Consider the following 72,089-nt stretch of genomic DNA (forward strand, 5'->3'; position numbering starts at 1 on the left):
ACACATCCAAAAAATAAACCTGTAAAAAGAGACATTTAAAAACATTGAATATATTACTTACCATTAGAAATGGTGGCCCTCTGACTCCCGGGGAAACAGGAAGCTCACGTACCTTAAAGCCCTCCAACAGCATCCGATGCCATCCACCACGAGGATCCGGATCAGGTACCCCAATCTTATTTTTCCTTTCTTTAATCACCTTCTTCTATCTTCATCTGTAACCATTTCTTGATCTTCTTTATCTTCTTTCTTCATCTGTCAATCCAAAATATCCCATGTTAAATCCCAACCGATGTTGTCTCGTCGGCTTCTTGGGCTCAAATGAGGCGTCACGGCCTTAAATAAGGCTTGTGACGTCACATTTACCCTCAAAATGGTTAACAGCCACCTGATTGGCTGTTAAAACCATGTTCCGACTTTATTTATTTTTTTTGGACATGACGTCACTTAAAGGGAATGATGCCAGCCAATCAGAATGGCTGTGCTTCATTTGCCTTTAAGATGACGTCACGAAGCCGGCGTCACATGGTATTTCAGCCAATCATATCGTGGGAACCAAATACCTTGTGACACAGTGGCCATCTTGGATTTTGTGACGTCATGTTAGCTGTCAATCAGAATGGCTGTGCTTAATTTTCCAGAGATTGTTAGAATTTCTTTCTTTCTATTTTACTGTTTAAATTCATTAATGTTGGAGTAATTCATTGTTTGGATTGGTTAGTGTTACTATTCATTTTGAGAAGGTTTAGGAATTAATTGGTTTGATTGGGTAATGGTTTAATTAATTCATTGTTGATGTTGTTACTGCTTGTATTCATTGGATTAGCTGGCTACAGTTTTTATTTAGTGAAGTGTGTTTTTTGGGAGTTTAAACACAAACACAAAAAACAAAACTGTGCGCTACTACCTAACTATCTATAAAGTTAAAATGTATAAATATACACAGTGCAGTGACTATACCATCAATTTAGTGATAAAAAATTATAAAAAATTAAACCACAACTCCCACAGTAAGATAATTATACATTAAATAATAAGTGCCACATAACCGTGTTGGGGATAATGGCGTCTGCAGCTGTAAACGCAGGGGTGGCTCAGCACCCCACACACACTAAGAGAATGGAAACAAAAGAAAACAGCGCACAATGCCAAATAGTGAAGCACATTCAACAATATATTATAGAATTAAAAAGGGGGTAAACAGTGTGATACACACTACATGCCTTTTACCAACTTTTTTCATGTACGCAGATATATTACCCCCTTTTTAATTCTATAATATATTGTTGAATTTGCTTCACTATTTGGCGTTGTGCGCTGTTTTCTTTTATTTCCATTTTATTATTGTGTGTCTTGTGTATTAATGTATTGTACCGGGACATTTCCTTGCATAGGATATACCGGCACCCCATAAAGGTGCCTGTATCTCGGGAAGCAGGGGGTCCCCAGACATAAAACCAACGTGGTTCAGCTCCAGAGACCCCCTGCACCTCTACACTATTAAAGAAAATGTATATTTAAATAAATAATTTTCGGGCGACATTTCCGCTGTGAGAGGCGGCTGTCAGAGCTGCTCTCTCTGCAGCAGAAATGAATCGCCGGTTTAGGCCTTTTCAGAGGCTCGATGCTCTCGCTGGCAGCAACTCGCCCGTTTTGGGAATTTTGCTATTACTGGTAATCGAGCCTTTCTGAATACCGTGATAGCAACACCAAAAAAACAGTCATTTTAAATTCCCTGGCGATATTTTTTATCAACCCTCTCTGAATGAGGCCCTAGTTGAAATTAGTAAGGGGAAAAGACACAGTGTGAGGGAAAGACAAAACACAATGGGAAAGAAGGTACATTTTAATTATATTGGTTGGGATTACATAGAATGTGCCACTTTCACCCAAACCTATATAGTCAAGAAATATGCAGGCACAACAATAAAGTAGAATAAAAAAATATAATATGATCGAACCTTTCATTAGATTAAGACGAAAGTGCTGTGTTTTGGGAGAGTTGACAAGACCGTAAAGTAATTTTTGATCAAACAAGTGTAACAGGTATTCCTTGTGAATACAGATGCTACTAATGCTGTATATTACCTGTGTGGCCCTCAGAAGCCTAAGCCTCCGCTCGGGGAGCCTGGGGTACATATATATTTGCAATCTCGTGGTGCAACGCCTCCACCTGAGAGGGATCCCGACAGAGCGGGAAGGGGCCCTCACAGGACACAACCCAATAACACACAATTGTATGATAAAGCAATAATGAACTTTACTGTACATATATATCTTATACTCTATAAGTCCCAATGTCATTCACTCCCACTTAGTCCACTCCCACTCCTTGTCCACCACCGTGTACTCCCACACCGTGTCCACAGTATAACTCTAGTCCCGTGGTCAGCGCTGCCACTATGTGTGAGTACTCTGTAGGTGGTGCACGTGCGTAACAATACCTGACCAGTGCAACGGCACCTGGGCATTCAAAGGATCTTCAAAAAGGGTCCGACGACCTCCTGGATGACGTCCGGTTTCACCCACGTGGTGATCAATCGGGCAGTCCCTGGATACAGTTCCGCGCTCTCTGCGGAGTAGGCCTGCTCCTAAGCCTCGGAATGGGATGCGCAGCATCCGCTGTGTCCGTAACTGTACTGCTGACACTAAAGGGGCAGGTTCCATAACCTAGGGCCTGTCCCTGCAGTAACACAATCTCACTGAGTGGCTCAGGGGCTAACGAGGGCCTAGGGGGCTGCTGGCCTAGTGAAGTGGGTCACTGACCCCTGCACCCTCACCTCCTTACCATAGACTCTCCTGGCGCGTCTCCCAGCACGTGAAATGTATCCTTTCTAGCCTGCCAAGATCCCTGCCATCCTATTGGCTCCCTGGCATCATGTGGGGCTCTCCTGAGGCTCATGGGACGTGTAGTCCTGTCCAAGAGCCTTCCCTGGTAGGCTAGTGTTTTGCGCGCTTCTCACTGCGCATGCGCGACCTACATCAGTGCCTCCCATCGCTCCATGATACTGCGCAGGCGCGCACACTCAGAAGATGGCGGCCCCCTCCGCAGAAGCCGCCGGGCGTCCCCGACGACGCGACCGCCGCCCGGCACCCGCACCCCCCCCTCCGGAACACTGGCAGATGCACGCACTCGCGCCCGATCCCTATATGCCCCCACAACTGGCCGCATCCCTCCCGGTCACCGCGGAGGTAAGCACAGTGAGGGGGGGCACACACACACACCAGAGGGGACCTGGCTACACAAGCATAGAGTATTTGAGATGTTATCTTATTGCCAGCATAAACATTCAATTTTACCAATCTCTCTACTGACTGTAAACACATAGGGAGACAGTAAAGCAGTATGCACAGTTAGTGAGTGAGGCACAGCAATCTGCATATTTCTACCGCCAAGGGAAGCTAATATCCTATTTATTTAGTGCTCATTTCCACAGAAAAAGTCGCAAGTAGACATTTTTCCTATTTATTATGTACAGATGGGGCTACATGTGTATTACATTTTGTGGGATTCATATTAAACTTTCTTGGCTACTTATTTACCCTATTCATATACTGTACCACTGGATTAAAATGGCAAATAATGGAATAACAAAAAAATCCCAACACTTTTAATGTTCTTTTATTTTATATATATACATTATACAAACCTATGTCTTCGTTCCTCTAATCACATGTTGGTCTCATTTTACAATCCATCAGTCCTTGATGGTCCTTTTTCACTCGAAGACATTAGACCTGGCTATTTTGCAAACTAAGAGATGGTAAGAATTATATTTGAATATATTCCAAACTGGCCGTTTGGGTGAAAATCCCTGTTGACTTCAAAGGGAATTTTCTGCCGTAAACGGCCCAATTGTCTACTTCGGAATATATTGAATTACCCACATAGTCGCTAAGGATAGATACATTGCCACACAGTGTGAGGGCAGAATTTGAAGTCGCTAACCAATATCAGATATTAATTATCGGCTTTAAGTGTGACACGCCGTAAACATTGAGACAAGTAGATTTAAACAAACAACATTTAACTCTATTTTATAGGGGCACAAATACAGTACATCTGTAGACCATGTTGAATTACTTCTTTTTAGGCACGCTTTTGTAGCTGTTACGGTCAAATTTTATTTTATTGTTATAAAAATTAAATACATGGTTTCCCAGTACATATAAGCAACAACAAAACATTTGAACATTAAAGCTGCAGTCCAAGCAATATCATACATGTTTTTTTTAAATAAATAAATTAGTTCTGTACTATGAGAAAATACTTGTAGCATAATAAAAAAAAACCTCTAAATGCCATTTGTAATGTATTATAATGTAACAAGCATATTTGGTTTCTATAGCAAGCATTCACAAAGTCACATCCCCTTCCTCTTCTGAAACAGGCTTTGGCACACCCTTTTTGAGCCCTGCCCTCTTTCTAGCAGTGCACAAATTATATCTAGTCACTTCCTGGTCACATGATCTTCCCCACAGAATTTTGCATCTTTGGTCCTCTTCTGCTGGTCTGGCAGCTATTTAGTGAACCCCCGAGCAGAATCTTCGTCGATCGGTCACGAGAGAACGGATCGATCGGCAACTTAGCTATTTACTTATCATTGTGTGGATTGTATTTATGCACATATTAAAAGGGGAATATAAAAATACAAGTTATAAAAAAAAAGGGGGGGGAACGGCAGCTTGGACTGCTGCTTTAAGTTTATACTGTGTCATCTAGAAAAACAAAGTAATACATTACTCATTCTATTTCTAAATGCTTTTGACCATCAAAATAATTGTTTGAAGCTCCAGTATTTTGCACAGTAAAGAGTGAGAAAACAATGTATTTTAAGAAGGCTGGCGGGGATAAAAAAAACAATGCACATTTTTGATGGCATTGCATCAAAGCGGTATATTGAATTAATATGTAGTTTGTTTTATATTTGGACATGCATACTATATATATAAATAAATATATGTAAACCAATATTGTATTACTGTACATGATTGAATAGGAACATATTTGAACATCAGTAACATTTTAGGTTTTAAGATGAACGATTTTGACAATCTCTAGCATTTCTTTCCATTAGCGTAACTTTCAATCATCTACAGAAATTCTGATAAAATGAGTTTTGGCTTCCAAGGGCCAGGCCTTTCTCTTTCATGCAGTATTAAATAGGTATGGATGGCAACTGACGTCAGACCGTAAGCAAAAAAAAAAAACTAACATTATAGAATGCTTTGCATTTTGACAAGAAAATCCACGGGAAAAAATCGACTGATTTGGAATTCTGTTAACCAATTCAGACTACACTCGTATAACCATAACTGTGTGAATTAATCAGCCTAATAGGATCAGGTCCTCTCAGATCTAAGTGGATTGATCTAAAATCTACGTTGTATTAACATCTTAAAATTGAAAAACATTGTTTACAGTGCATTAGTTATTAATTTGATGTTTACATGATTTTTCTTTCAGCAGTAAAATATGAAATTTACACATTCTGACTGGGATTGAATATTTTTCGCCGTGGGGAATTCGAAATGCAGCTGATTTTATGAATGTTCGACCAATGTACAGGTAACATACACAAGTGTGTTTGCTTGTCTTACAAAGGTCCCCCAAACTGTTTAATTCACTCCATTGCCACATGTGATACAGTGGCTGGGCTACCAACATGGGTACCCAGAATTCTTGTGATTGTGTCAGAAATAATCCCTTATTTAAACACAAGAAAGCCATGAGCGTAAACAGGATTACTGTAGTGGAAGCTTATTGTGGAGATATTTACACCCTGGAAAACCTTCCATTGTTATACCTGAAAACAATAACAGGAAAAAGGGCATGCAAGAAGCAGACAACTCAATTTCCGCTGAAGAGCCAACATTGGGAGATCAGCACGGGACATCAAATGCCCTGAAAGACTCATTGGGGGTGATTCACTAAGAACATAAACAAAAGAATGGGGGCGCAAAAGAAGAGAAATGATCACTAAAAAGTGCAAAAAATATATCAATTTATATAGGCATATATTAAAAAGTAGTACAAACTTACAATAAAAATAGATCATGGGGGGGGGGGGGCGTGCCGATGACGTCAACGAGAGCAGTCGGGTAAAGGGAGAGCTCCAGAGACCCGCTCAGATAAACAACTTAAAAAAGCACTTTTCGTCCGGCGAAAATTTCCCTAAAGAGCCCCTCTCAACCCCCAAACGCCCAGGCATGTCGCACAAGGGGAAAAAACAGCCTGCCCAGGGTATTACAAAGTACTTCACTCCCGCGAGGCAGAGCGCAGAAGCAGGAGGCAAAAAACAAGATGGCGGATCCCCGCCCGGCGCACGAGGCAAACAGGGGCCGCCTGACCCCCCAAGCCCCGGTGAAAGCCTTCCCCTGGACGGGGGAATTACAAAAGCTTTCCTTGAGGAGCTGCATGCTAAGCTACAAAGATCCCTCCAGGCTGAATTTAAGGACGCGGTCACAGAGATTAAACAGGACATACAAGGCCTTCAAGAGCATACTACAATGCTGGAGAATAGGCTTGAAGAGGCCCTAAAACATCAGTCAGATGCAGACGAGGAAATAATCCGTCTTGGTCGCGAAATCCATTCATTACGGGATGGGCTAGAGGACCAAGAAAACCGTGATCGCCGCCAGAACTTAAGGATCCGCGGCATCCCGGAAGCGGTCCAGCCAGGTCACCTAAAAGAGTATCTAATGGACCTGTTCACCTCAATTTGTGCAGACATGGATCAACGAGACCTGGAGATCGACAGGGCACATAGAGCGCTGGGGCCGCGGTCTGACGATGTGAACCGCCGACGCGATGTGATCATCAGGCTCCACAGTTTCTCTAATAAGGGCAAGCTCATCGGTGCGTGCAGAGAGCGAGACACAGTTCTGTTCCGTGGAGAACCACTCCAGGTCTACAATGACCTGTCGAAACTGACTGTCAACGGCCGAAAAGAAATGCGCCCTTTCATACTGCTCTTGCGGAAGAAGGGCATTAAATATAAGTGGGGATTTCCCTTTAAGCTCGTTATAAAAAATAAAGGGAAATTCCTCACGATTCGCATACCCCGAGGACATGGATCAAATGGCGAAAGCCCTGGGCCTTACCCTACTGCTTCCCCGAGCCTCCGAATCAACCCGGAACCGGCCCAGTGAAATGGAAGACCCGCCAGTAAGAGCCTCGGAGAGGTTGGCGGAGCAGAGGCAAACACGAGACAAATGACACAACCCCCGTGCTACTTACCTGTTCTGAGTCGTAAACAATTTCCCGTGCCAGAACAGCGGAGACATGGAGCGCCTCACCTTGTTAAGAGGCGCCCTGGTATTGATCAGAGAGGCAGAAGCTGATGATGCCCCCCAGCATGATCCATCTCTGTCTGACGGCACCGCACCATCCTACACAGGACTAACCGCTGCGGATGTCCAGATACTGAGAGGCCCTGCCACGAGGAATGCCCAGGCAGCTGACAAGGCGCAAACTACACCAGGCCCTGCTTTCCTCCCCTCGGCCGAGGGGGGTCCAGCATTTCAACTCCCAAGATGCGGAGAGACAGCTACTGTGTTTCCCGGGACCCGCTGTGGAGATGGACAGCCCTTCAGGACACTTTAGACCATGATTGCCGCATCCCACGAACACCCGACGAGGACGCCTAATCGACAGGGTCTGTAGTGGGGAGCTATGTATAAGCTCAGTTAGCTAGAATTGCTCCAGTTACTTCAAGTTATTAAAATTTACCTGGTTAAGTAGAACTTAGATTGTTGTCCTAGAGAAATAGAATTACAGGGAAAAGAACCCCCCACCCTCTCCCTGCCACCCTGCCCCCTACCCCTCCATCCCCCTACCCCCCAACCCCCATACCCCTCCCCTTTCCCCATGCACCCCCACCCCCCCATCTCCCCCCCTTTTTTCCCCTCCATCCCCTCACCCCCTCACATCCCTTCCTCCACCCCCCCCCCTTCCCATTAACCCCCACCCCCAGAATAGCTAGAGCAATGTTTAGTTAGGTATCAACCTACGCAGGAGAGACCAGAGAACCTGGGGTTGGGGATGACTATAAGAAAGTACCAAAAGTGCATTAAGAACCCCTGAACTGTATGATATCATAACTGTGCAGGTAGGGAAAGAATAATTTGTGCAGGAAAACAGTGCCTCAGGTTTCCACCCCCCTCCCCAATCCCTCCGGTCACCTACCTCCCCTCCCTAGCCCCACTCCCTTCCCCTCCCTCCACTCACCAAAGGGAACAAGCCTCAGCAATGATACACAAACAGGGCGTACCAAAGCCCCTTAGCTCAGCCATAAACAGGTGAACCCTGCTAAGTCTATAAACGTGCAAACATAAACAAAGTAAACAAGGGGGGATTCCCTCTCCACATCCCTTCCTCCTTCCCCATGTCCCCTCACCCCTCCCCCATCCCGGTTCTCCCTCCTCCCCCCCCCCCCATAGATTCATAGATTCATGTTCAAATATCAGGTCAAAACACTGAAAAGCGATCCAGCATGGCTAATGCAGGAGGCCAAAAAAACCTCCAATTGCTACGTGTGAAGTATATGCAAACAACCTTGTGCAATGTATACAATGCCCGAAATGTATTTTTATAAACAATGCAACCCATATCCCCTCCCATCCCACCCCTCTTCCACCTCTCTCCTCCCTCTCCCTTCCCCCCTCTCCCTCCCTTTCCCCCCTCCCCCATCTCCCCTCCACCCCCCCACCTTGCCTCTCCTATCCGCATACGATCCCTCTCTGATAACACAAGATGTACCTTGAGAGACCCCTAACCGAGATTATAAGATATCCTAAATGAGGTTTGTTAAGTTTAAAGGGAGGGAACAAGGCGGAGGGAGGTGAGACATTCACCACCCCACATGGACACAGGCCTTAGCCTCATAGTATTGCTCCCCAGAGGCGGGACGACTCAGCCTGAATCACTATGGCCCTCCTGCCCCACGTTTTCCCCCTTTGCTCCACACCCTCCCCTCAATTGTCCCCCCACCTACCATACCCTCCCCTCCAACTTACCCCCCCTAGTCCCCCAGGACCCCAGACCCCACTCTCCCCCAAGACTAACAATTCCGTGCCCCCCCCCCCAGATGGGAGCACCGAGAATGTAGACCTGGACCCAGCCCCTTAGACAAGAAGTGATACAGGTCCAGGAGACTAAAAGCCCTAAACCTATTCTTTCTCGGTACACTGCCTTGATATACCCAACAACCAAGGTCACCATGATAAAAATTGCCTGGACGAAAACAAAGATACCCAAGGGTCTCCACCCTGCCCGAACCTGCCGGAGGTCGTTACCGGTCCCACCCCCCTAGGGTCTTAAACCTTACTTGCCGGTCTTCAGTTAAGACCGGACCTTAACCTTTTAGACCCCGTTAGGGTCGACTTTCTTTCCCTCTCTCTATCCCCGCTGTTACTGTCCCAGCGGGCCCCCTCCTCATAACCCCCCCTCCCACCCACCCTGGCTGATCGTTTTAATCCTAGGTTGACAAAAGAATACACTGATTTTCGATATCTAGCAGTGACTCCTTATATAAATCTAAACTCGACTGTCCCTAGTGAGAAGGGAGAGCTCTTGCAGACCAGTAGGAAACTTAGATAACATGGCCCATCAGGGGGCAATAAAAATTGTCTCCTTGAATTTCAAGGGCCTACATAATAATAGGAAGAGGAGACTTGCTCTCCAGGAGATAAAAAAAGTCTGGCGGCGATGTTGTTTTCGTTCAGGAGACGCATTTCACGTCTCAAGACCCACCCAAAACATTCCAAAACGCATATCCGATGAGCTATTTCTCATCATTCAGTAGTAAACATCGGGGGGTTGCCATTCTGATTCATCAGGGCACCCCATTTAATCTAGCAAAAATAAAGACAGATCCAGAGGGAAGATTTATTGTAGTCTATGGCTCACTATCGGGCTCGGCAATCGCCCTAGTTAACCTCTATGCCCCAAATGAGAACCAGACAGAGTTCTTAAAAAAGTTCTGGAAGAAACTGACCCAATTTACATGTCCTCGCTACTCATAGCGGGAGACCTTAACATCAGGGGCAAAGGGATTACACCTTTTACTCGGCACCTCACCAGACCTATACTTGTATTGACTATTTTCTTGCAATCAAGAATATTCTAGAGGCCGCTACTAACTCGGATATAGGCCCTATCACGTGGTCAGACCATGCTCCCATCACCCTGACCCTCTCCATCCCATTTGTCAATTTGGTCTCGTATAACTGGAAACTGAACGATTCCTTATTAAACCACACAGAGATAGTGAAGGAGATCAAAAAATTCCTTAAGGAATATTTCAGAATAAACGAGGGTTCGCTCAACGGTTCACAGATAAAGGTTATGACCCACTTTTGATAAAGAAATCTATTCAAAGAAGCCAAAATATCCCAAGAGATTCTCTCTTACAAGTTAAAGCTAAAAGAGATAATTAGAATCTCAAATCTAATATGTCTCTCTTTATAACAGGGTACTGTAGACAGGAGAATATAATTAGAAAAATCCTCAAAAACCATTGGGGGGTACTCCAACTAGACCCAATGTTAAAGAACATCATACCTGCCCAACCTAAATTGCTTTTAAAAAAGCGAAAAATATCAAAGAAATTCTTGCACCTAGCATGTTGAAAAAGAACCAAACTACTACAAATACTAAAGGAGGTTTTCTTGTGAAACCTACAGGCAAATACATCTGCGGTAAATGTGTAGCCTGTAAATATATGGCAAGAGATAAAACAATTACCAATTCGATAACAGGAAAACCACATATGATCAAACAATTTATTAATTGTTTGTCAACTTTTGTGGTGTACGCAATTACTTGCCCATGTAATTTGTGGTATATCGGTAAAACTACAAGGCAGTTTAAGATTAGAATTGGTGAGCGTATTAGTGGAATTAAGAATGCCCAGATTAATATCTCTAGAAGCAAGAAGGTCCACAATCTTGCTCATCATTTCCTCTAAAAACACAAAGGAAAAGCTGATGGCCTACGCTTTAGAGGTATTGAGATTATCCCTAGAGAGAGGAGAGGGGATAGAGATAACATACTGCTCCAAAAAGAACAATTTTGGATCTACACTTTAGGCAGCAAATCTCCTGGTTGTCTTAACGAACATATCGAATTGGTCCCTTTCTTAAAATAAATACATTATGGCTTATATTGGTGCTTTATGTATTGTTTTGAATATCTTTCTATGATATCTAGATAAAATATAAGATCCAAGGAAATTTCATTGGTTCATTTTAATTTTTATTTATGTTTTTGTTCATTTTTGTATTGATTTTTAGTTTATTACTTGAAGTTCATTATATTTTGGTGATTTAAATTATTATTGTTATTATTATTATCAGTGTTCGACAAATCACCCAAAAATCTACTCGCCCAACCAAAAAATCTACTCGCCACCTAGTCCCGCCCCCAACCCCGCTTTAAAATAAAAGATATAAATAAAATACATTTAATAAATTCCTAGTCAGAACAACATTCGTTTTTGACAAATGTATTTATTGTATTACATTATACTACAATTAGTCCTTGTTACGTGTGTGTGTGTGTAAATGTCGGATCTAGAATTAAAAGCCAGGTGTGAATGACTAGTTTCCTGAACCCCTTAACCAGTGTCTGGATGCCCCCGCTTCACAATATCTAAAGCAGCAATCCCACCTGGGATCTTACCTGATCTGAAGTCCCTCAATGTCCAGGTACCCTCATTCCCGCAATGTTATACATTGGAGGGGAGGTGTTCCCTACCTGTCTTTTGGGTTAGGGGGGGTTCCGATGTCTTCCGTGTGAAGCTTGAGCCAGATCTGGAAGAAAGCAGTATAGGGCAGTTAAGATTTCGGTGTACTATAGGGCAGTTAAGATATATAGGGTAAATACGAGATCCAGATCCAGAGTGTGAGTGACAGAGAGAGAGAGAGTGTGGGGGAGAGAGAGAGAGAGTGTGGGGGAGAGAGAGAGAGTGTGGGGGAGAGAGAGAGAGAGTGTGGGGGAGAGAGAGAGTGTGGAGGAGAGAGAGAGTGTAGGGGAGAGAGAGTGTGGGGGAGAGAGAGAGAGTGTGGGGGAGAGAGAGAGAGTGTGGGGGAGAGAGAGTGTGGGGGAGAGAGAGAGTGTGGGGGAGAGAGAGTGTGGGGAGTGAGAGAGTGTGGGGAGAGAGAGAGTGTGGGGGAGAGAGAGAGAGTGTGGGGGAGAGAGAGAGAGTGTGGGGGGAGAGAGAGAGTGTGGGGGAGAGAGAGTATGGAGGAGAGAGAGAGAGAGTGTGGGGGAGAGAGAGAGAGAGAGTGTGGGGGAGAGAGAGAGAGAGTGTGGAGGAGAGAGAGAGTGTGGGGGAGAGAGAGAGTGTGGGGGAGAGAGAGAGTGTGGGGGAGAGAGAGAGAGAGTGTGGGGGAGAGAGAGAGAGTGTGGGGGAGAGAGAGAGAGTGTGTGGGGGAGAGAGAGAGAGTGTGGGGGAGAGAGAGAGAGTGTGGAGGAGAGAGAGAGAGTGTAGGGGAGAGAGAGTGTGGGGGAGAGAGAGAGAGTGTGGGGGAGAGAGAGTGTGGGGGAGAGAGAGTATGGGGGAGAGAGAGAGTGTGGGGGAGAGAGAGTGTGGGGAGTGAGAGAGTGTGGGGAGAGAGAGAGTGTGGGGGAGAGAGAGTGTGGGGGGAGAGAGAGAGTGTGGGGGAGAGAGAGTATGGGGGAGAGAGAGAGTGTGGGGGAGAGAGAGAGAGAGAGTGTGGGGGAGAGAGAGAGAGAGTGTGGGGGAGAGAGAGAGAGAGAGTGTGGGGGAGAGAGAGAGTGTGGGGGAGAGAGAGAGTGTGGGGGAGAGAGAGAGAGAGTGTGGGGGAGAGAGAGTGTGGGGGAGAGAGAGAGTGTGGGGGAGAGAGAGAGTGTGGGGGAGAGAGAGAGTGTGGGGGAGAGAGAGAGTGTGGGGGAGAGAGAGAGAGAGTGTGGGGGAGAGAGAGAATGTGGGGGAGAGAGAGAGTGTGGGGGAGAGAGAGATAGAGTGGGGGGGAGAGAGATATAGAGTGGGGGGGAGAGAGAGAGAGTGTGGGGGAGAGAGAGTGTGGGGGAGAGAGAGTGTGGGAGAGAGAGAGAGAGAGTGTGGGGGAGAGAGAGAGAGTGTGGGGGAGAGAGAGAGAGAAAGAGTGTGGGGGAGAGTGAGAGAGTGTGGGGGAGAGAGAGAGTGTGTGGGGGAGAGAGAGAGAGAATGTGGGGGGAGAGAGAGAGTGTGGGGGGAGAGAGTGTGGGGGAGACAGAGGAGAGAAATGGTGGGTGACACACAGAGGGTGGGTGATACACAGAGAGAGAGAGGGCCTGGGTGGCTTGCTGGGTGAGTTGCTGGGTGGGGCAGGGATGACTGGGTGGGTGGGTGAGTGACTGACACTGACTGGGGCAGGGGTGACTGACACTGACTGGGCAGGGGTGACTGACACTGACTGGGGCAGGGGTGACTGACACTGTCTGGGGCAGGGGTGACTGACACTGACTGGGGCAGGGGTGACTGACACTGACTGGGGCAGGGGTGACTGACACTGACTGGGGTTGGGGGGTGACTGACACTTACTGGGGGTGGGTGGGTGACTGACACTGACTGGGGGTGGGGGGGTGACTGACACTGACTGGGGGTGGGGGGGGGTGACTGACACTGACTGGGGGTGGGGGGATGACTGACACTGACTGGGGGTGGGGGGGTGACTGACACTGGATGGGGGTGGGGGGGTGACTGACACTGACTGGGGGTGGGGGTGACTAACACTGACTGGGGGTGGGGGGTGACTGACACTGACTGGGGGTGGGGGGGTGACTGACACTGACTGGGGGTGGGGTGGGGGTGACTGACACTGACTGGGGGTGGGGGGGTGACTGACACTGACTGGGGGTAGGGGGGTGACTGACACTGACGGGGGGTGGGGGGGTGACTGACACTGACTGAGGGTGGGGGGGTGACTGACACTGACTGGGGGTGGGGGGGTGACTGACACTGACTGGGGGTGGGGGGTGACTGACATTGACTGGGGGTGGGAGTGACTGACACTGACTGGGGGTGGGGGGGTGACTGAAACTGACTGGGTTTGGGGCGTGACTGACACTGACTGGGGGGGTGTGACTGGCTGGGGGGGGGTGACTGATGGGGGGGGTGACTGACTGGGGGGGTGACTGACTGGGGGGGCGTTACTGACTGGGGGGGGGTTACTGACTGGGGGGGGGTTACTGACTGGGGGGGTTACTGATTGGGGGGGTTACTGACTGGGGGGGAGGTTACTGAATGGGGGGGGAGGTTACTGATTGGGGTGGGAGGTTACTGATTGGGGGGGTACCTCTGGTGTCACACATACACATACTCCCATAAACACATACATTCATTCACACACACATTGTCACACACACACAGGGGAGGAAAGGCCGCGACCAGCACCACGCTCCTCTCCCACCCACCCACGCCCATCTCCCGCTCATGTGGGGGGGGGGCAGGCCGACACCCCCCCCCCAATCAGCAGGGTGGGTGGGAGGCACATGGCGAGGTATCCCCCACCGTGCGCCCCAGGGGACAGTTAGCCCCGCCGTGGCCGCCACTGCCCTGCTCCCCTCGCCGGCATGTCACAGTGCACGGCCAAGCAGCTTTGCAGGCTGCTTCTTCCCCCCAGCCTGCGGCGGCATGAAGCTCGTGTGGGGGGGGGGAGCCAGGCCGACATCCCCCCACCTCATGCGGTGGCTTCGCCATCATGAAGGTAGCTAGCGCATGGGAGGCATGTGGTGAGGGCCGAGGCCCCCTCCCCGCAAGCCAACTGGGCTGCAGCAGCGGGGACCTCCCGCCCGAGACATCGATGGGTGGATCGAGGGGAAGGGGACAGGAGGAGGGGAAGGGGACAGGAGCAGGAGGAGGGGACAGGAGCAGGAGGAGGGGACAGGAGCAGGGGACAGGAGCAGGGGACAGGAGCAGGGGACAGGAGCAGGGGAAAGGGACAGGAGCAGGAGGAGGGGACAGGAGCAGGAGGAGGGGACAGGAGCAGGAGGAGGGGACAGGAGCAGGGGACAGGAGCTGGGGACAGGAGGAGGGGAAGGGGACAGGAGCAGGGGACTGGAGGAGGGGAAGGGGACAGGAGAAGGGGACAGGAGAGCTGCCGCGGTGGGGAGTAGGGAGCCATGTGGGGACCAGGGGGATCGCAGGGAAGGAGCAGAGGGGCCGCAGCATGGAGAGTACTTACCCTCCAACAGATCTCCGGGCAGAAAGAATGGCCGTTCGTTGGGGGCGGGCTCATATAGAGCCTGGCCACGTGCCCACAAAGCCTGGGAGCGCACGTCAATCAGCTGTCAGGTAGGGAGTTTTTTTGTTTTTGTTTTTTTGAGCGAGCAGGGAAAATTCAGCGCGAACGGGGGAATTTAAAAAAAAAACACGTGTGCTGCTTGGGCCAATATTTACTCGCCTGGGGGTTAAATCCACCCGCCCCGGGCGTGTAAATGTATAGGATTGTCGAACACTGATTATTATAATATTTGTATTATTAATATTATTGTTTATTATGATAATATTTGTGCATGACCAAGGTATATATGGAGACTAATTGATGGTGAACAATTATAAGTTCATATAATTATTGTATACCTGGTGACTAATTACATGTGTATCTTTTATGAAATTACATATGTATTAGCAATATGGTCAGTGTATACTGTACATTTTTGAGGAGATGAGCTTGCACTTTACATTCATTTCATTAGTGTAAAAATCTTGACTGAGATGGTAATACTTCCTTCTCCCCCCCCCCCCTTCCCATTTGTGTTAATATATGCTGGCAATATGGTTCATACAAGTGCAGCTGTGTTATCTATAACTTAGAGTTTAGAGATTATTCTATATGTATTTGAATAGTAACTCTATGTTATTTAGCTGGAATTATTCCATCGCCAATATTAGTACTAATATTATTATTACTATCAATATCTATGTTATATGAGACATTTTGGTTTGTCTGTTATTTTCTCACTTTTATGAGGCTTGACTGATCATGATGTCCCTTAATGTGGTCAATATTACCTGATTAATTGCTATACAGTATATTGCTTGCTATATATTATGTGTTCTGTTTGTTTTATTCATGTTTATGTCATATGTTTTGTGGGCTTTTGCCTGTTGCTTTAAATGTAAACTAATTGGAAGGCTGTGGATGTCATTTCCCAGACTAGTATGTACCGATCCTATTGGTTAGCTGACTGTACTTAGTGAGAACCAATAGCTAGGATGGCTACCCCCTGACGAAGTGTCCCACGTGACACGAAACGCGTAGGAGTGCCAGTGCATGCTGGGTAGTTGCGTGACGACGCGATACGCCCAACAGCTTCACACCAGTGCAGAAATGTTCACACGGAGATGCCGGTCTGGAGACTCCCCTCAGCTTTACCAACTGCTACCCGGAGAGGGGTTTTCTGTCTGGATTGCGGACATCGCTTTCGTGGAATTCACGAGCTTGATGTGTTAGGATCTACATGTTCTATTTTTATTGTAAGTGTTTACTACTTTTTAATATGCCTATTTAAATTGATATATTTTTTGCACTTTTTAGTGATCATTTCTCTTCTTTTGCGCCCCCATTCTTTTGTTTATGTGTTTGTGAGTGTTCTCCACGGGAGACGGGGAGCAGCACTGAAGAGAGATTACCATAGGAGATCTGTGACGGCCAGCGCGCACTTACCTTCCCATTTCGGTGATTCACTAAGCTCCGATTATTTGCGCTGAAATGGGAAAATTTAGCTCTGGCGCAAAAGGGTGAAGCCAAATGCGCTATTCATTAAGGCTGCTCGGCACATTTTCGGCCTGCCTTGGTAAAAAGTGCCATATCGCGCAAGCACCTTCTTTCCCCCCTGCTATCGTGCTTAAAGTTATATAGCACGATAACTGATATAAATAAAGCAGCCTGTAAGTACTGCATGGAGACGCTGCTTCTCAATGCACGGCTCTTACAGGCGATCATGCTGTACAACTATTATATTTAATAATAGTGTAGATGACCAGGGTGTCTCCTGAGCTGAACCGCATTGGTTTCAGCCTTTGGGAACCCCTACTTCAGGAGATACAGGTCCCGTTATGGGGTGCCGGTATCCCCTGCAGAATTTAAATGTCCCGGTCACGTGATGCAGGAGCTTTAAAAGTGCAGGGGATACCGGCACCCCATAACGGGGCCTGTATCTCATGAAGTAGGGGGTCCCCGGACCTGAAACCAATGTGGTTTAGCTCAGGAGACCCCCTGCACATGTACACTATTATTAAAACACCAATACAATAAATAATAATTCATTACCGTAGCGGATAGCCGCTAAGGTAATGTAGCTGCATTAATGTAAATTTTAATAATATTGTGCAGGAGCAGGGGGTCTCCTGAGCTGAACCGCATTGATTAATGGCTCAGGGACCCCCTGCTTCCCGAGTTACAAGCCCCGTTATGGGGCATCGGATGCCAGTGTCGCCGCCATCTTTATAGTATCCACGACGCGACTTGGGCTCTATAAAGATGGCAGCGACACTGGCATCCGATGCCCCATACTGGGGCTTGTAACTTGGGAAGCAGAGGGTCCCTGAGCCACAAACAATGCGGTTCAGCTCAGGAGACCCCCTGCTCCTGTACACTATTAATAAAAATACTTTAAAGCAGCTTCATTACCTTAGAGGCTATAAATAGGATTTATTTCTTTAAATGTATAGGACAGGTTTATTTTTTTGACATACAGAGTTGGTTCCTTAGGTCTGTGGGGACCTCTGGAGACCACCTGGGGGCTCCCCGGACGCCCACGGGTACCAGGCTGCGGACTCACGGGGGACACCTGTGGGGAAGAACTGTGGGCCCCTACTTTGTAGGGACCACCCAAGGGCCCCCATATCCCCATGGGAAACACCCGAGGACCCTCAGACACCAGTCGGGCTGACCCGGGGACCCCCAGACACCCACGGGCCCATCCGTGGAGACCCCATTTGGGGCCCACGGTGACCCGCGGAACCACCTGGAGGCCCACGGCGCCTGACGAGGACCACCCGTTGGCCTCTAGACCCTGTTTGCACCCCTTTGCTGGGCAACTGTGGTGCCTGCGGACACCCGCCAGGAACACCGGGGACTCCCGTTGTTCTGGGATATTAACCCTGTATATCATAGAATAAATCATGTTGTATGGGGGGGGGGGGCACAGGGGGTGGGTTATGTATTATTGATTAAATACAGTAATGTTTATTGTGGGGCTGTGTATTGTTTGATTGTGGGTAGAGGCGGGGGGGGAAGGGGTTATTGTCCCCGAGCCTGGGAACGTCTCCCGGGTGTGTAGAGGGCGGTTAGGCCGCACGGGGTGGGTAATGGGGGGTATTTAGGCCTCCCGAGTGAGTGGTTAGTGAGGGTGGGTTAACACCTTAATGACTGTCGCGGTTAATAACCGCTAAGGTGATTAAGGGATTAGGGGACATTAGATTGGCTCTTTTTATTATTGTGTATGTTTTTCAGCACCCGAGGGCTTGGACGGTTATGAAGATGAGGATGGCCTTCATCGTGGGTGCCGGACAAGGGTGAGTGCAAAATGTATTTATTTTATTTATTGTGATTAATGTATTTTTAATGGGCAAATGCATTATTATCCATATGTGGATAATAGTTATTTTGCCCATTACTGTAGTGTATGTGTTAGGGGGTGTGTATATTTTTTTACAGTATTGTTTATTTTTTGGGGGCACACCATTGGTACCGCAGGCCTGCAGACTGCCGCTGGGACTCCTGTATGCACCTGCACCCCCACGGACCCCCGGGGACCTCCGCAGTCCTACGGGGATCACCCAGGGACCCCACCGGGGTCAAATATCCGCGGGCCTGTTGTATGGATGGTGTGCCTGCAAAAAGGTAAACAAAGAAAAATTTTCTAAGACCAGCTCCTTTTGCACCTGCATTTATCTGGCGCATTTGTGGGGCGCGTTTTTAAAGGCCGATTCACTTAGCGCTGCTTAGTGAATCTCAAGTACTGGAAAAAATCAGTGCATTTGCCTGATTGGGCGCATTTTTCGCCAAGGGCTGAAAAAATTCATTTTAAGAGCGATAAAGCGCAGTTATCACTGCTTAGTGAATCGCACTGCAGCCTTTATCGGACTTAAAAGGTACTTTGCGCTCTTAAAGCCACTTGTCGGAGCTTAGTGAATCGGCCCCATTGAAACTTGTTACCAGGAGACAGGTAAAATCATAATTTAAGAATTAACAGCAGTCAAGACTTGACGGTCAAATACAGTTGTGCAGTATATGTGCGGCAGAATATATATATGTTTTGCATGTATAGATATGTGTGCTAACTTTCATATTTTCTTTGGAGTTAAGATGTGGAAATGTGTATACAGGCAGTCCTCGGTTATCCACTGCAAACCACCGTCGGATAGAGGACCGTTGGATAGTGGATCCAATGTTAATCCACGACAGTGAGCATCGGATAATCCGTTCCAAAGTCAGATAATGCGTTCAGCGGAATTGCATTATCTGGCGTTGAATAATCCGTTCGATGGATAACGGACCGTCAGATAGCGAGGACCACCTGTATTGTATAAAAGAGAATAATTTATACTATAGATGGTCGCTTATATTGAACAGTGTTATGACTACAGTGTTATTACTAGTAAGGTAATTTAGAGAGGATCCCTAGCAGTAAGTAAGGGGTTAGTTGTTATGTGATACAAAACATACAGAATCCAAAAAAGCTCATATTGAACCCCCAAAATAACCACAATATATATGCGTATAGGTGTCAAAAGAGGAGTGTTACTGAGCATGGCAATATATATTTAAAACCAGAGACAGAACATGAAACACAGACAGAGCTCAGTGCTACATCCATTAACACAGATACACGGTACAGTGCCTATATATAAATATATATATTGGGAGAGAAAAGAAGGCCCTAAAAAAAGCACTCTAGTATGTGTATCAGTACAAATCACATAAAGTTTATTTAAAGTATTGTCACAGAACAAAAATAGTTAAAACAAAGCACAGAAATTTTAAAATACAGCATGGATCCCCTGTTCATTACAGAGCTAAACAAATCCTCCAAAAAGATGCCCAAAGTACACTCAGATAGTATTCTGAAACAACTGACAAAATAAACCTGGTGTGACACCCAACAGACTAAGTAGTCACAGCTAGGGCTATGTAATCATCCGCACAAGGTCAAATATACCTACTATCCCCTGCAGTATAGGGTTTGTCTAGAGCGACAAAGAGTAGCAGGTAAGTGACAGCAGAGATACACAAATGGCAGTCTACAAAACACATGTAAGCCTATAGCTAGCAAGAGTGATACATCACCTATGGTCAGGTACAGTGTGGTCGGTACATGTAGGGGTGAACAAGGAGGGATGTTAAAGCATAGTAATGTGACCCAAGGAGGGGACAAACCAGGGGATCCTGCCTGCTAGACCTGCTCCTACGCGTTTCGGCCTTAGCCTTCTACTGGGAGTGGTATTGTAGGCAGGGTAACATGCATATTATATAGGGATGTAATTGGGCCAGTGATAGTGAGCACCTGGTGTGCTTAATTAATGAAATGAGTAATAGAGGGTATGCAATTGAATTGACAGTAAATCTCATTGGGGCGTATAAATATATATATATATACAGTGTTCGACAATCATATACATTTACACGCCCGGGGCGAGTGGATTTAACCTCCGGCGAGTAAATATTGGCCCAAGCAGCACACGTGTTGTTTTTTTTTTAAATTTCCCTGCTCGCGCTGAAAATAAAAGAAAAACTCCCCCTACCTGACTGCTGATTGGCACGCGCTCGCGCTCCCAGGCTTTGTGGGCGCGAGGCCAGGCTCTATATGAGCTCGCCCCTAATGAGCGGCCTCCCTTGTGATTGGTTGAGGCTCCTGCTCACCACTGATTGTCTGCTGCTCTCCGCTATGTTATCTGGTGGCTCTTTCCCTTGTTCAGTTCCGGTCTCCGCCTTGCTCTCTGCACACGCGCGCACTCACCCGTCCGCTGATTGCCCGCCAGCGTTGTGTGCCAAGTCTTGCGCTCCCAGCCAATCGCCGCCTCGCATTGCATCCCTACGCCGTGCCCCACGCTGTGATTGGTGGGTTCCCTCCCCCTGGTCCTGCCCCTGCTCGGATTTTCCACTGTCTCCCCTTCTTCGAGCTATCATTGGTGTGCTCCCTGCTCTGCACGGATTAGTCACTCTCTCTCCATTCCGGCACGTGTCCCGCTCAGATGGTTCAGAGAGCGAGCAGGAGCACACGAGGCACTGGGACATGGAGCCGCCCCCATGGACCAGGCCGGTACCGCCTCCCCACCGCGGGTCCGTGGACCGCAACCCCATCAGCCCCCCGAGGAGCGGCCCAGACACCAGGGAGCAGAGAGGCCTCTGAGAGGTAACGAGTTATGTCAGAGGCCCTGAGCAGAGAGGAATGTGGGAGCGTGTGTGTGTGTGTGAGAGAGAGTGAGAGAGAGTGTGAGAGAGTGTGAGAGAGAGAGTGTGTGTGTGTGAGAGTGAGTGTGTGAGACAAGCATTGTGTGTGTGTGTGTGTGTGTGTGTGTGTGTGTGTGTGTGTGTGTGTGTGTGTGTGTGTGTGTGTGTGTGTGTGTGTGTGTCAGTGTGTGTGTGTGTGTGTGTGTGTGTGTGTGTGTGTGTCAGACTGTGTGTGTGCGTAGGACACCAGAGGTACCCCCCAATCAGTCACCCCCTCCCCACCCACTAACAGTTAGTCACCCCCCCAATCAGTCAGTCACCCCCCCAGTCAGTCACTTACCCCCCAGTCAGTGAGTCAGACATCCCCAGTCAGTCACCCCCCCAATCAGTCAGTCACCCCCCCAGTCAGTCAGTCACCCCCCCAGTCAGTCAGTCACCCCCCCCAGTCAGTCAGTCACCCCCCCAGTCAGTCACCCTCCCCCAGTCAGTCAGTCAGTCACCCTCCCCCCAGTCAGTCAGTCACCCTCCCCAGTCAGTCAGTCACCCCCCCCCCCAAGTCAGTCACCCCCCCAGTCAGTCACTCACCCCCCCCCAGTCAGTCACTCACCCACTCAGTCAGTCACCCAGTCAAGTCACCCACCCAGTCAGTCACCCAGTCAAGTCACCCAGTCACTCACCCACCTAGTCAAGTCACCCACCCACTCAAGTCACCCACCCAGTCAAGTCACCCACCCAGTCAAGTCACCCGGTCATTCAAGTCACCCAGTCAGTCAGTCAAGTCACCCAGTCAGTCAAGTCACCCAGTCTGTCAAGTCACCAAGTCAGTCACTCACTCACCCACCCACTCAGTCAGACAGTCAGTCACCCAGTCAGTCACTCACCCACCCACCCAGTCAGTCAGTCAGTCACCCAGTCAGTCAGTCACCCAGTCAGTCAGTCAGTCACCCACCCAGTCAGTCAGTCACCCACCCAGTCAGTCAGTCACTCACCCACTCAGTCAGTCACCCAGTCAAGTCACCCAGTCAGTCAGTCACCCAGTCAGTCAGTCACCCAGTCACTCACCCACCTAGTCAAGTCACCCACCCAGTCAAGTCACCCACCCAGTCAAGTCACCCACCCAGTCAAGTCACCCACCCAGTCAAGTCACCCACCCAGTCAAGTCACCCAGTTAGTCAAGTCACCCAGTCAGTCAGTCAAGTCACCCAGTCAGTCAAGTCACCCAGTCAGTCAGTCAAGTCACCCAGTCAGTCAAGTCACTCAGTCAGTCAGTCACTCACCCACCCAGTCAGTCAGTCAGTCACCCACCCACCCAGTCAGTCACTCACCCACACACCCAGTCAGTCACCCACCCAGTCACTCACTCACTCACCCACCCAGTCAGTCAGTCACCCAGTCAGTCAGTCAGTCACCACCCAGTCAGTCACCCACCCAGTCAGTCAGTCAGTCACCCACCCAGTCAGTCAGTCACCCACCCAGTCAGTCACCCACCCAGTCAGTCACCCACCCACCAAAGTGTCAGTCAGTCAGTCAGTCACCCACCACCTCACCCACATACTCTCACTCTCCCTGTCACCCTCTCTCTCTCACTCTCCCTGTCACACTCTCTCTCTCTCGCTCTCCCTGTCACCCTCTCTCTCTCAGTCTCCCTGTCACCCTCTCTCTCACCCTCTCTCACTGTGTCTCTGTCACACTATCTCGCTGTGTCTCTCTGTCACCCTTTCTCGCTGTGTCTCTCACCCACACCTATGTCTGTCTCACACTCTGGATCTGGATCTCTTATTTACCCTATATATCTTAACTGCCCTATACCTACACCGAAATAACCTATACTGCTTTCTTCCAGATCTGACTGAAGCTAGGACCAGCTGAACAGAATTGCAAAACATACAGAACCCCAATAAGCTCATATTGAACCCCCAAAATAACCACAATATATATGCGTATAGGTGTCAAAAGAGGAGTGTTACTGAGCATGGCAATATATATTTAAAACCAGAGACAGAACATGAAACACAGACAGAGCTCAGTGCTACATCCATTAACACAGATACACGGTACAGTGCCTATATATAAATATATATATTGGGAGAGAAAAGAAGGCCCTAAAAAAAGCACTCTAGTATGTGTATCAGTACAAATCACATAAAGTTTATTTAAAGTATTGTCACAGAACAAAAATAGTTAAAACAAAGCACAGAAATTTTAAAATACAGCATGGATCCCCTGTTCATTACAGAGCTAAACAAATCCTCCAAAAAGATGCCCAAAGTACACTCAGATAGTATTCTGAAACAACTGACAAAATAAACCTGGTGTGACACCCAACAGACTAAGTAGTCACAGCTAGGGCTATGTAATCATCCGCACAAGGTCAAATATACCTACTATCCCCTGCAGTATAGGGTTTGTCTAGAGCGACAAAGAGTAGCAGGTAAGTGACAGCAGAGATACACAAATGGCAGTCTACAAAACACATGTAAGCCTATAGCTAGCAAGAGTGATACATCACCTATGGTCAGGTACAGTGTGGTCGGTACATGTAGGGGTGAACAAGGAGGGATGTTAAAGCATAGTAATGTGACCCAAGGAGGGGACAAACCAGGGGATCCTGCCTGCTAGACCTGCTCCTACGCGTTTCGGCCTTAGCCTTCTACTGGGAGTGGTATTGTAGGCAGGGTAACATGCATATTATATAGGGATGTAATTGGGCCAGTGATAGTGAGCACCTGGTGTGCTTAATTAATGAAATGAGTAATAGAGGGTATGCAATTGAATTGACAGTAAATCTCATTGGGGCGTATAAATATATATATATACAGTGTTCGACAATCATATACATTTACACGCCCGGGGCGAGTGGATTTAACCTCCGGGCGAGTAAATATTGGCCCAAGCAGCACACGTGTTGTTTTTTTTTTAAATTTCCCTGCTCGCGCTGAAAATAAAAGAAAAACTCCCCCTACCTGACTGCTGATTGGCACGCGCTCGCGCTCCCAGGCTTTGTGGGCGCGCGGCCAGGCTCTATATGAGCTCGCCCCTAATGAGCGGCCTCCCTTGTGATTGGTTGAGGCTCCTGCTCACCACTGATTGTCTGCTGCTCTCCGCTATGTTATCTGGTGGCTCTTTCCCTTGTTCAGTTCCGGTCTCCGCCTTGCTCTCTGCACACGCGCGCACTCACCCGTCCGCTGATTGCCCGCCAGCATTGTGTGCCAAGTCTTGCGCTCCCAGCCAATCGCCGCCTCGCATTGCATCCCTACGCCGTGCCCCACGCTGTGATTGGTGGGTTCCCTCCCCCTGGTCCCGCCCCTGCTCGGATTTTCCACTGTCTCCCCTTCTTCGAGCTATCATTGGTGTGCTCCCTGCTCTGCACGGATTAGTCACTCTCTCTCCATTCCGGCACGTGTCCCGCTCAGATGGTTCAGAGAGCGAGCAGGAGCACACGAGGCACTGGGACATGGAGCCGCCCCCATGGACCAGGCCGGTACCGCCTCCCCACCGCGGGTCCGTGGACCGCAACCCCATCAGCCCCCCGAGGAGCGGCCCAGACACCAGGGAGCAGAGAGGCCTCTGAGAGGTAACGAGTTATGTCAGAGGCCCTGGGCAGAGAGGAATGTGGGAGCGTGTGTGTGTGTGTGTGTGTGAGAGAGAGTGAGAGAGAGTGTGAGAGAGTGTGAGAGAGTGTGTGTGTGTGTGAGAGTGAGTGTGTGAGACAAGCATTGTGTGTGTGTGTGTGTGTGTGTGTGTGTGTGTGTGTGTGTGTGTGTGTGTGTGTGTGTGTGTGTGTGTGTGTGTGTGTGTGTGTGTGTGTGTGTGTGTGTGTGTGTCAGTGTGTTGTGTGTGTGTGTGTGTGTGTGTGTCAGACTGTGTGTGTGCGTAGGACACCAGAGGTACCCCCCAATCAGTCACCCCCTCCCCACCCACTAACAGTTAGTCACCCCCCCAGTCAGTCAGTCACCCCCCCAGTCAGTCACTTACCCCCCAGTCAGTGAGTCAGACATCCCCAGTCAGTCACCCCCCCAATCAGTCAGTCACCCCCCCAGTCAGTCAGTCACCCCCCCAGTCAGTCAGTCACCCCCCCCAGTCAGTCACCCCCCCAGTCAGTCACCCTCCCCCCAGTCAGTCAGTCACCCCCCCAGTCAGTCAGTCACCCTCCCCCCAGTCAGTCAGTCACACTCCCCCCAGTCAGTCAGTCACCCTCCCCCCAGTCAGTCAGTCACCCCCCCAGTCAGTCAGTCACCCTCCCCCCAGTCAGTCAGTCAGTCACCCTCCCCCCAGTCAGTCAGTCACCCTCCCCAGTCAGTCAGTCACCCCCCCCCCAAGTCAGTCACCCCCCCAGTCAGTCACTCACCCCCCCCAGTCAGTCACTCACCCACTCAGTCAGTCACCCAGTCAAGTCACCCACCCAGTCAGTCACCCAGTCAAGTCACCCAGTCACTCACCCACCTAGTCAAGTCACCCACCCACTCAAGTCACCCACCCAGTCAAGTCACCCACCCAGTCAAGTCACCCGGTCATTCAAGTCACCCAGTCAGTCAAGTCACCCACCCAGTCAAGTCACCCGGTCATTCAAGTCACCCAGTCAGTCAAGTCACCCAGTCTGTCAAGTCACCAAGTCAGTCACTCACTCACCCACCCACTCAGTCAGTCAGTCACCCAGTCAGTCACTCACCCACCCACCCAGTCAGTCAGTCAGTCACCCAGTCAGTCAGTCACCCAGTCAGTCAGTCAGTCACCCACCCAGTCAGTCAGTCACCCACCCAGTCAGTCAGTCACCCACCCAGTCAGTCAGTCACTCACCCACTCAGTCAGTCACCCAGTCAAGTCACCCAGTCAGTCAGTCACCCAGTCAGTCAGTCACCCAGTCACTCACCCACCTAGTCAAGTCACCCACCCAGTCAAGTCACCCACCCAGTCAAGTCACCCACCCAGTCAAGTCACCCACCCAGTCAAGTCACCCACCCAGTCAAGTCACCCAGTTAGTCAAGTCACCCAGTCAGTCAGTCAAGTCACCCAGTCAGTCAAGTCACCCAGTCAGTCAGTCAAGTCACCCAGTCAGTCAAGTCACCCAGTCAGTCAGTCACTCACTCACCCACCCAGTCAGTCAGTCAGTCAGTCACCCACCCACCCAGTCAGTCACTCACCCACACACCCAGTCAGTCACCCACCCAGTCAGTCACTCACTCACCCACCCAGTCAGTCAGTCACCCAGTCAGTCAGTCACCCAGTCAGTCAGTCAGTCACCACCCAGTCAGTCAGTCACCCACCCAGTCAGTCAGTCAGTCACCCACCCAGTCAGTCACCCACCCAGTCAGTCACCCACCCACCCACCAAAGTGTCAGTCAGTCAGTCAGTCACCCACCACCTCACCCACATACTCTCACTCTCCCTGTCACCCTCTCTCTCTCGCTCTCCCTGTCACACTCTCTCTCTCTCGCTCTCCCTGTCACCCTCTCTCTCTCAGTCTCCCTGTCACCCTCTCTCTCACCCTCTCTCACTGTGTCTCTGTCACACTATCTCGCTGTGTCTCTCTGTCACCCTTTCTCGCTGTGTCTCTCACCCACACTCTATGTCTGTCTCACACTCTGGATCTGGATCTCTTATTTACCCTATATATCTTAACTGCCCTATACCTACACCGAAATAACCTATACTGCTTTCTTCCAGATCTGACTGAAGCTAGGACCAGCTGAACAGAATTGCAAAACATACAGAACCCCAATAAGCTCATATTGAACCCCCAAAATAACCTCAATATATATATATGCATATAGGTGTCAAAGAGGAGTGCTACTGAGCATGGCAATATATATTTAAAATCAGAGACAGAACATGAAACACAGACAGAGCTCAGTGCTACATCCATTAACACAGATACACGGTACAGTGCCTATATATATATATATATATATATATATATATATATATATATATATAGATATCTTATGAATAAAATGGTCTTTTAGTTTAACTCTGTGGCCAAAGTGTCGTTAGCCCTTGAGCCCCTCCAAGGCAGACCACATCTCAAGGGTCCTAACACTAAAATAAATTCTTAATAACCTGTACATTACCAGGAAGAATGATTTATAATACTTTTTTTATTCAAAAGATATCTTTATATAAATATAGGCACTGTACCGTGTATCTGTGTTAATGGATAACACAAAAGAAAGTGCTAAGGCGCTACAATCCCTTGGAATAGGGATATAGCAAATAATAAATGTTAAATGAAAATAACAGAATAAATATAAATATAAACAGGGCAGCCAGGAATACTAGTAGAACAACACCAGGAAAGCAACAAAAAACAGATACAAACCAGCGCCCATAAAGAAATGTCCAATAAGTCCCAAAAATAAAGTCCAAAAATGAGGGGAAAAAGGATCAAAGTAGTCCAATCAGAAGAAAATCTCCAATCCAGGGGTCCGTGATATAGGGACAGAAACAAAAAAGAAAATCATAGTGTAACTTGTAATAGTTAAAAACAGACAAACAACACAACACACACCACAGAAAACATAACAATAAACACTAAAGCTGAAAATAAAATAATTATTTATTAAAACAAAGGAGCCTGCTGCAGTGGGTTATGAAGGGGTTAAAACCCAAAACCCTACTTACAACAGGACCGGATAATTTAAGCGTGCATACTGTAACCAGGCAGAGACAGATGCCGATTGCAGAGTGGATGGTCTGTGGGCTCTCCGTTGTGCAATACAGGTATGTTTCCCATTTCACTCCGGGTTCAGGGAGATCTTCAAGATGGATAAAGGGGAAGGTAAGAAACACACGGTTGCACTCGTCCAACACAGCCTCTCTCGCGATGATACAATGACACTGTATCCTGCTTCTATGGTCTAACACGTATTGACATCCAGCTCTCTCCAAGGCGCAGTGACCTCTGACCCTACAGTACGTGTTTCGTGACTGACGTCACTTCCTCAAGGGATAATTTAGTGAGGGTGAAGTCCTGTTATATACACCTCACTAGTCACTAATTGGACAGAAATATCTGACTCCAATAAAGTTTAAAATTCAGCTCCTCGTACAGATTAAGACTCACACAACATACAATAACAAATTTACAAACATCTAACATTATAAAAACAGGAATGCAATGACAAAAAATATACCTCAGACCATAATAAATTACTATAACATAATACAGCATATATTCATATAAATAACAATAATACAATCTTAATAACCCATAAATAATCAAAAATAATACTAATTAATCTAAATAGTCTAAATAAATAAATTATATTGATTTTTATTAATATATAAATAATAACTAATAATTAAAAGTTACTGATGATGAAAAGAAAAAAGGAAAAGGAAAATATACGTTTATAAATGTAAACAAAGAGAAACATTTCAGTAGCGCCACTCGTGAAATCAAGTAAAAATAAAATAAATAAATATTAACGTGCAAATGTTTGGTGCAATATTAATCAAAATACAATGTAAATCAATCTAGCAAAAAAATGATAACAAACAGTGAATTTGAAAAAATAAAAATATGTGAAAAATATGAAAAATGTGCTAATATTATATCAAACAGGGAAAAACAGGGAGGGGGAACAAAAAATGGAGGAAAGTCCAACCCTTAGTACAAGTCCAGTGTAAAAACAATGATGATTTGAGATGCGGTTCAGGGATCCACGGCTGCTCTCAGAAGGAATAACCAATTCCAACAGGAACACTATAGAAAAAGAAGAACAGAGAGCGCACGTCCCATAGTGTAAAACAGTACATTTTATCAATAAAAAGGACAAGGGGATTAAGGACACTCACAAGGGTAGGAGATAAAAAGGCAATTTGTGATATATATAATCACCACCAGCAAGGCCACACCGTCCTGGAACAGATCAGATGGTATATAGTCCCTCCGGTTCACCTCCAGCAATAGTCGGGTGATTGGGAACAAAGTCTCTCAGCGTCCGTGCAGTAAAGAGATTCTTTCAGCCTCAGATCAGCTCCATGCGCTCTCCGGCCGTAAAGCGTGCACTGCGTGATGACGTAGTGTCGTGGTAGCGTGCCCTGATGCGTTTCGTCACGACAGTGACTTTTTCAAAGGGAATATCAGCTAGGGGGAGGGCTCGGTATTTATGTACTCATTCAATCAGAGAGGAGTGACATCGGAGCAGCCAGAGGCCAATCGCCAGTGTCAAGACATGAAACCAAGGCACTGGCGCTGGGCCAATGAGAACCACTGTGTCAAACCTGACAGCACAAATACTGATATACAATGGTATACATAGATAAACTACAAATATATAATTAAATATAATGTGCAATATTACCAATTTTAACCACTAATCAGGACAGGTGGATATAAAATAAATAAATAACATACATTCACAGAGGGAATTGTACAGATTAATAATGATAATAAAACTCTCAACATTAAAAACATCATAATCCATGCATGGGCGCTGACATCAGCAGATGGACATGTAACATATATATAAAATTCATTCATTAATAAAGGAAGACCCTTATTTAACAACAATTCATTATATAACAACCAATAAGATATATAAACATAAATATGTATTATGAATCTAAAGACCAATGATTTAATAATTCTAACCTCACTAGACTAACGAAAAAGAATTAAAACAAATAAGTATTTAAATAAAAATAAAAACTGTGAAGAAATGGAAAGGATAGGGGAGGGGAGGAGGGGGGGAGGGGGGGAGTGGGGGGAAAGGGAAAGAGAGACAACGGGGGAGGGGGGAAAGATTAGAAGTGACACTACAGGAGGGGAGAGGGGGAAATTTCTGTAACAGAGGAAAGGGGATGGCAGAGTCAATAGAAGAAACTGGGGATTACACCAAAGTACTAGTGTCTAAACATTCATTGAGTCCACCAGGGGTTAAAGTTCCCAACTGATGGATCCAATATGTCTCCCTCCGACACAACATTTTGAAACGATCCCCCCCTCTAGCAGAGGTAGGGATGTGTTCAATACCCATAATCTTTAATGAGTCTGGACTCTTATTGTGAAGGCATCTAAAATGTTTTGAAAGACTATGGGCATTTAAACCATGCAACACATTCCTCCTATGCTCGAGGAATCGGGTACTGAGGGATCGTGTGGTGCGACCAACATATTGCTGGCCGCAACCACATTGTATAAAGTAGATAACATAGGTGCTAAGGCAATTTATACTGCCCCTCACCTCATGTTTCCCACCTTTCCGAAGGGAGACAAACTCCGCTGAAACAATTAAATGCTTACATGTGATGCAACGGCCTCTGCCACACCTGTGGTTACCAATAGGGCCCACAGGTGTGGCATTAGCAGCCCCATCAATCCTGGATAATTTACTCGGAGCTAGAATTGTTTTAATATTTCTGGCATTCCTGTATATTATTGGTGGTCTCTCAAGAAGGATATTACCCAAATGGGGATCGCACTTCCAGATGCTCCAGTGGGAATTTAGTATACCCCTAATAGTTCCAAATGACTGATTAAAAGTGGTGATGAACCTAGGATTCCCATCGATGTTATTCGATCCATTCCCAGGTTTACCGTAACCCACATGTGTCTTGATGGAGTCTTTAGATTTCTTGAGTAACGTAGATCTGTCAGCTGCCCGTGCCCTACCGAAAGAGTCGTTGACAAGAACGGGGTCATAACCCTTCACGGCAAATTTGTTACTTAGATTGATTGATTGATCCAAGAAATCGCTCTCTTTGGTGCAGTTCCTTTTTAAACAATAGAACTTCCCCAAAGGTATATTTCTGAGCCACTGTGCATGGTGATTACTGGATGAATGGACGTAGTTGTTAACTGAAACTGGCTTGAAATGAGTGTTAGTGATAATGTTCCCTTCTGTATCCGAGGTCAAATTGAGATCCAGGAAAACTACAGAAGTGGAACTAATTTCAAATGTGAATTTCAAGCCTTGTTCATTGTGATCAAAGGAACTCAGGACATCAGACAAAACTGTGCTATCACCCTCCCAAATCATAATAATATCATCAATGAAACGGCCATAGTAAATAAGGCCCGCCCCCAGTTCGGCATTACGCCAAATGGTTGTTTCTTCCCAATAGCCCATATACAGATTGGCATAACTGGGGGCAAACCTCGTACCCATGGCCGTTCCACAAATTTGCAAGTAAAATAAATCCTCAAAAGAAAATTAATTGTGTGTTAAAATAAAAGTGATACTATCCAATAAAAATCTTTTGTGAATTGTGGGAATAGAGGGATCCATATTGAGCCAGAAGTCAATCGCCCTGACCCCCCTTGGATGATCAATGCACGTGTATAATGAAGACACGTCGCATGTAGCCCAGAGGTAATTAGGCTTCCATATGAACTCAGAGATGGAGTCAATGACATGCAGCGTGTCCCTAATATGTGACCTGAGCTTTGCTACAAAGGGTTGGAGATAATAATCAACATATTGGGACAGGCTGGACGTCATCGACTCCACCCCCGAGACAATGGGTCTTCCAGGGGGGTCAGTGAGAGACTTGTGGACCTTGGGTAAGTGATAGAAAATGGGGATACATGGGTGCTCTGAATATAAAAATTTGAATTCCAATTTATTGAGTATACCATTATCCACAGCTTGTGATAGAAGTGATTTTAACTCAAAAAGAAATGGTGTAGTGGGATTGGACAACAGGGAAGAATAGGAGGCACAGTCACCCAGTAGTCGAAAGGCCTCCCTTAAATAGGCCGATCTATCCTGGATGACTATCCCCCACCCTTGTCGGCCTGTCTGATGATGATATCCTTGTTGTTCCTTAGATCACTAAGAGCATCCAGTTCACCTTTGGTCAAATTAGAATTAAATCTACAGGTATATGGTTTAGTGCACAGTGACTCGAAATCTCTCAGTACCAAGTTGTAAAATGCATCAATAAATCCTCCCTTAAATTGATAAGGAAAGAAAAGCGATTTTGGTCTGAAGGGGGAATGCATCAACAATAATTCCTCCTCCAGACCAGTATCTGTTGGTTGAGTAGGATGTAATGTAATATTAAAATTGTCAATAGGATTGCCATATGATCCCGCCCCCGTCTCCGACTCCATCAGCAGGGCCTCAAGGGCCTCTGTACAGATATCTTCCTGTGTGCTTGTCACAAATGTGGACTTGGCCTGTAATCTATTTTTCTCTTGTATATTAAAATACCGTTTTAGAGTAATCTTTCTAATAAAGCTATTCAAGTCCACAAACAGTTGGAAGGCACTGGGCCCAGTATTTGGTGCAAAGGAGAGCCCCTTCTCCAGGAGTAGTGATTGATATATAGATAACTGAAAATTTGACAGATTAAATATTCCACTACTCTCTGGAGGAGTTAGCAATCCTCTGACCTCCTTTTTTCTCTGGGCGACTCTGCCACCTCTAACTCCTCTGCCCCTCTTTTTCCTAATGGAACTGTGTTGCTGGAGGTCCCCCGCCATAGAAGGTAATGTTTTTCCTTTTCCTTGTCTCTCAGTGACTTCTCCAACTGTGGAGTTACATCTAAAAAATGTACTGGTCTTGGTTGATCTTTTTTGTTTTGGGTCTGGCACACCCATTATTATAAATTGGGACAATGTCCCTATCCCCATCCTCAGGAAGCGGCTCGACCTCTAGCACAGTGAATCTGTTCTCTGGGGCCCGTGCATTACCTGTACCTTTTGTGGAGGTTGGATGTACCGGGCGATGCATAAGGCCACCATGACTAGACCCACCGGCTTCCCCAGATTTCATTTGGTAGTGGTCGTTGGCTCGTACCTGAGGATGAGAATAGAATTTACCCTTCCTATTGGAGCTATGCGATCTCTTCCACACTCTGACTTTGTTAGTGGCATAGTCATCCTTATCCTGACTCAATTTATTTTCCTTCCTAGCCACAACCTCCTGCTCAAAGGTTTTGACTCGTTTGATGGTTAAATCATCTAAATCTCTAAACTCTTTACCTTCTGAGTATGGTGCCAATAATGTCTGAATAGAGTCTATCTCAATTTCTATTTCTGCAACTTTAGTGTCTCTATATTGAATCAGAAGTTTCATCAACAAGAAGGAACAAGTGTCTAGAGTATACATAGGTATAATTTCCCTGTTTGTGTATTTATACCAATATATAGCATGCATTAATTAGCATGTTCTATTGTGTTTTTTAATTAGAACTTATGTAACTCCATTTCGTGCTTTTTCTATTGAGCAAGGTGATTAGAGGGGAGGACAAACATGTCTCCAATATGTTGCACAAACCTTTTTCATGCACTAATATTCCTCTCTTTGGTTTTAGAATCACCTATCGCGTCATTTATTGCTTATGTTCATTTGTGTTCACAAATTTGTTTATGAATAAAGTTTATTTTGTTTTTGTTATGTTGCCAATGACAACAAATAATACGTGCAGTCTGGGTATTTTTGACTCCTCCCCGCCATCCTCTCATTGGAGGACAAATCAACTGAGCGGACCAATGAGGTCATGGCGTGGGGTATTTAAAACCCTAATAATTCCACCTATACATTTATTCCCTGATGAAGAAACCTACGGGTTTCGAAACGCGTTGGAAGAGCCTAGAGCAGTATTACTACTAACTTTACTGCCATACTACGACGAGCATACCCAGTGTTAACCGGCGCCAGCATCGGCGAGAAACCCCACGGTGACGTCACCAATCCGGAAGTGCTTCAACGGAGGGGAGTGAGAGAGGTTTTCTGCTGGTGTGGAGCTCGGTCGAAAGCAGCGATCGAGGACAGAGCTGCAAACGTGTTTATTTACTCTTGGGAGTAAGGACTTTCAAAGACTTCCCTCTTACCTGCACAGGAACCGGTGTGAGAGGAACCAGCCTCCATCCGCATGAGAGGACATCTGATCCGGCTTCCACGTGGTGTTGGGTAACATTATCCCAAAATTGTCTGATTATTACTATTTTGATGTACGCTTAATACTCACCTTTATTATTCTTTTATGTCAATATAATTTTTAATGCACTATGAGCGTCGTGAGCTGTGTTTTTTGTGTTTTTTTCTGTTAGCTCTAGGGGGTTCCTGAGCCCTCCCTTCCACCGCAGCTGCAGACGCTAATAATTATTAAGGTCACGTATTTATTTTCTTTTACTATATCACCGTTAACATTAGTTGCGCACTATTCTCTTAACTCACATACTCTTTTTGCTCTGTATTGTGCTGCACTGTTTATTTGTTAAAAAGCTATTATATTTGTTTTAGCTTTAATACCGGACCATGGTTTGGAGCCTGGTAGATTGTAGGAAAAAACGTGATGAAAATTTTGACACACTATTTTCGGAGGGATACAATGTGGTACCTGACAAGGGAAATGTTAAGGGGTCTATTGAACAACATTTTAAAGTTTTAGAGCAAATACTCCTTACCGAAAGTAAAATCCACCTTGAAAAAAGGACTATACAAAAATATGTGGAGTGTGATAGAGTCCCTAGGGGCCTACGATTTAAGAAATCACCCACTTTCGGTAAGGATAATGAACATTTTTTAAAAGAGTGGAATAGAATATTGGATGACTGCTCAATATCACTTATGAAGCTCATTAGCTATGAAAGAACCAAAACATTAAAAACCATGGATAAGGAGATTTCTGATGTAGTCAAGCTGCTTGAGCCCCTAGTAATCGAATATGATTGCTCGGAGCTTGAGCATGACCTACGCATGAAACTTGAACATGCGGAGGAGGAAACTCTGAAGAAAAAGCACGAAATTTTTTTTAGGGATAAAGCTGACTACGATAACAATAGACAGAGAAATTGTGCAAAAGATCCTGATAGAAGTTGATCTCAAAAAACCAATCCCAAAGTAGGGGGTGGTAGAGAATCCTCCCAATCTCAAAATAGAAGTAGTGAACAGCAAAGGAATCCTAAATTTTATCCCAACAATAGAGGATGGGAGAATTGGAATGATAGGGGTAGGGACAACCAATTATATGATGAAAGAAGAGGTTGGATCACCTGCACAACCCTCTCCATCTGGTTTTTTAGACTCAGTAAAAAACAGGCATATAGATCCCCTAAGGAAGGAAGAGAGTCAGAGCCCTATACAGAAACCAGAAATAAAGGAAAGAAGGAAAAGGGTATTATCAGGAGAGGAACAAGAGGGGGGGGCAGACTTAAAGAAAAGAGATTGCGAAACAGTCTAAAAACATTATCCCCTAAAGGGATTTTCAATCTTTCTACTGTGATCTTAACAGATGACCAGAAAAAAGTTTTGGATAGAGGCCTCACCTTCTCTCGTTCATGTGGTCCAAGTGCATTCCAACTATACACAGATCTCCACAAGTTTGTTCGCAACCTCACTCTGAAGAGACATTTTATAAAATCTGATTTGGAAAATAGTTTGCAGAATGAAATACCTGAAAACAGTTCTGCTCCATCTGGAACTCTTCAGACAGAGATTGCGAAAAATGATTTAACCTGTACACATACCCACTTTAGAGGGAAATTGAAATTTTACCCTGCGCATTCAAAAGGCCATCACATAGAGACATTCTTTAACATGGTAAATAAAGATTTTAATTTGCTAACAAATAATGTTCAGAATGGTGCTATAAGACACAATTTAAATAAAAATGAAACTCTTGCTTTAAAACTCCTACAACAAAATAAGGACCTAATTATCAGGCAAGCTGATAAGGGGGGAGGTGTCGTGCTACAAAATAGGAAGGATTATGAGGGTGAGGCCCTCAGACTCCTTAACGACACCTCCTCCTATAAAAGACTGAATAAAGATCCTACAGGGGAGTTTTTAATTCTTCTGAAAGGCCTCTTAGATGAAGCCCTCACTAACATTGTAATAGTAAAAAGTGAATATGATTTCCTATACTCTAGCTGTCCAAGAATTGCCATCTTCTACCACCTCCCAAAAACACATAAAAGTTTAATAAATCCACCTGGCAGACCGATTATATCGGAATAGAGAGTCTGACTGTCAATTTGTCCCAATATGTGGACCACTTCCTCCAACCCTATGTGGCAAAACTTCTGTCATATTTAAGAGACTCAACATCAGTGTTAAATTTGTTGGAAGGTTTTGAGTGGTAGGAATCCTATAGGTGGCTCACATGTGATGTGCAGGCCCTGTACACAAACATCCCACATGGGGCAGGCCTCACAGCCATCCATTCTTTTCTATTGAATGATGTAAATTTGCATCCTCTCAATAGGAAATTCATTGTGGATTCAATAAATTATATTTTAAAACACAACTATTTTATGTTTTTGGATGAATTTTTTCTACAGGTTTGTGGAACTGCAATGGGCACCAGATTTGCCCCCAGTTTCGCGAACCTGTACATGGGAGGATGGGAAAATGATTATATATACAATAACAACCCTTTCAAAACCAATATAATTGTATGGCGTCGTTTCATAGACGATATTCTATGTGTATGGGACGGCGACCAATGTTCAGTTGGCCACTTTATAAATTACCTAAATAATAACGATAGGAATCTATCATTCACTTATACAGACCACCAGAAAGAAATACATTTTCTAGACCGTAGCCTGGTGGTGTCAGATGAAGGGAGGATAGTGACGAGAACATATTTCAAAGAAGTTGATTCAAACAATCTCCTCCTAGCCACAAGTAACCACAAAAAAACGTGGATAAAAAATATACCAAGTGGCCAATACTATCGAGTGAGAAAAAATTGTAATACAGATACAGATTTTGAAGAACAGGCAAAAAAATTGACTTTGCGATTTGTGGAGAGGGGCTATCATCTTGATAAATTAAATAATGACCTGGAAAAAGTGAGGAAAATAGATAGAAGTACTATGTTACTGCCAAAGAAAAATAAAAAACCAAAGAGCCTGCAAGAGAATGAGGGAAAATGCAATGTGTCATTTATCACCAACTTTAATTCAATGACAGGGCAGATTGAGAAAATAATAAAAAAACATTGGTCTATTCTCTCGAGTGACTCGCTACTGAGTGCTCACATTTCTAAGTTCCCAAAATTTATCTACAGAAAGGCAAAAAATCTGAAAAACACACTATCCCCAAGTGATATAAGGACAAAAGAACATCAAAATGGGGACAAAAAATGGCTGAATAGTAAACCTATTGGGAACTTTAAATGTGGAAAGTGCTCAGTATGTAAGCATCTGCACCCTGATAATAAGACATTTATGTGCAAAACAGGAATAAAACATGACATAAAAGACTTTATTTACTGCAACACAAACCATGTAGTATACTTAATAGAATGTCCATGTGGCCTACTATATGTGGGACGCACTAAACGCCCGTTAAAAGTTCGCATTCAAGAACATCTGCGTAATATTAGAATAGGGTATATGAAGCATAGCCTGTCCAAACACTATGCCCAATGTCACAACAGTGACCCCTCCTCCCTTCTATTCAAGGGTATTAAGTATATACCAAGGAATAGAAGAGGGGGAGATAGAGTCAAAGAACTATCTAGACAGGAGACCTTCTGGATACATAAACTTGATACTTTGCATCCAGGAGGTCTAAATGAGGATATAGATATTTGGTCTCTATATTAATCTGTCCTCATGAATTTTGAGATTTATGCTGGAATGTACTATTTTACCTTTTGTAATATTATGATTCACCATTTTAACTTTAGTCTCTATGTCCTTTTAATTATAACATAGGTATAATTTCCCTGTTTGTGTATTTATACCAATATATAGCATGCATTAATTAGCATGTTCTATTGTGTTTTTTAATTAGAACTTATGTAACTCCATTTCGTGCTTTTTCTATTGAGCAAGGTGATTAGAGGGGAGGACAAACGTGTCTCCAATATGTTGCACAAACCTTTTTCATGCACTAATATTCCTCTCTTTGGTTTTAGAATCACCTATCGCGTCATTTATTGCTTATGTTCATTTGTGTTCACAAATTTGTTTATGAATAAAGTTTATTTTGTTTTTGTTATGTTGCCAATGACAACAAATAATACGTGCAGTCTGGGTATTTTTGACTCCTCCCCGCCATCCTCTCATTGGAGGACAAATCAACTGAGCGGACCAATGAGGTCATGGCGTGGGGTATTTAAAACCCTAATAATTCCACTTATACATTTATTCCCTGATGAAGAAACCTACGGGTTTCGAAACGCGTTGGAAGAGCCTAGAGCAGTATTACTACTAACTTTACTGCCATACTACGACGAGCATACCCAGTGTTAACCGGCGCCAGCATCGGCGAGAAACCCCGCGGTGACGTCACCAATCCGGAAGTGCTTCAACGGAGGGGAGTGAGAGAGGTTTTCTGCTGGTGTGGAGCTCGGTCTAAAGCAGCGATCGAGGACAGAGCTGCAAACGTGTTTATTTACTCTTGGGAGTAAGGACTTTCAAAGACTTCCCACTTACCTGCACAGGAACCGGTGTGAGAGGAACCAGCCTCCATCCGCATGAGAGGACATCTGATCCGGCTTCCACGTGGTGTTGGGTAACATTATCCCAAAATTGTCTGATTATTACTATTTTGATGTACGCTTAATACTCACCTTTATTATTCTTTTATGTCAATATAATTTTTAATGCACTATGAGCGTCGTGCGCTGTGTTTTTTGTGTTTTTTTCTGTTAGCTCTAGGGGGTTCCTGAGCCCTCCCTTCCACCGCAGCTGCAGACGCTAATAATTATTAAGGTCACGTATTTATTTTCTTTTACTATATCACCGTTAACATTAGTTGCGCACTATTCTCTTAACTCACATATTGTTCCAACTATTGGTGAATTCTGCATCTGTCTCAAATGTCGGACTCTTATTGATCCTATGGCCTCATGGGATGATTTTCCTATCCATATAGTCTTGGAGTGAGTAGGCATCCCACCAATGCCGCATTTCCTCCTTCATGAGTTTTTCTAATTTAAAAAATGTTCCTTAACATCTATTCCTGTGTCAATAGGTATATCATTTTCAAAAACACTGTAGGGGAGGAGATTAATCCATTTCTCCTATTCTGCCTTTCCTTAGCTGTTTGCATCATAGTGAATATATAATAGATAGATTGATAATACCTGTGTCAACTTACAAGGCAGCTACTGTTTGGTTAGTGAGTATACAAAGAGAGAAATTTCAGTAGCGCCACTCGTGAAATCAAGTAAAAGTAAAATAAATAAATATTAACGTGCAAATGTTTGGTGCAATATTAATCAAAATATAATGTAAATCAATCTAGCAAAAAAATGATAACAAACAGTGAATTTGAAAAAATAAAAATATGTGAAAAATATGAAAAATGTGCTAATATTATATCAAACAGGGAAAAATAGGGAGGGGGAACAAAAAATGGAGGAAAGTCCAACCCTAGTACAAGTCCAGTGTAAAAACAATAGTGATTTGAGATGCTGTTCAGGGATCCACGGCTGCTCTCAGAAGGAATAACCAATTCCAACAGGAACATTATAGAAAAAGAAGAACAGAGAGCGCATGTCCCATAGTGTAAAACAGTACATTTAATCAATAAAAAGGACAAGGGGATTAAGGACACTCACAAGGGTAGGAGATAAAAAGGCAATTTGTGATATATAATCACCACCAGCAAGGCCACACCATCCTGGAACAGATCAGATGGTATATAGTCCCTCTGGTGTACCTCCAGCAATAGTCGGGTGATTGGGAACAAAGTCTCTCAGCGTCCGTGCAGTAAAGAGATTCTTTCAGCCTCAGATCAGCTCCATGCGCTCTCCTGCCGTAAAGCGCGCACTGCGTGATGACGTAGTGTCGTGGTAGCGTGCCCTGATGCGTTTCGTCACGACAGTGACTTTTTCAAAGGGAATATCAGCTATGGGAAGGGCTCAGTATTTATGGACTCATTCAATCAGAGAGGAGTGGCATCGGAGCAGCCAGAGGCCAATCGCCAGTGTCCAGACATGAAACCAAGGCACTGGCGATGGGCCAATGAGAACCACCGTGTCAAACCTGAAAGCACAAATACTGATATACAATGGTATACATAGATAATCTACAAATATATAATTAAATATAATGTGCAATATTACCAATTTTAACCACTAATCAGGACAGGTGGATATAAAATAAATAAATAACATACATTCACAGAGGGAATTGTACAGAATAATAATGATAATAAAACTCTCAACATTAAAAACATCATAATCCATGCATGGGCGCTGACATCAGCAGATGGACATGTAACATATATATATAATTCATTCATTAATAAAGGAAGACCCTTATTTAACAACAATTCATTATATAACAACCAATAAGATATATAAACATAAATATGTATTATGAATCTAAAGACCAATGATTTAATAATTCTAACCTCACTAGACTAGCGAAAAAGAATTAAAACAAATAAGTATTTAAATTAAAAAAAAACTGTGAAGAAATGGGATGGATAGGGGAGGGGAGGAGGGGGGAGGGGGGGAGTGGGGGGAAAGGGAAAGAGAGACAACGGGGGAGGGGGGGAAGATTAGAAGTGACACTACAGGAGGGGAGAGGGGGAAATTTCTGTAACAGAGGAAAGGGGATGGCAGAGTCAATAGAACAGAACTGGGGATTACACCAAAGTACTAGTGTCTAAACATTCATTGAGTCCACTAGGGGTTAAAGTTCCCAACTGATGGATCCAATATGTCTCCCTCCAACACAACATTTTGAAACGATCCCCCCCTCTAGCAGAGGTAGGGATGTGTTCAATACCCATAATCTTTAATGAGTCTGGACTCTTATTGTGAAGGCATCTAAAATGTTTTGAAAGACTATGGGCATTTAAACCATGCAACACATTCCTCCTATGCTCGAGGAATCGGGTACTGAGGGATCGTGTGGTGCGACCAACATATTGCTGGCCGCAACCACATTGTATAAGGTAGATAACATAGGTGCTAAGGCAATTTATACTGCCCCTCACCTCATGTTTCCCACCTTTCCGAAGGGAGACAAACTCTGCTGAAACAATTAAATGCTTACATGTGATGCAACGGCCTCTGCCACACCTGTGGTTACCAATAGGGCCCACAGGTGTGGCATTAGCAGCCCCATCAATCCTGGATAATTTACTCGGAGCTAGAATTGTTTTAATATTTCTGGCCTTCCTGTATATTTTTGGTGGTCTTTCAGGAAGGATATTACCCAAATGGGGATCGCACTTCAAGATGTTCCAGTGGGAATTTAGTATACCCCTAATAGTTCCAAATGACTGATTAAAAGTGGTGATGAACCTAGGATTCCCATCGATGTTATTCGATCCATTCCCAGGTTTACCGTAACCCACATGTGTCTTGATGGAGTCTTTAGATTTCTTGAGTAATGTAGATCTGTCAGCTGCCCGTGCCCTACCGAAAGAGTCGTTGACAAGAACGGGGTCATAACCCTTCATGGCAAATTTGTTACTTAGATTGATTGATTGATCCAAGAAATCGCTCTCTTTGGTGCAGTTCCTTTTTAAACGATAGATCTGCCCCAAAGGTATATTTCTTTATTTGTTTATAAAAGACCCTTTCTATTTAGTCAGAAAGACCCCTTGATCAAAGTCTAAATTTAAACCATTTGGAGAGAGGGTTTTAAGCTCATAAATCCAGAATGCTTCAAGTCTGCTAATCTGGTTGATTTATCGCCCCCCCCCCCCTCCAATTGGTAGTAGCAATTTCAATTGCTTGACAGCAAAGACCCTTAGGGTCTTGATTGTGGCAGATTAAAAAATGATTAGACCCTTTTTAATATTGTACACGTGCTTGTAGATCCTTCTTTGTAAGGACCTCCCAGTGCGTCCAACATACTGCAAGCCACAGGGACAAGTAAGCAAATAAATTACATATGTTGAGTGGCAATTCATGAAGGATTTTATTGAGTATATTTTTGAGGTAACATTAGACTTGAACATTGTACCTGCTTTGCCATATATACAGGCAGTACATCTGGTGCATGTGAAAAGGCCATTGACTGTAGATGAATGAGACTTCTTCTTAGACAGTGGGCAACTAGGTGCTACCAGAGATTTTAGATTGTTAGCCTTAGTGAAAATTAAATTCGGAGTGGGGGTCAGTACCTGTGCCAGAGTGTTATCTCTCAAAAGAATAGGCCAATACTTCTTTAGCACATGTCTAATGCATGGTGCCATCTGATTGTATTGTGTAACAAAAGCTATATTGTCATCCCCATTGGATCTGGATTTTTTTTTGATATTCAAGTAATGTGGACCGGTCGATCGAATCCACCTGTCCCATGACTTGATTCAATTGCTCAACCGGATATTTCCTTTGAATAAATTTCTGTTTCAATTCTTCCGCCTGACATGCAAAGGTCCGGGAGTCTGAACAATTACGCTTCAGGTGAACGAACTGCCCCTTAGGTATATTCCTGATCCACTGGGGATTGTGATGGCTATCCGCCATTAGATAGTTATTGGCTTGGACAGGTTTGAAGAACATTTTTGTTTGGATTGTATTATCCACAATATATAGATCCAGATCCAAAAAGTCGATCTGCTGTTCATCAAAATGACATACAAATTTTAAATTCCTGTCATTATTATTAAATATATGATGAACTCATCTAATAATTGTAGACCCCCAGACCAAATAAACACCACGTCATCAATGTAGCGACGCCATAGCACCAAATTTGCACCCAGTGGGCAGTTGTTCCAAATATAATCCTCTTCCCACATGCTCATGAAGAGGTTGACATAGCTGGGTGCAAATTTCGTGCCCATGGCAGTCCCACATGTCTGTAAATAGAATTGTGAATTAAAACAAAAATAATTGTGAGTAAGGATGTGTCGTATACTCTCTAACAAAAATAGTTTCAAACCTGGTGTTATATCAGTGTTAGTGTCCAATACTCAAGAGACGGCCTGGCAACCTACAGTAGAGTCAGCGATTATTCTAACAAAAACCAGTGGCAATTCCCCAAAAAACCCAGGTACACCCAGGTACATTCTGAATACATTTCCTTAAACTAGCCCCAGCATTTTTGCATTGATTAATGGCCTATCAGATTAACAGCGGGGGTCCCTGGCAGTCCCAATCAAACTGAATTGGAATGCCAGGGATCCCTGCTGTGTTAATCCTATGGGTCGTTAGTCAATGCAGAAATGCCTTAAACGTGCCTCAAACTAGCCCAGAACATACCCAGCACATACCCTGAATGTAACCCGGCTAGTTTAAGGCAAATGTTAGAATAAGCGTTGCCTCTACTGTAGATCGTGCTGGATGACGGTATACAGAGAAGTTACATCAGCTGTCACCCACACGAACCCCGGTCGCCACTCAACCTCTCGTAGTATCTGTAAAACATGCATAGTGTCACGTAAATAAGATTTAGTTAGCGGCGAGGGGGGAGGCAAGATTCAGGTGGAGAGGGATTGTGGGGAGGAGGGGAGATTGGTCTGGCCTGGCCGGGCCGTCCCTGTCCTCTATCTGCGGCCTGACCGAGTGCAGCATGGAGCGATCTGTGGGGGGCAGGAGCAGGTGAGATGCCGGGACACGGTGGGGGGGAGTGGTTTCTGTGCAGCGTCTCTGCCCGCCGAGACAAGGGTTCTCTGTTTGAGTGGAGAATGTCGGGGGAATTGGCGGACAAGGGAGGCAAGCGCTTGGGTCTTCCGTGTGGCGCCGCCTCTCGCCGCTGTTTGAGTTAGCGGCGGCGGGCAAGGGGGACACGGTGAGAAGAGGGACTCCTTTGGGTTTTCCCCCAGGGGGGAGGGACGCAGCCCCCGGTGGTCGGGTCGGGCACCGCCCCTACGGGTAGCGGCTGCCCCCAGGGAAATAAATGTCAGGCATCTGGCCGGCAGTGTAGGCGGGCGCACGGTCTCCCGTGTGGCGCTGCACCTATGGTAGGGGGGGGGGGCGCGCCAGGGGGAGAGTGTCAGTGGCAGGGGAGTTGGGCGAGCACGGGAATCCCGCTTGGCGCCGCCCCCTGTGGCTCGCGCCTCTCTTCTGGGGTATATGTGGTTTCCTGGGAGGGGGTATTAGCAGAGCTTTAGTCTGCCCTGCAGTGGCTGGTGACAGGAGGAGAAAGTTTGTTGGAGGAGCACAGGAGGCAGGTGCGTGGGGTTCATGCATAGCTCCGCCTCCTCGGGAGTATGGGCCAATTGCCTCATAAAAAATAAAACAGCAATAGGTGCTGGTTTTTGAGTGTTACATTTATTGCGTGGTTTAACAAACTTAAAAAAAAAAAATAGGTGGGTGTGTATACAGCTATATACCTCAAATAAAAAGATCACTTGTGAGCACATTGACATGTCTTAGGCAGGTCTGCAACCCTGCCTTTCACCATTATCACCCAGCTTACAGTGTTCCACAGCAGCAAGGGGTTCTGGGAAATGACACACACATACATACATATATATATATATATATATATATATATATATATATATATATATATATATGTATATGTGGGCATGTGTATGAGTATATGTTATTTACATTTGGTGGTTCAAGTTACACCGTGTAGTACAGTGTATACATATCGTGCTGGAACGAGTGCATTTGGGGGATCAGGTACGTAAGGGGCCACACAAGTTGGGCATTCTTTACAATTTCACCAGGTGCTCCATGGTTTACGGGGGCGAGGCAGATATTCTGCAGGTAGCCATACCTTATTGGGGCAGCGCATGTAGTCGCTGCTTAAACGTTGCGCTTGTGGGTTTTAATTCGGTGCGGTATGTTTGGAGCCATGGGGCAGAGGTTTTTAATGGTGCAATGGGGCCTGTTTTGCGCCATATGGCAGGGGAGTTTGGTACAATGTGGCAAGTTTTTGCTCCATTTGGCATGGGATATTTGTACAGTTTGGCAGGTGGTGCAACATGTGGCGTAGGATGTGTACAGTGCGCCAGGCCATGCATCTAGCGGCATGGGAAATCTGAACAATTGGGTCATGCCCCGCAGGTGCCACGGGGGGCCCCGCATGGCCGAGGGCTGCCTCATTGGGGGCACCAAGGGGTTCATGGGCCATGGGGGTTATCTTTACCTTAAGCTGGTTGAGCGGTGCAAGTTTCTTTTGAGTGACGCAAGAATTGTGTAGGACAATGCAATGTTTGAGCCTAACGCAGAATATTACTGGGATTAGATTTATAATAATATTTAGTTGGGATAGTTATAGGTGATTTAAGAATGGAATATGACATTAACTAATGCAGCTATTTACTGCATTGGGATTCAGATATGTACACAAAACATGCACACCATGTGGCCACCCCTCACACGCCACATGGCCTACTATGTCCCCACAGGCGATAATTTGGTGTTAGCATTTGCTGCATGATACGATTGCTGATCAGCAGATGTATGGAGGTTTTGTTCCGGTTAAGTATACCTAGTTTTGCAGAGGTTTTGGATGGCAGGGTACCATTGTGCATCACGAATGTTAGAGGGGAGTCAAACCAGATGCCCAAGTATTGGAAACATGTTTCAGGAGTAACAGTGTGTCAAGGAGTGACCGGTGTCTGCTCAGGCAGTGGAAGCTTTGGAATTCAGATTTGGTCCCAAATAGCATTTGTTACCGACTTGTTAGTGTTTGAAAAACAGCTCGTTGAGGGAAATCCAAATTTTCAAGTCTCAAAGTCACATGGAAATAGGTGATCGAGATCAGAGAGGCTATGGCTGTGTGCGCATAAGATGGGGCCAGCTGCATACAAGGGTATTGAAGCTCTTTTATAAGCTTTAGTAATATCATTGATGATCAGTTAGAAGAGTAGGGGCCTCAGAAAGGTCTTGCGGGACACCACAGGTCATATCCAAGGGGTCGGACATAGAGCCTGTGATGGATACATGCTGGGATATACCTGATAGGTAGAAAGGAAACCAGCTTTTAAGCATGCTTCTCTATCGCAGAACTATGGAGTTGATTGGGCAAAATGACATGATCAACATGTTCAAAAGCCTTGTGAAATCTAGGGACATAGCACTACTGAGTTGTCATCTTTCCACACTACACTTGAGTTCTTTACAAATTTGTAGCAGGGGTTACCAAGGAGGGTTTGGGGTTGAAGCCAGATTGTAACGGCTAAAAAAAAAAAAATATTTGGCTTGGTATGGTTTTCGTTTAATTTGGGAGAGAAACAATTTCCATGACTTCGGATAGTGTTGGGAGAAGAGATTTTGGCCTGTCATTTGAGGCAGTGGTTTTGTCCCCACTTTTGAAGCTTGGGATAACGCTGAAACTTCCAGGTCTCTGGTTATGGCCTGCAGACAGAGTAGAAGTGATTATGGAAGCTATTGGTTTAGCAATAGTAAATAAAAATTAAAAAAAAAAAAAAAACACATTTTTAGCCTTGGGCCCAAGTATATTGGTTTAAGTTTTGTCAAGGTTTTAGAAAACAAGCAGATTTAAGAGACAAATTTCAAGTCTCAAGGTTAGAGCTCAGTATGTGGTCACGGTCGGAGAAGCTATGTGCGTTCATAAGATTGTTTGGTGGCATTCAAGTTTGTTGTAGAGTATCGATCATGGAGTAGGAATGGGGGTCCAGAGTTGGGCATTGCAGTTCACAGGTGTTGGCCAAGGAGTTTGAGCCAGAGCTTGATGGATCCATGGGGGGTCCAATGGGATATGAATGAAAGTAGGCTTCCTTATTCCAGCGCACTGGAGCTGGTTAAGCAGGATAACAGATCAACATGATTGACAGTATCAAAATCTAGGAACACTGGTTTCAAGGTAAATTCTTAGCTTGGGATTTACCGGGGAGTGTCTGGGGAAAGCCAGATTGAACAGGGGCTAGAAAAACCTGTTTTGGAAAAGTGTTTGCTCACTTGAGCCAGAGTGGAATGGGTCAGGAGAATCTGTGTTGGTACAGCGATCGTTCATTTTGGGACATGGGTCCCCCACACAAAAAACAGGTGTGGGACATGGGTCCCCACAAAAAAAGGTGTGGGACATGGGTCCCCACAAAAACAGGTGTGGGACATGGGTCCCTGGGAAAAACAGGGATGGGACATGTGTCCCCACAAAAACAGGTGTGGGACATGGGTCCCCACAAAAACAGGTGTGGGACATGGGTCCCCACAAAAACAGGTGTGGGACATGGTTCCCCACAAAAACAGGTGTGGGACATGGGTCCCCACAAAAACATGTGTGGGACATGGGTCCCTGGGAAAAACAGGGGTGGGACATGGGTCCCTGGAAAAACAGGGGTGGGACATGGGTCCCTGGGAAAAACAGGGGTGGGACATGGGTCCCTGGAAAAACAGGGGTGGGTCCCAACCCTATAAAAAAAAAAAACACAGATGCGGGACACGGTTCCTCAGCAAAACAGGTGCGGGACACGTTTCCCCAGCAGAAGCACGACGGCGGACGGCAACGGGCATTGCCTCGGCCTGGCCGGAAACAGACGCCGGGAGAGACTTTCTAATAGAAGGTTGGGCGTATATATTAAAAAAAAAAAAAAATCACCGGGTGGAGCCCTGAAAGCGGTTAACACGCTTGAAATGTAGAAGGAGTCACGCTTCACGAAACGCAATGTTTATTAGCATTGCAGCAGTCTGACAAACCGCTGGGGAGTGTTTTCATCCTATAATTTCGGTAAAGTTCTAAACAAGGGGGACTCGGGGACCATCGTCACACGGCGATGGGGTTTTGTTTTCTACAGTTCAAAGACATTTCAGACGCCATGGAGGACCTTCATTCGAAAGGCTAGACGAGGTGGGGGGGCCTGGCATGCGGTGCGCAACGCCGCTGGTTGGCAAGGGTAAGCAGCAAAGAATGGTAAGCGTGAGAGTGAGGTGCTACCCTCACAGGTCAGGGTTTATCACAACTTTTTTCAGGTTGCAATGCCGGGTGAGACAGATTTGGGAAGCAGGGACGATGAGCATACGTCTGGCACTGTTTTCACGAACGACAGGGCAGTCGGTTAACACGGGAGTATCAAGGGGGGCCTGACAAGGGGTGGGAAGGTACACCAGGGGTCCGGTCTCAGGAACCCGCACAAGCAGCATGGGCACAGCAAAGTTTAGGAGTGTGTAGGGAGGCACCCACGACAGACATGAGGCAACCTTATAGGGGGCATTTGGTTGAGCGCATGGGTACAACCACGCCAGAAGCAGCATCACCTTCAGTTGGCCCATTCAATTCACAGGGCTGGACGCAGTCATGTTGGCAGGGTCCCGACAGGCGGTTATCATCGCCGCCGGGGACAAACAAGGAGAAGTATGGGGTGGAGCCCTCTCGAGCTCTCTCAGAAAACAGTGCGGGACATGGGCACAAGCGGCGCCAGCTTCTGCATCAGTCGGGTCCCGACAGGCGGTTCACATCGCCGCCGGGGAATTGTACAGTATAGATTAGTGGGGTGCTGGGCAAAAGAGCTGGGATGTGCGTGAGTAGCCTAGGAGAAATCAACAAGGCGAGGGAAAGAAATTAACAAAAGGTGGGGAGCTTGACAAGACCTTGCGGGGGCAGGTTTTTTTTCAACCACAGACCAACCAAGAGATAAGCAGAGGGTTAAGGAAGAAGTGGTTCCATTTGTTGGTTGACAAGTTTGAAGTGCAGGAGGGAGGTGAGGAGGTCAGTGCAAGGTTGGCGTAGATTCCGTGGTAATTTGGATCATGGGGAACTCAATGGTACACTGGGCTGGGAAGAGGGCGAATTCGCACCCCTACGGAAAGAATTTAGGTTTGAGTATGGAGCAGGTGGAGGAAATGTGGTGGGGGATGAGAGGGATGCGGTGGGGGCGGCTTTTTCCGCTGCTAATTTCTAGGGCCAGGGGTAGGAGGGCACCGGACATCATCATTATTCATGTTGGGGGTAATGATGTGGCAAAATTGCGGTCGATTTATTTATTCCAGCAGATTAAGCAAGATTTGGCGCGTATGTTAACATTTTGGCCAGGGGTGCAATTAGTTTTCCGAGATAATATGCAGGTTGGTTTGGAGGGGTGCGCCTATCCCGGGGAGAGTCAACAAGACGCGGAAGAGGTTAAACAGGAAGGTGGGGAATTTCTTGATTCAATGTGGGGGTTGGGTCATTCATCACCCGCAGTTCAGTTTTAAATTGGGTGGCTGGTTTAGGGAGGATGGGGTACAGTTGTCAGAAGTTGGGGTGGACATGTTTAATAATGATTTACAGGAAGGATTGGAAGAGGTCATAGGGGTATGGCGGTACGGGTCTGATTTAAGGGGGTTAAACAGGCCCGTTGGTGGCGGCAGTTGGGGGGGGGTAGGTGCTTGTCCCACCAGAAGTGGCTCGGGGCTGGTAACCGGGGGGTTTGAAGCGAGGGGGTAGGTCACCGTGACGTACTTCCGGGTGCCCCCTTTGCGTTGCCCAGCTCTGAGCATTCTTGCACGGACAGGTGGTACGCTATCCCCATTTGTGTTTAATAAATAAGCCGCGGCCTTTTACCTCCATAAATGTGTCCTCTCCTTATTTGTATGTTTTATGTAGAGGGGTAATATTTATTTATAAAATATTTTACCAGGAAGTAATACATTGAGAGTTACCTCTCGTTTTCAAGTATGTCCTGGGCACAGAGTAAAACAAAATAATACATGGTTACAAATACAGTTACATAAATGAACAAGGTATACATTATATACAAGACATTGCATGCACAGTTAAAGAAAATATATATTATGAGCGTATGAAACAGTTACAGTCCAGATTAAAGTGTGAGACAGCCTTAGATTTGAAAGAACTTAAGCTGGTGGTGGATATGAGAGTCTCTGGTAGGTTGTTCCAGTTTTGGGGTGCATGGAAGGAGAAGGAGGAACGTCCGGATACTTTGTTGAGTCTTGGGACCATGAATAGTCTTTTGGAGTCTGATCTCAGGTGATAGGGGTGCATGTGGTACACCCCTGCATGTGGTAGGGGTGAGGAGCTTGTTGAGGTAGCTGGGTAGCTTGCCCAGAAAGTATTTGAGGGTGAGACAGGAAAGGTGAACTTTGCGCCTAGACTCTAGTGATGACCAATCTAGTTCTTTGAGCATTTCGCAGAGATGTGTGTTGTAGTTGCATTGGAGAACAAAACGACAAATTGAATTGTAGAGGGTGTCAAGTTTGCTAAGGTGGGTTTGAGGAGCCGAGCCATATACTATGTCTCCATAGTCAATAATTGGCATTAGCATCTGCTGTGCAATACACTTTCTGACCAGGAGACTTAGGGAAGATTTGTTCCTGTAAAGTACCCCTAGTTTGGCATAGGTCTTGGTTGTCAGGGTATCAATGTGCATCCCGAATGTTAAGTGGGAGTCAAACCATAAGCCCAGGTATTTAAAACTAGTGACAGGTATTAGGGTGGTGGTAGCGTTGGTTCTAATCAGGAGCTCAGTCACTGGAAGCTTTACAAATTTAGTCTTGGTCCCAAATACCTTTGTTACAGTCTTGTCAGTGTTTAAAAACAGTTTGTTTTGGGAAATCCAGTTTTCGAGTCTCAAAAAGTCAGACTGAAGTATGTGTTAAAGGTCAGAGAGGCTATGGCTGTGTGCATACAGGATTGTGTCATCTGCATACATGTGTATTGAGGCTTCCTTACAAGCTGTGAGAAAATCATTAATGAACACTGAGAAGAGTAGGGGCCCCAGAACAGAGCCTTGCGGTACACCACAGGTGATATCCAGGGGGTTTGAGTTAGAGCCTGAGATGGACACATGTTGGGATCTTCCTGATAGGTAGGACTGAAACCAGTTTAAAGCATGTTTCCCTATTCCAGAGCTCTGGAGTTTGTTAAGCAGGATAACATGATCAACTGTGTCAAAAGCCTTTGCAAAATCTAGGAATACTGCACCAGTGAGTTGTCCCCGTTTAATTCCACACTGGATTTCATTGCAAACTTTTAGCAGGGTAGTTACGGTGGAGTGTTTGGGACGAAACCCAGACTGGAATTGGCTAGGGAAATTTGTCTTGGTGTAGAAATCGCTTAATTGGGAGTGGACAAATTTTTCCATAACTTTGGATAGAATTGGGAGAAGTGAGATTGGCCTGTAGTTTGAGACAGTGTTTTTGTCCCCACTTTTGAAGATTGGGACAACTCTGGCAGTTTTCCAGGTCTTAGGGATATGGCCTGCAGACAGGATAGAGTTGACTATGGACGCAATTGGTTTGGCAATGGCTGGGGCACCAAGTCGTAGGAACCTAGATTGTAGTAAGTCGGGTCCACATTGGCTGCTTAGTTTTAGTTTGAGGAGCGCTTGTGTAATCTCCTCTTCAGATACTGGGCTAAATTGAAAATTGTGGGCAGTGTTGGGAGGGGGTGGGACTGTAGGGATACTCCCAGGATGAGATTCATGTTTGGGGTTTGTGCTGCGTTTCGCTAATAAGTTAGTGGCACACCCCACAAAGTAATCATTGAATGCATTTGCAATGTCAGTGGGGTTTGTCAGAGTAATATCCCCCTTAGTGATATTACTTGGTTGTTGATGGTTAGGAGCCTGGAATATATTGTTGATAACCTTTCAGAAGTTAGCTGGGTTTGATGTATTTTGGTGGAGATTGTCAGAGTAATATTGTGCTTTTGCATACCTTGTTTGCCTTGTGCACACGTTCCGCAGGCATCTGTAGTGATTGAGATCCTTAGTAGTGCCAGTTACTTTGTAGCTTTTCCACAAGGCATCCATGAACTGGTAGAGTGCTATAAGGTCAGGTGTAACCCATGGAAGATTGGCCCCCGTACCCTTATTTTGTGTAGTGGAGCATGGGTATCGCAGAGTTTTAAGAACTCGGATTGGAAATAGTCGAGCGCAGAATCAGGGTCGGGAATTAAATCGATTCTGTGCCATGGGCAGTTGGTAAGGTCATCCAGAAACTGTTGTGGGTTAAAGTTTTTAAATGTTCTAGTGAGGAGAACTTTAGGGCTTGAATGGAGCGGTTTAATTTTCCTTACACAGTACACTATTGCATGGTCACTGAAAATATCAGGAAGGATGCCAGAGGATTGGATTCTGCTGGGGTTTGAGGAGAGAATCCAGTCTAGCAAGGAATGGTTATGCGACTTCAGGTTTATTCATGTGGGTTGGGAAATGAGTTGCGATAGGTTAAGTGACTTGAGTTGTATCTGGATTTTGTGGTTTTTAGGGTCAAGCCAATTGAAGTTGAAATCCCCTAGAACTAGCAGCTCACTCTTCTCATTCAGAGAGGAAATGGAGGCAAGAAATTGGGTGATATCAGTCAAGGATTGTAGAGGGGCATTAGGGGGGCGGTAGATGCCAGCAAGCAAGATGGGCTTAGAAAAGGGGAGGCATATTTTGCCAACTAGAGTTTCAAAAGAGGGTGGACTTGGTGGGCAATGTAACAGTGTAAATTGTAAGGTGTCTGCAATATAAAATAACACCCCTCCTCCTCTCTTTGACCTATCTCTCCTAAAAATGGAGTATCCCTGAATGGCGATATTTGCATCAGGGGTTTTAGAGGATAGCCATGTTTCTGTAAGAACGATGGCTTTGGGTTTATGCATAAGGCACCATGCCCTTAGTTCATCCAGTTTGGGCAGCAGGCTCCGGATGTTTATATGGGCGACAGATAGCCCTTTTTGGAATTTAAAGGTGGAATTCTCAGGGGCATGGGACAGAGCTGAAATGGGAGGACCTGGGTTAGTTTCAACATCACCTGCTAGAGAGAGTAATAGTATGAGTAGAAATTTGGGTAGTTGTTTGCAAGTTGTAAATTTGTGTTTTTTTCCATATGAGTGTGCGGTGGTTGGTGTGCTGGTTTTTAGAGTACTCCACCAACATTCAGTAGATAGTGCAAGGCTTTTGAGTAGTCCAGGGTGTATGGTGATGTTGGGTGCGGGCCAGGATGGAGGAGTTTGTAGTGGATAGAGGGAGTAACATCTCCATGAGGCCAGGAGAAAGAAAAAAGTTAGAAGACATAGCAGGTTCATAATGCCAGAGGTAGGCAGTGCTGCAAGGAGCTGTTGTGAGCAGAGTGAGTGTGTGCAGACTAAACAGCCGGGGTGGGCCTGTACCTTGTCAAGTGTTTTGCTGCATTGCAATGCTAGGGTCAATTCAGGGTTTCAGTGTTTTGTGCAGTCAGTTTTGGGAGAGGCTGCAGTGAAAGAAGTTGTAAAGGGGTGGGGGGTTAAACTATGCAGGCTAACAAGCTTGGGATCATAGTGTGATCTGAATAGCTTACCGTTTGTGTTCCTGAGTAAAAGAGTGTGCAGTAGATGCAGTCCCCAGTCACCTCTAGTCAAACTGTAGTCTAACTGTTTTTATCACTTAAAAACCTCACTTTAAATGCCTCACTGCCTAATGCAGTTCCTGCCCAACGCAGCGAAGGTGTTAGTATTATACACAAAAAAAAAAGTCACATGACCCTCCCCCTCCCCAATCAGTCAGCTTGTTCCATTTGGTCAATTAACAGCACAGAGTTAAGAGGAAAAAAAAATACTTTTTACATTCAAACATACTAACTTATATATCAATTCAACAAGGCCAGATTCAGTCTTATACAGAGAGTTTCAACATCAGGAACATACTTATATATCAATTCAACAAGGCCAGATTCAGTCTTATACAGAGAGTTTCAACATCAGGAACATACTTATATATCAATTCAACAAGGCCAGATTCAGTCTTATACAGAGAGTTTCAACATCAGGAACATACTTATATATCAATTCAACAAGGCCAGATTCAGTCTTATACAGAGGGTTTCAACATCAGGAACATACTTATATATCAATTCAACAAGGCCAGATTCAGTCTTATACAGAGGGTTTCAACATCAGGAACATACCTGTGAAGAGAATGCAATTAGATCCATGTCATATCAGCTGAGGTTATTGGTTATTGGTCTTGCATGAAGAAAGTGAGTATATTAACTATATATATATTAACTGTAGTCAATAGGAGAGGGGGGGGGGAAGCTCGCGCCTCCTTGGTCATATAAATTAAAACTATTGGGACCACACAAAGGCGCAAACGTCAGGCCCTTCCCAAGGACTTTCCGTTCGATATTGGTCAACTTATGTTTGCTGATATTAAAGATGTTAGGATATTGATCTAATCCATTATTATTTCTTCTTCTACTTCCCCCTCTTTTCCCTCTGAGTCGCTTTTCCTTTTTTTCAATTTTAGGGGCTGAGAATCTAAAGGGGAATTTCTGATCTCTACCTCTGGAAAGAGATGTTCCATCTCCTTCCTCCTTCCTCCACTCTAAAAAAAAAAATGCAGTTTTAATTTTAGGAGTGGGCAACGGAGTATATCCTACACTTTCTATCTCACTCTCAGACTCAATTTCGGACAGTATATGGTATTGATTGCTGGTGGCTACTGCCAATGATAGATGTTCAATATTTTGTTCTGCTCTTTTGGTCTTTTTCTGCTGTTGGAAAAATTGATGACTCTTTTGTTGATAGTTACTAGATAGTTACTAGATTGACTCATGTCTAATGGAGCTATTTGTTTAGATGAGACATTATTTGGGGAAACATTATTTGAGAGCGGTTTGGAAGAGGGTTCCCTTTCTTATGGGTTTTATTATTCCCAGGTTTTGACTTATAGTCCTCTTGGGTGGTCTTTTTACTCCATTTTCTTTGACAGTTAGTGTCATAGTCAATTTTATCACGAAAAAACTTTTTCGGTTTATTCGCAATTAAATCTGATTCGGCTTGATCTATCCTTTTTTTTGACTATGGGTTCTAGCTCAAGTAGATCCTTGTTGTTAGTAAAGGGGTCAAGCTTATTCTCTAAATCATCTATTTGTAACCCTATTTGTAATAGTGATTTTTTCCGGTGGACAATCAACAACTTCATCAAATTATCTGAGCAGGTATCTAGAATGTTGTTCCATTCTTTTAGGAATACCTCGTTGCTGGTATCAATAGTGGGCTTTTTTAAAATTCTAAGTCCACGTGGTATCCTACCATTTTTTAGATACTTGCTCAGAGCTGTTACTTCCCAGAAGTGTCTATTTTCAATAGTAGAGAACAGGACTTCAGTCCAAAGAGGTGCAACAGATATATTAACAGGTATATTATGTAACAAGTCCCATATGTCACGGATATATATTCTTTGCTTGAGTAATTAGTGAGGAAAAAAATGCTTCTTGAGGATATAAATCCAAGTCAACCTTTTGAACTGTTCGTGAGTATGTGACTGCCTATATGGCTTCCAAAAGTGGGATTTATAGGTTATTAGGGGAACATAGCGCCATAGGCTGAAAGTTCCCTGTTCTCCTACCACACTTAGGTAAGTCACAGAACAGAAACGGTGACAATATAAGAAAGTAGTAGATATATCATAGTCCACTCACTTTTAAAATTGTAGAGTAGTGTAGATCAGCAGGGAATCCATGCAGGCGTGCATCCAACTTGATTGCAGAGCAGGAAAAAAGCCTCTAGAGAGGAATGTGGAGCTTTTTTCCTATTTTCAATAGTAAGTAATCTCTCTAGTTGTTCCAAGAGGGGATGAAAATCTGCTCTCCTAGATTCTGTTCTATAGTCAGAATCAGGATTGCTGAATATTTCATCAATCATCTGTTTCCTACTTAGTCTAGAGTGAAATAAACTACTCATATTGCCCTAAATGTAAACTTAAAAATGAAAAATAAAAATGTAATGAAATAAAATAAAATATGGTTAAAAATATGCTAATCTACGTATTTGTAACCATTAATAAAATAACACAATATTTAGTGATAATAGATACTAAAAAATAAAATAAAAATTGAAAAATCCTTATTAAACAATATCAAACAAAATTGAAAAGAAGGCAGCCAGCACTAAATGTCCAACACACACAGAAAACACAAAAGAAAGGCACTACAATCCCTTGGAATGGGGATATAGCAAATAATAAATGTTAAATAACATTTAGCAAACAATAGCAGAAAAAGGCCAAAATAGCAGAACAAAATATTGAACATCTATCATTGGCAGTAGCCACCAGCAATCAATACCATATACTGTCCGAAATTGAGTCTGAGAGTGAGATAGAAAGTGTAGGATATACTCCGTTGCCCACTCCTAAAACTAAAACTGCATTTTCTTTTTTAGAGTGGAGGAAGGAGAGAGAACATCTCTTTCCAGAGATAGAGATCAGAAATTCCCCTTTAGATTCTCAGCCCCTAAAATTAAAAAAAAGGAAAAGCGATTCAGAGGGAAAAGAGGGGGAAGTAGAAGAAGAAGAAATAATAATGGATTAGATCAATATCCTAACATCTTTAATATCAGCAAACACAAGTTGATCAATATCGAACGGAAAGTCCTTGGGAAGGGCCTGACGTTTGCGCCTGTGTGTGGTCCCAATAGTTTTAATTTATATATTGATGTTCACAGATTTGCGAGAAAATTGGCTCTCAAAAAATATTTTATAAGAGATGCTCTGACTACGCAAATCTGTACACCAACTGATGGGACCACACCTGATGCTACGAGGCCAAAAAGATTTAAAAAGCCGTCAACATGTTATTCAAAATTTGCGAAGGGACATTTAGTAAATGCATTTGTTGAAATGGTTATGAAGGACTTAGAAGAGTCAAGTCAGACATTTAAAATCCGACATGACAATCTAAGTAAACTTGAAAAAGAGGCATTGGTCCTTTTATAGGCCAATGAGAACATAGTTATAAAACCTGCTGACAAGGGTGGGGGTATTGTCATTATTGATCAGTCATTCTATATAAAGGAGTCTTTAAGACTCCTGAGTGATACTGGCACTTACCTCCCCCTGACTGGTGACCCTTTGAGCCGCTTTAAACAAGACATATTGGCTCTTCTTAATAAAGGGCTCACCGATTTAGCCATTACTCAGGACGAATTTGACTTCTTAAGAATTGCTTTTCCACGCACCCCTCTTTTTTACTTTATCCCCAAAGTACACAAGCACCTCACTAATCCACCGGGTAGACCCATTATTTCGGGGATTAAATCACTCACATCCAATTTATCACAGTTTATTGATTTTCACCTTCAACCATTTGTTTGCACTACTAAATCTTATTTACGTGACACTATGCATGGTTTACAGATACTACGAGAGGTTGAGTGGCGACCGGGGTTCGTGTGGGTGACGGCTGATGTAACTTCTCTGTATACCGTCATCGAGCACGATCTAGGTTGCCAGGCCATCTCTCGAGTATTGGACACTAACACTGATATAACACCAGGTTTGAAACTATTTTTGTTAGAGAGTATACGACACATCCTTACTCACAATTATTTTTGTTTTAATTCACAATTCTATTTACAGACATGTGGGACTGCCATGGGCACGAAATTTGCACCCAGCTATGTCAACCTCTTCATGAGCATGTGGGAAGAGGATTATATTTGGAACAACTGCCCACTGGGTGCAAATTTGGTGGTATGGCGTCGCTACATTGATGACGTGGTGTTTATTTGGTCTGGGGGTCTACAATTATTAGATGAGTTCATCATATATTTAAATAATAATGACAGGAATTTAAAATTTGTATGTCATTTTGATGAACAGCAGATAGACTTTTTAGATCTGGATTTATATATTGTGGATAATACAATCCAAACAAAAACGTTCTTCAAACCTGTCCAGGCCAGTAACTATCTAATGGCGGATAGCCATCAGAATCCCCAGTGGATCAGGAATATACCTAAGGGGCAGTACGTTTGCCTAAAGCGTAATTGTTCAGACTCCCGGACCTTTGCATGTCAGACGGAAGAATTGAAACAGAAATTTATTCAAAGGAAATATCCGGTTGAGCAATTGAATCAAGTCATGGGACAGGTGGATTCGATCAACTGGTCCACATTACTTGAATATCAAAAAAAAAAACAGATCCAATGGGGATGACAATATAGCTTTTGTTACACAATACAATCAGATGGCACCATGCATTAGACATGTGCTAAAGAAGTATTGGCCTATTCTTTTGAGAGATAACACTCTGGCACAGGTACTGACCCCCACTCCGAATTTAATTTTCACTAAGGCTAACAATCTAAAATCTCTGGTAGCACCTAGTTGCTCACTGTCTAAGAAGAAGTCTCATTCGTCTACAGTCAATGGCTTTTTCACATGCACCAGATGTACTGCCTGTATATATGGCAAAGCAGGTACAATGTTCAAGTCTAATGTTACCTCAAAAAATATACTCAATAAAATCGTTCATGAATTGCCACTCAACATATGTAATTTATTTGCTTACTTGTCCCTGTGGCTTGCAGTATGTTGGACGCACTGGGAGGTCCTTACAAAGAAGGATCTACGAGCACGTGTACAATATTAAAAAGGGTCTAACCATTATTTAATCTGCCACAATCAAGACCCTAAGGGTCTTTGCTGTCAAGCAATTGAAATTGCTACTACCAATTGGAGGGGGGGCGATAAACTCAACCAGATTAGCAGACGTTAAGCATTCTGGATTTATGAACTTAAAACCCTCTCTCCAAATGGTTTAAATTTAGACTTTGATCAAGGGGTCTTTCTGACTAAATAGAAAGGGTCTTTTATAAACGTACATTTATAAACGTATATTTTCCTTTTTTCTTTTCATCATCAGTAACTTTTAATTATTAGTTATTATTTATATATTAATAAAAATCAATATAATTTATTTATTTAGACTATTTAGATTAATTAGTATTATTTTTGATTATTTATGGGTTATTAAGATTGTATTATTGTTATTTATATGAATATATGCTGTATTATGTTATAGTAATTTATTATGGTCTGAGGTATATTTTTTGTTATTGCATTCCTGTTTTTATAATGTTAGATGTTTTTAAGTTTGTTATGGTATTGTCACGGTTGTGCTCGCCACAAACTCGGGTCGGACCGCGTGGCTGAGGTAGGGTTGTAAAAGCACCGACCTTAAACCTCGCAGGCTGATCCGGATTGCGCAGTTCATAGTCATACGTAGCAAGATCAGGAGAGGAGAAGACAGCATCGTCATTGGGCAAGCCAAGGTCAGGACAGGAGACATCAGCGTAAACGTTGTTCAAGCAGGAGTTCGGCAACAGGTAGTCAGGGGGGCCCCGTTTCAGCTTATGAGCGCGGGGTATGACTCTGCGCGTGCGGCGACCATGACCCATGGTACTGGTCTCAGGAGATGGTAGGCAGACCAGAGTAGCACACTGCCTAGCTGCAAGGCTAAACCAGTGCGACGGCGCAAGAGTCCTGAGCGGGCTAGGGAATCCTCTGTCGCAGCGCAGGAACCAGCACACGGCCTCTCTAGATTAGGGAAAGAGTAGGCCCCAGGAACCAGGAAGCTGTAGATACACAGGGAAACCTCCGCTTCAGTGCAGGAATCCAGGAGACTGAAGGACGCAGGGGCGAAACCTCCGCTTCAGTGCAGGAATCCAGGAGGCTGAAGGACGCAGGGACGAAACCTCTGCTTCAGCACAGGAGAACAGGAAGCTGACGGACGCAGGGACGAAACCTCTGCTTCAGCACAGAAGAACAGGAAGCTGAAGGACGCAAGGGAAACCTCCGCTTCAGCACAAGAGAACAAGCAAGAGCTTGTGGCAGAACAGTTGGTGACATCCGGTAAGGGCTATGCTCGGCAAGGAGCATTATGGGGAAGCAGTACTTAAAGGCCAGCGGGCCAATCCCCAGCGGGGGTGTGAAGGTACTGCTCCAATGAGTGAATGCAAGTCTAGGTTGCAATGATAGGCTGCACAGCTGCAGTAGATACCAGAGGGAGTGTGTATAGCTTTGGTGAGTGAATCCAGGCTACAGCAAACATCAGGAGAGCTGTTCCAGAACTGCACCGGTCTGCAAGGTAAGGCAACCAGTAAACCGCGGAGCGGATTCCTGACAGGTATGTTGTGTGAGTCTTAATCTGTACGAGGAGCTGAATTTTAAACTTTATTGGAGTCAGATATTTCTGTCCAATTAATGACGAGTGAGGTGTATATAACAGGACTTCACCCTCACTAAATTAGCCCCTGAGGAAGTGACGTCAGTCACGAAACACGTAGGGTCAGAGGTCACGGCGCGTTGGAGAGAGCTGGATGTCAATACGTGTTAGACCATAGAAGCAGGATACAGTGTCATTGTATCATCGCGAGAGAGGCTGTGTTGGACGAGTGCAGCCGTGTGTTTCTTCCCTTCCCCTGTATCCATCTTGAAGAGCTCCCTGAAGCCGGAGTGAAATGGGACACATACTGCACAACTGAGAGCTCACAGAAGATCCACTCTGCAATCGGCATCTGTCTCTGCCTGGTTATACACGCTTAAATTATCCGGTCCTGTTGTAATTAGGGTTTTGGGTTTTAACCCCTTGATGACCCACTGCAGCAGGCTCCTTTGTTTTAATAAATAGTTATTTTATTTTCAGCTTTAGTGTTCAGTGTTATGTTTTCTGTGGTGTGTGTTGTGTTGTTTGTCTGTTTTTAACTATTACAAGTTACACTATGATTTTCTTTTTTGTTTCTGTCCCTATGTCACGGACCCCTGGATTGGAGATTTTCTTCTGATTGGACTACTTGGATCCTTTTCCCCCTCATTTTTGGACTTTATTTGTGGGACTTATTGGACATTTCTTTATGGGCACTGATTTGTATCTGTGTTTTGTGTTAATGGATGTAGCACTGAGCTCTGTCTGTGTTTCATGTTCTGTCTCTGGTTTTAAATAGTTATGTGATGCAACCAGGAAGAAGCTGTACCTCCATAAAATGGTAGTTGCGTGTTATTAAAAAAGTTTGTCTATCGCGTTCAAATGCTTAACTTTAAAATCGACAAGAATGATTACAGTTAGATTATATATAGAGATATGGTAATGTCATCAAATTTGATTAGAATTTTATTTCATTGTTTTGCTGTACATTTCATGTTTTTGTGAACATTTGCATTGCTTGAAATTTCACCAATTTCACTAGAATTGTACAACAAATAGCAATAAAGAAAAGTATGTAAAGGACCTTGTGTTACGGTCACGTACGTCACTGTGTACTCTCCAGGAGACAGACGCACTAGATAAAGGTGGGGAGTAGAGACCTACCCGTAGAAATATGTAGATCCGAGTCCGAAGTCAGGGCAGGAGAAGGTAGGATGTTTGAGGTCACGGTTCCGAGGTCAGGACTGGAGAAAACAGGTTGGTCGTGGTCACAAGCTGGGATCAAAAACAGGGCGAAACAAGTCAGGTAGGAAAAGGCAATAGCAGGAGTCCAGGGAAACATAACCTTGTACAGGCAAGGAGGAGAGGGAAATGCAGCCTTATAAAGGGAGCAGACTGGTGCAGGAAATTGTTTCAGAAGGAGGCTGACTTCCTGCCTCGGCGGCCATGTTGGGAGATCCTTATAACTTTGTGATCTTCTACTTTGCCTATTAATGCTTGCCAATTTTTTTGACTACAAAGTTTTTCCTAGATTTTCCCTGATTGGTGAACTTACTCAAAGAATACGCACATTTCTAACTACTGTTTATAAGATCTGGCTAGAGAAATTAAATTGGTATCAATCAGTAGTGATCGTTCCATATGAGATTTGGAGGTGAGTTGGTTTATGGTAAATTTGGGAGTTTGTTGTCACAGATGTGTCAGTTGTGCAGATGAATCCTGCATCTCAGTGGAATTCAAGCTTAATAAGATTTTGGAAGTGTGGAATATTTTTCTTTGTGGGTAGAGAACACAGGGAGAACAATTTCTCCATTTATCCATTTAGGTTAGGGGTTAGCACCTGTCATATATATGGCATGATGGCAATGTTCAGAAGAAAGAAAGAGGAGAAAACTTGCATTTTTAAATATTTAGTGAAATAGGTAAATAGATCACACCTAATGCCTTTAACATCCGAGATCTCTTGTTTAGTACTTAAACCCCTCAATAGTTAAGACCTCAAGAACAGATGTACTGTAGCAAGATATTCGGTGCTGCGCGCAGTGTCTGCCGTGATGGAGCAGTGACGAGTGGATGCTTCTGAATGGGAACCTCTGCAGCATTAAACATCTGGTGCCGCGACTACGAGTTGTACTTTTACTTGTACATGCAGTTTCAAATGACAATTGTTCACACTCTTGTAGGAACAATAAAAAGAAACAACTGTAACTAAAAATAAAAAAAAGGATGGAAAACAACTTCCATAATGTTTACTATTAAATCCCAAAACAATGTTTTGTTTCTAGTTTTGATAATATGATTTAATATAGGTATCTACCAATACGTTTTACATATAAAATCTTGCTTTTCTCTTTGTGGTTGTCATATTTATTTTGACTTCTACGCATGTGTTAATTGAAATGCAAATTACATTAAGTCCTACATTTGTGACTTTAGAAAGATCTCTGCTTTATTTGACCAATCTGGCTTTACTACACCATATTACCTTCTTTGCAATTGCTTGAACTATATGCAGAATGTTTTCTTCAGAAAGATGCGATAGGCATACGCTGTTTGATGACAATATTAGACATGCAGGTTTTTGGACAGGTCCATGTCTAGTTATAAATTATATTCTCCCACAAAGGCTGTTGCATTTCTCTATCTTTCTGTAGTAATTTCATTTATTGAATTGAAAGAGAAGAAAACACTTTCTCATACAATTAATGATTAAATGGGTTCAAACGGAGTAATTCTTATTATAGTATTATCTGACTTTCACATAAATGTTCTTTAACCTTGAATCAGTGGGCTATGTTGTACCTTGTGTCAAAAGATGCACTGTATTGAGCATCAACAAAGGGAAAATAATTACTTTGCAAGATAACAATGTCATATATGCCAATTTATAGATGTATAGACACAGACACAAATACACACTGTACTTTGTGTGTGTGTGTGTGTATATGTGTGTGTGTGTGTGTGTGTGTATATGTGTGTGTATATGTGTGTGTGTGTGTGTGTGTGTGTGTGTGTGTGTGTGTGTGTGTGTGTGTGTGTGTGTGTGTGTGTGTGTGTGTGTGTGTGTGTGTGTGTGTGTGTGTGTGTGTGTGTGTGTATATATATATATATGTGTGTCTGTCTGTCTGTATATATATGTATATGCAGTATATAGCAGTCCAAGGATAAGAAACTCGCATGTAGAGCTAAAATTATAGTCAGCAAGCAGCACATCTTATATAGAAAAGCAGGGCAGGCAATCCAAATTTCAAAAGTGATATTTTTCTCACTTTTGTAATTGTGTGTATGTGTGTGAGTTTGTGTACACACACGCGCACGCGCACACACACGTGCACGCACACGCGCACGCAAACGCACACTTTATATATTGAAACCATTTGTAGAGCAATCTGTTACATACACATTCAAGATTGAGTGTGGTAAAATACCAGAAAAGGGAAAGAGAATTGCTGGAGTGACACACACATAAAAAGAGAGTCGCAAAATTATGCTAAACACACATTGCGAACGTATTTGCGAGCCATGTGTCAAGAATTATTTGCTGTTAGACGAAGACAAAAAGGGCAAACAATAGCAAAAAAGATCCAATACTTGCAATGTTTTTTTTGTTTGCATTACTTAACCTACAGTGGCGGCCGCCTTTTGTCTCCTGCGGCCGCCACCGCGGGATTTTTTAAATCCCGGGCAGACGCGGGCTTTTTTTCTTTTGTTTCGGCGCTGCGGGCGCTTTCAATGTTCAGCGCCATTAGCGCTGAACAGGAGATGTGGGTGGCGCGCGGCCAAGTTCGGCTGAAAAACCAAACATCCCCGTATTAATACGGCGATGTTGGAGGTTTAAGGGGGCCGTGACAGTACTTTAGTTTTTTTTGTCCGAGTTTTGCATCAGTAAAACCTTTGATACATAATTTTTTTTTTTAAGCTGCAAAAGTCATATATATATATCACCATTATCACCCACACACAACACTTCCACTGCAGCAAGGGATTCTGGGAAATGACATGCAAATGGGCACACAGTGTCACCTTTTGCTTCAAAACCATTTTTAACATGGTTCCCTATAGGCTTAAGCTTGCTGCATGGTCACAGCTTTAAGCACAGCCAGGGTAAATACACTACCGACACACTTTATTAAAGTGTGGCCGGTACCGCAAGCCGGGAGATTTCCCGGCTTGCTAGTGGCCGCCCCTCGGCGTGCCGCGCGTCATAGACGCGCGGTCACGTGTCTTCGGGAGCCTGCGCCCCCTGCACGCGCGTCCAGGGCTCCCCGAGGGAGCCCTGGTGTCCCGCGATCTGCGGGACGGCGGCAGGGGGTTCCGGGGGACCCGGCGGACCCGGTAGCGGTAGGGAGAGCGCCCCGATCGGAGGGCGCTCTTCCGCTGCTTCGGCGCGCGCCCGTCACACTCGGGCGCGCGCCAGGCTACTGCTGCGGCCAAGAACGGGCAAATGCTCGAATAAACTTGGCCGCAGCAGTATATTCCCATTTGCATGTAATTTCCCAAAATCCCTTGCTGCAGTGGAAGTGCTGTGTGCTGGGTGATAATGGTGAAAGGCGGGGTTGCAGACCTGCCTAAGACATGCAAATGAGCATACAGGAATATTTGCTATATGCTTTGCTGTGGAGGGGTTTTGCCACTTTTTTTACTCACCATAACTTAACTAAGTATATATGAAACCCGCCTTTCACCATTATCACCCACACACAGCACTTCCACTGCAGCAAGGGATTCTGGGAAATGACATGCAAATGGGCACACAGTGTCACCCTTTGCTTCAAAACCATTTTTTAACATGGTTCCCTATAGGCTTAAGCTTGCTGCATGGTCACAGCTTTAAGCACAGCCAGGGTTAAGATGCATAGCCAGAAAACATACCCACAGACAGCTGTTTCAACCTTAATGGGTCTCCTCAGTGTGGGGTTGGTTAACTGGCTATGCAATGAAGCAATGAGGATGGGGTTTACCATACTTAGTTAAGTTATGCATAGCCAGTTAACCAATCCCACACTGAGGAATAGCTGTCTGTGGGTGGGTTTACTGGCTATGCATCTTAACCCAGGCTGTGCTCAAAGCTGTGCAATGCAGCAAGCATATGCTTATAGGTGACCCTGTCATATGGTTTTGAAGCAAAAGCTGGCACTGTGTGCTCATTTGCATGTCATTTCCCAGAATTCCTTGCTGCAGTGGAAGCACTGTATGATGGATTTTAATGGTAAAAGGCAGGGTTGCAGATCTGTCTAAGATATGCATATGAGCACACAGTAATATTTCCGTTTGCTATATGCTTTACTGTGGAGGGTTTTTGTCACTTTTTTTACCCACCATAACTTAACTACTTGTATACTGTATATATTTTTCAATAGTGGCATAAGCCACTTCCCTAGGCAGCAGTTGCGGCTCAGGTACACCACAGAATGCTCTCTTCCCTCCTCCCCCACTTGGCTGAGCACAGCATCAATGCCAAAGTCTGAGGCATGGGTCTACACCAAAAACTTTTTAAAGTAGTCTGGTGCAGCTAAGATAGGAGCACTGGCCAGTGCAGTCTTTAATGCCTGAAATGCACTTTCACAGGCGGGAGAACAGACAATCAGAACAGAGAGTCGCTTCTGTGTCAAATCTGTCAGGGGTTTGGCCACTGCACTATACTGTGGGACAAACTTCCTATAACAGCCAGCGGTGCCTATGGAAGCCATAACCTGCTTCTTAGTCTTGGTGACGGGCCACTGCACTATTGCTTCAACCTTAGCTGGTTCAGGTTTCAAATGCCCTCCACCCACCTTGTGCCCTAGGTACAATACCTGGGCCATGCCGAATAAGCACTTAGTGGGTTTCAAGGCAAGCCCTGCTTCCTTAATCCTGGCCAGCACCACTGCTACATGCATTAGATGTGATTCCCATGAATGACTAAAGACAGCAATATCATCCAGGTATGCCCTTGCATAACTCTGCATCCCTTCTAACAACCTATTGACCAGGCGTTGGAAGGTAGCCAGGACATTCTTCATCCTGAATGGCATCACTAAGAATTCATAGAGGCCACTTGGAGTGATGAAGGCTGACTTCTCCCTAGCCTCCTGTGTCAGGGGTATCTGCCAGTACCCTTTACTGAGATCCATGGTCATCAGATATTTTGCCTCCGCGAGTTCATCTAGTAACTCATCCATGCGGGGCATGGGATAAGCATCTGAAATCGTCCCTGCATTGAGCTGCCGGTAGTACACACAGAAGCGGGTGGACCCATCCTTCTTAGGTACAAGGACTACTGGACAAGCCCAAGGGCTCTGGGACGGCAAAATAACCCATAGGGCCTGCATCTCTTCTACCTCCCTCTCTAAACTGACCTTCACCTCTGCAGATAACTGGTAGGCATGCTTATGAAGAGGACACAGATTACCTGTGCGCACAGGATGATCTGTAATATGCGTTCTGCCTGGCTTGTACGAGAACAGAACCCTATACTGCTCTAACATAGCCCTAGCCTCTGCTCTCTGCTGCCTACTCAACTGGGACCCTATCACTACCTGCTCCACTGTACCCCCCTGCATAGCCTCCCCTATGAGGTCCGGCAGAGCATTGCTCACTGGGTCCCCCATCGGTGGGCTACAGATAGCCAGCACCGATGCCTCACTTGGTGCAAAGTACTCCTTGAGCATGTTAATATTATACACCGTAATTCTACCTGTCTCTCCATCTAACTGTACAACATAGTTGCTCTCATTCATCTTTCTGAGAACCATGTACGGTCCAGACCAGGCAGCCATTAATTTGTTCTCCCGAGTGGGCTTCAGAACAAGTACTTGCTGACCTGGGATGAATGATCTACTACGGGCATTCTGATCATACCAAGTTTTCTGCTTGGTCTTAGCATCCCTAAGGTTGTCCTCTGCCAACCCCATGTGCATCTCTAACCAATCTCTGAGATTTACCACATACTAAAGCACAGAAAAATTAGTATTGGTAGTCTCCCCTTCCCATCCCTGACGGAATAAGTCGAGAGGTCCCCTTACCCTGCATCCATATAGCAGCTCGAAGGGAGAAAAGCCTGTAGATTCTTGCGGTACCTCTCGGTATGCAAACAGCAAGTGCTGTAGGTGAATCTCCCATTCTTTTCACTCCGCCTCTATAAATGCACAAATCATCTGCTTCAGGGTACCATTGAACCTCTCACATAGTCCATTGGTTTGGGGGTGATAAGGGGTCGTGCGCTAATGCACCGCTAGTGGAATGGAGTGGGCTACCTGCAATAATTGCTGCCTGTACTCCCTGTGTACCACTAGCTGTCTTCTACCAGTCCAGACTCTATCTAACCCGGTAGATCCTTGATCTCTATACAGAAGCCTGCGGTGCCACAGAAAGTGACCCTTCACTTGCCCTAGACTCGGATGCCTGACGTCTCATACCTTCCAAGCTGGGGTCAGCTTTCACTGCATCCCTGAATTCTGTCCCTAACACTGGCCACCCACCCCTAGTCTCTCAGTCGGGGGGAACAGGAACATATAAAGGGAACAGTAAATCAGTCTCTGGTCAAATCTCATTCAGGCTTACCTGCCTGGTCTCCACAGAGACCTCTGGAACCGTTGATCCCAAATGCAGGGGGACAGGGGATGAATCTGCTGCGATCCTTGCTGACTGGCTCCTAGTAATCACTGCAACAGGAACCAGCTCTGCTGTGAACACACAGGTTACATGCTCCAGGTCATTGCCGAGCAAGACTTCAGCATCTAACCAAGGCAATACCCCCACCTTCTCATGCCATGTCCGGCACCCCAATCCATAAAGACCCGGGCAACCTGGAGTGACCACGGTCCTCCATCTGGCATGGTCACTTGCATCTCGGTGCCCGGGAGCAAATCCTCTGGTCAGACCATATCATGTCGGACCAGGGTAACGATGGCACTGGAGTCGAGCAAACCATCCGCATGGCGATCTCCGATGGTCACCCTCTGCAGATGTTTCTGCCAGACATCCTTAGATTGCAACCCGACTTGTGGAACCTGATGCCCCTCCACATGTCTCCACTTCTGGTCCCGAGGGGTGGCAAGCGCAGATCTCTCCACAGACGTCCCTCTGTGGGTTGGTTCGTGGCTGTGTTTGACTCCTCTGTGTGTGCCAGTCACACACGGGTGACTGGCTTCACAGCTGGAGAACATTGCCCCTGATGGGGTCCACCGGACCTTGCATGGTCCGGACAGTCAGGTCTGATGTGACCCACTTTGTTGCAGAGTGTAAGGAGCCGCGGGTCGCGGTATCTCAGACACTGTGTTTTAAAGTCCGTGAGAAACCCATCGATTTTATCGGCGCCACAAACAAACTTGTTAAAACTGTGGTGGTTCACTTGTGGAGTTGCTTGTTCCCCATTGATCATATGGGAGTGAGGGGACACATTACCGTGTATTGCTGCAAGCATCCAAATCCTCATCTGCTGTAGCCCTCTCTCCCCATGAGGCAAGAAGTGCTGTGAGTCCAGGGTTAGCGAGTCCAGTAGCCACGGGGACTATCCCTCCCACACTTCCAAGACCCAGTCCTTCACCATTATCCTGGTGAGCACCCTCTCCCTCCCCATGTCCATCTCCCTCCGGGGTTTGATTAAACTCCTGCACCCCGGGTTGAAGTTTGATCACTGTGGCTGCAGTTACGGGCTCCATGCCATCAGGATAAGCAATGCCAGCTTCATGCCGTTCCAAATCCTTTCCAGTTGCAACTTTGACTGACCAGCTGTCGGTAAGCCATAACCGTCACACCGGACAACGATCCGGGCCCAATCCCAAGTCCGGAATCCTCCTGCTCGGCTGTCCATGTTTCACCCACAGGCACAAAGTTATGGGACAAAGGGTGACTGTATTTTTTCGTGCTCTTGTAAACCGTGTGTATGCTACCTCTTGCTTTGGGAGCTCGTAATCTTCAAGTCTCCCGCTTTGCTATAGGATCCCGCAGGATGCTATACCACAGGCTCAATCAGATCCCGCCACTGCCACCAGAAGAAAGCCTGTCACAGGAGACCAACACTTTTAACACCTTAATACCCAGATCCTTTAATTTAGCAAAGCAAGCGATAAAATAAATTGTGATTTATTTACAGAAATGAACATACACACCTAATTTACAAAAAACACTTGAAATACACTTACTGGGACGGGGTAAATTGAAATCTTCTATTCACAAAACAAAATCTTTAGAAATACATTCTCTAGGCACAATTTCCCAGGAGCGGGAGTTGTGCGAAAACAGTCTTTGGACTGTGGCGCCTCTCGCAACCGCTGTTTCTTCGCCGGAGCTGCTTTCTTCATTCTACCGCTGTAGAATTGGTTCTGGAATCCTTAGTTCTTATGAACTCTTCCTTGGGTTACGATGGCAAAAAGTTTAAAGTCAAGCTTAGATGGAACTGACTTCTGATCTGCTGCAGGGATTCTTATGCAGTAAAAAAAACCTTTCTTTAACCTCTGCAGCCAATCTCTCCATGGGAACAAATATTCCCACCTATCCCAGAGTTGCCCATTCTTGGCAGAAGGCTTCTTAGTTTGCTAAGGGCATGTGCGAACATCGCACCTTTGCCGCTTAGCAAACCAGACCCGTCCCCCTTACCTGGCGACATTTTGTTAGAGCTGGCCGGACATCTAGCCCATTTGCCCGGACATTTACTAAGATGTGGATACTTGCATTACCCCTCCCCACTTAACACCTTAGTTGGCCGAAGCCTTTTAACTCCGGACTTTTTCAAACATCTTGACTCTGAGCCAGTGGGGTGTCTTAGACGTCCGGGCTAAATATGCATCGCTTACCTCGCAGGACTTTCTAGCTATGCATTTTTAAAGTACAGTGATTACAAATTCAGTGTTTCCTCTCAAAATCCCCTTATGCCTATACTGTTGGAACAATTAAAATAGGGGGACTTTCATTCATCAATTTATTATATAACTTTATAAAAATTGCGCTATAAACGTTTCCATGATTTTAGCCAACCAGTGCTAACAGCAAATCTAAGCGTGCCAGGAGCTTCCCAGAAGAAGGTAGCTAAACGCTGCTTGCTATGCTGCGAGCTGCTGGGTTTTAAACCATTTTTTATTCGCACAGTTTACAGGGAAACACTGCTACGGTTTTACATTACATTTAGAAATTACATTATTCTCTCCACCTTATACCTGGTGGGAGACACACAGACATTTTTGTTAAAATCACAGTGTTACTGCCATTACTGGGTTGAAGAGCTGGCAATCTCATATTCCCCAATGTGGCTCAGGGGCACCCAGCCGGGCCAAATACCTTTATTAATGGCCTGGGTACCCCTTCACCGTCACAATCAGTAATTAATAAAATAATACACGTGTCACAGAAGGTGTTCGGGGTAGTAACCAAGCCCCAATTTTCTTTGATCTTAAAGAGAATGAAAATAGGGCCATAATAGTGAAGTATGAAACGGCAACTTTATATAGAAATAGAAAATTGGCTTCAGTACTTACAACATAGCCAATAAAATTAGGCAGTGTGGATGTGTGTCACCTCACACACAATCAGTGTACAGATAAGCTGGCTCCCTCTCTGCTTGGAATCTTCCATGCCTATAGTTCTTAACTCCTGCAGTGTTGTTTTGCTCTGCTCGGTCGGGTGCTGCTCCGGCAGTGTAATCACCTCTCCGGTGCTGGAATTCCCCGTCTGACTACCACGATCACATCAGAGGCCAATGTCCACAGCAGTAACTGCGCATTCTTAACACACGGACTATTGAACTATCTAATGTTCTATGGAGCCAAACACTTGATCCGTAAATAAATATAGCATATAAAAGCATTTAAAAAAATGCACAATAAAAGATGTATAGATCTACGCATTTCTGTTCTAGCATGGGTCTCTTTAGGATCAAAGAAAATTGGGACTTAGGGCTCTATGCAGTAAGAGCCGAAAAAGTGCTGTCGCCAAGTGTTCCCTATCGGCATGATTTTGGCGATTTTCCCTCGCAGTATTCAGGAAGGGCCGAATCACTGCGAAAGCAAAATGCCGATGACCCGGTGATAAAAAAGCCTGGCTCCCGATAACCTGGCAATACGCTTTTTCTGCCGATATGTGTTTGCAGCAGAGAGAGATCCACCACTCTCTCTGCGCAAACATTTGCAAAATAAAAATATATCAAAACAATTTTTACTCTTAGTGTACATGTGCAGGGGGTCTTCGGAGCTGAACCACATTGGTTTCAGGTCCAGGGACCCCCTGCTTCCCGAGATACATGCCCCTTTATGAGGTGCCGGTATCCCTCTGCATTTAAATGTCCCAATCACGTGACCGCTGAATGTAAACAAAGCAGAGGGATACCGGCACCCCATAAAGGGGCCTGTATCTTGGGAAGTAGGGGGTCCCCGGACCTATAACCAAAGCGGTTCAGCTCCGGAGACCCTCTGCACATCTACACTATGAGTAAAACACACATATAAATAAACAATCATTCCTTACCTTAACGGCTATCCGCTATGTTAATTAAGCAGCATTAATGTATTTTTAAAAATAGTGTGCGGGAGCAGGGGGTCCCCTGAGCTGAACCGCATTGATTTGTGGCTCAGGGACCCCCTGCTTCCTGATTTACAGGCCCCGGTATGGGGCATCGGTTGCCAGTGTCGCCGCCATCTAGAGCCCACGTCGCGTCTTGGACGCTATAAAGATGGCGGCGACACTGGCACCGATGCCTCATACCGGGGCCTGTAACTCGGGAAGCAGGGGGCCACAAATCAATGCGGTTCAGCTCAGGGGACCCCCTGCTCCCACACAATATTATTAAAATACATTAATGTTGCTTCATTACCATAGCAGATAGCCTACTCTGATAGGCTCTAGTAGACCATGTGACAGAGGCTTTGGGGAGAACGTATGTGACGTCATTAAAAGCCTGTCACATGGTACTAGAGCCAATCAGAGTTGGGATGTATTTCCCACGCTCTGATTGGCTACCGTACCATGTGAGGCCGGCCATATTTCTATTCATGACGTCATCTTAAAGGTAATTGTAGCACAGCCATTCTGATTGGCTGGCGTCATTGCCTTTAAATGACGTCATCAAAATTATTTTT

The sequence above is a fragment of the Ascaphus truei genome, chromosome 12 (genome assembly GCF_040206685.1).
Source record: "Ascaphus truei isolate aAscTru1 chromosome 12, aAscTru1.hap1, whole genome shotgun sequence".
Classification (NCBI taxonomy): Eukaryota; Metazoa; Chordata; class Amphibia; order Anura; family Ascaphidae; genus Ascaphus; species Ascaphus truei.